This window comes from Bufo gargarizans, chromosome 6 (assembly GCF_014858855.1).
Source record: "Bufo gargarizans isolate SCDJY-AF-19 chromosome 6, ASM1485885v1, whole genome shotgun sequence".
Taxonomy (NCBI): domain Eukaryota; kingdom Metazoa; phylum Chordata; class Amphibia; order Anura; family Bufonidae; genus Bufo; species Bufo gargarizans.
In genome coordinates, this window is record NC_058085.1 from 116,998,046 (window position 1) to 117,058,993 (window position 60,948).

Genomic DNA, 60,948 nt, shown 5'->3' on the forward strand with positions numbered 1-60,948 from the left:
CTGGTGACCTGATCTGGTATGGGATCTAACAGGATAGCGTAGATATAAGATATTAACCCTATTTTCTACAGAGGCGTTTAAATGCTGTCGGGAGGGAGACAATTAACCCAGAAAAAGACGATTGAGCAAAGTGTCTGATCTGAATATAAAAGTAGTTATTTAGCCTGAATAGCAGGGAAGGATAGTAGTTCCCTTGAGAACGGGTCAACCATATTCGCGTATATAAAGACACCCTGCTGAAACCAAATCCTTGTCGCCGACGTAGTAAGACTGGCCAGGAGTGAGGGGTGATACAGAAAGGAGGTCATAGAGGAATGGTGGGATGCCAGGGGATATCTACTGCTGCAAGTCCGCCATATGGACTTAGTGCAAAGCATTGGACCCAGGAGTTCCCTAGGGGATGGTGCGTTATAGGGACTGGACCATAGCAGAGAATTAGGGTGGATGTGAGCTAACAGGAGTCTCTCTATTTGCATCCAAATGGAGTAAGGCTGTAGTGATGCCCAAGCCGTGATGCAGTGCAGTTGGGCAGCCCAGTAGTACTTAATCAAATCCGGGACTCCCAAACCACCCTGGGGATTGTCTGACAAAGGCACTGACCTAGGATCTTTAAGAGGTACAGAAATGGGTAAGGTCTCGAACAAGTACAAAATCTTTGGTAAGGTGAACCATGAAGGATATAGGGAGTGTGTGCCATTTAGTGAGTAGCTCTCTAATCTCCCTGTACATGGAGGGAAAGTTGTGTTTATATAAATTCTTATAATGGGGGTAAGGTCCACACCCAGGTATCGTAAGGAATCCCCTCTCCAATTAAAGGGGAAATTGGCTTTAAGGGTGTCAAGAGTTGTTTGAGGGATATTAAGAGGGAGAGCCTCAGTTTTATGGGTATTGACCCAATACCCCAACAGGCGCCCAAACTCCTGCAGTGTTGAGTGAAGATTCGGGAGAGAGGTGTTAAGGTTGGTGAGGGTAAGTAGGGCATCATCTGCGTATAGGGACAACTTGAACTCTTTATCCCTCACCATAACGCCTCTGATATCTGGACACGCTCTAATTTTAGCTGCTAGGGGTTCGATACACAACGTGAACAGTAGGGAGATAGAGAACATCCCTATCTCGTCCCGTTGTTAACGGCAATTGGTCGAGATTCCGTGTGTGGAAGTTTGATTAGCGCCGTGGGGGAGGAGTACAACCCTCAAATGGCCTGAACAAAGTGTCACGGATGAAGTACGCAGATAGCTGGAACATATAAATAAACAAGCGACTGGCTTGATCCCAAACTAAGGAGCTTATAGGTGAGCCCTATAAAACCCTAAGAGCTCTCCCTGACTGCTATGCACATGCAAGGGTCTGTATGGTAGACGATTGCATGCCCACGTACCTAAGACTGTGTGACACCTGAAAACCCTATAATAGTGAGGTGACACGACCACCGGCTCCCTGCACTTAATACGGTCGGAGTCAGGGTCACCTAGAATCAAGCCAGCAAGGAAACACGATAAAGTAAAAGACTTATCTGAACAAACAGCAGAAGCAGCCTCCAGAATCTGGAAACAAATTGCGTGCCCCTATCAGAAACGATGTCTGAAGGAATGCCATGCAATTTAACAATATGATCAACAAACACTTGCGCCAGCGTCTTACCATTGGGTAACCCAGGAAAGGAAATGAAATGTGCCATTTTGCTAAAACAGTCCACTACGACCAGAATCACAGTCTTCCCCGAGGAACGAGGCAGGTCCATAATGAAGTCCATGGAAAGATGCGTCCAAGGACGGGAAGAAATGGGTAACAGGAGGAGAGAACCCGATGGCCGTGAATGAGGGACATTGGCACGAGCGTAACAACAAAACTAAACCTAGAAAAGAACAAAGACCACCTGGCCTGTCTCCGGTTCAGACGCTTGGCCAATTCCAAGTAGGCCCGATTCTTATGGTCGGTAAACACAGTAATAGGGTGTTTGGCTCCCTCTAACCAATGGCGCATTCCTCAAAGGCTAATTTGATGGCCAACATCTCCCACATCGTAATTTCTCTCTGCAGAGGAGAGTTTCCTTGAGAAAAAGGCACACGGTCGCCATTTGGCAGGAGAGGGACCCTGAGATAAGACCGCACCCACACCCACCTCAGAAGCATCCATCTCAACCATAAAAGGTAGAGAGACATCAGGTTGTGCCAAAATGGGAGCGGAAGCAAAACTCTCTTTAAGGCTTTAAGCGCATCTACAGACCACGAGGAAAAATCCACCCCCTTTTTAGTCATATCAGTGAGTGACTTAACAACAGAGGAATAATTCAAAATGAACTTTCTGTAATAATTGGCAAAACCCAAAAACCGCATCAGCGCCTTCTGATTCTCAGGAAGCTTCCAATCAAGCACAGCGCGGACCTTCTCAGGGTCCATCTGAAAACCAGAAGCGGAGAGAAGAAAACCAAGAAATTAAATCTCCGGAACCGCAAACACACATTTTTCCAGTTTAGCGTATAATTTATTCTCCAGCAGAATCAGCAAGACCTGACATAGGTGGTCCCGAGGAGTCTTGAAATCAGGAGAAAAAATCAAAATGTCATCTAGATACACCAGTACAAATTTCCCCATTAAATTATAAAAAATGCTGTTCACAAAATGTTGGAAGACGGCCGGACCATTTATCAAACCAAAGGGCATAACCAAATTCTCTAAATGACCCTCAGGGGGATTGAAGGCCCTCTTCCATTCGTCCCCTTCCCTGACCCTGACTAGGTTGTATGCCCCTCTTAAATCCAACTTAGAAAAAACGTTAGCCCCAACAATCTGGTTAAACAGGTCCGGGATCAGAGGAAGCGGATATGGGTCACGAATCGTGATACGATTCAGCTCCCTGAAATCCAGACAAGGTCTTAAAGAAGCATCTTTTTTCTTAACCAAAAAAAACCCAGCGGCAACAGGTGACTTCGAGGGTCGGATGTGTCCCTTTCTCAGGCTCTCAGAGATATAAGCACACATAGCGACTCTTTCCGGTCGGGAGAGATTGTATAGTCGTGATTTTGGCAGCTTGGCGTCTGGGATGAGATTAATAGGGCAGTCGTACTCCCGGTGAGGGAGAAACTCCTGGATACCACTCTCGGAAAACACATCTGAAAATTCAGAGAGAAAAGATGGCACAGTCTTAGTAGAAACCTCTGAAAGAGACGTCGTGAGGCAATTCTCTCTGCAAAACTTACTCCAACCATTTATTTGCCTTGCTTGCCAATCAATGGTGGGGTTATGTTTAGTGAGCCAGGGTAGCCCCAACACTAGAGGAGTAGGTAATACGCTTAAGACAAAACATGACATATCCTCAACATGAGCGTCACCCACAGTCAAACAGATATTGTGAACTATGCCCTTTAAGGATCTTTGAGAAAGTGGAGCGGAATCGATAGCAAAAACAGGTATATCCTTTTCCAAAGTACATACCTGGAAACCATGCGTTGTTGCAAATTGGTTATCAATGAGATTGACAGCTACTCCACTATCTACAAAAATCTCACAATGTTCTTGCTGTCTAGCGCCACCCTGGCAGGTAGGAGAAAACGGGAACTACCAGCAAACGGCAAACCTTCAATTTCCGCATCAACCTTGCCAATAGTAGCAAATGGAAAGTTTTTAGAGGTTTTTTTTTGTTTTGTTTTGTTTTTATTACCCTCAGAAAACTCCATGAATCTCCTAGAGGGGCAAACATTAGCTAAATGATTTATACCCCTACAACAGAAACAAACCCTCCTCTGAGAGCTGAATCCTCTACTATCAGAGGCAAGCAAACCCAGCTGCATGGCCTCCTGCTCAGAGGGGATTGAGACAGACTGAGACCTCTGCACACTGAATGAGACAGCCCCACTGTCCTTGGGCTGAATATGACAGGAAGGAGTAGTCTCCTCTCTCTCTCTAAGATGCCTGTTAATACGAACAGCTAGAGACATGGCTGTCTCTAACGACCCTGGTCTCTCATGAAAAGCGAATGCATCTTTCAATCTTTCCGAAAGAACATGGCAAAATTGACTTCGAAGTGCAGCATCATTCAAACCAGTTTCAGCTGCCCATCTCTGAAATTCAGAACAATATATCTCTGCGGACTGTTTACCCTGGCATAAAAGACGGAGTTTAGATTCAGCCAGAGCAATACGATCAGGGTCATCATATATCATATATCTGCTGCTACAAAAAATTCATCCACCGATTGGAGGGGCTGTGCCCCCACTGGCAGCGAAAACGCCCAAGACTGAGCGTTATCCCTGAGCAGGGAGATGATAATCCCCACCCTCTGCTCCTCATCACAAAAGGAATGGGGAAGTAGGCAAAAATTGAGTTTGCAAGCCTCTCTAAAGCGAACAAAATTCTCACTACCCCCGGAGAATGTATCCGGGAGCGAGATCTTAGGCTCGGAACAAACTCCATGAATGCCAGCAGAACCGGTCACCTGATACTGAGATCTGCTACCTCCAGCGAAAGACCTTGCATGCGGTCAATCAAGGCTGAAAACGGATCCATGCTTAAGACGGTTATGGCGGTTTATAATGTCACGGATGAAGTTAGCAGATAGCTGGAACATATAAATAAATGAGCGACTGGCTTGATCCCAAACTAAGGAGCTTAAAGGGGAGCCCTATAAAACCCTAAGAGCTCTCCTTGACTTCTATGCACATGAAAGGGTCTGTATGGTAGACGATTGCATGCCCAAGTACCTAAGACTGTGTGACACCTGAAAACCCTATAATAGTGAGGGGACACGACCACCGGCTCCCTGCACTTAATACAGATGGAGTCAGGGTCACCTAGAATCAAGCCAGCAAGGAAACACAATAAAGTAAAAGACTTATCTGAACAAACAGCAGAAGCAGCCTCCAGCAGTGAACACTTCATCCAGGAAGCAGTATAAACTGCAAAGTGAGGCAGTATGGGAGGGAATATAAAAGAAGGTGATTAGTCGAAATAAGTGACACCTGGCAGAAGGAAAGGAGATGAGAAAGTGAAACCAAAACAAAGAACATCATACAAGAGGTAGAGAAGAATGTCTGCCAGACCTTCTCACAGAACTGGCGGTGACACAAAGGGGCCAGATAGACCATAGGCTTTCAGAGCCACAAATAAAAACGGCCAGCTTAATCGATTAAACGCTTTTTCTGCGTCTAAGCTAAGAAACAATGCCTCTTCCCCCGAGCGACTAACCACATCTAACTTGTGACACATCTCTTAATCATTCAGTTCAGGTTTCATTCAGTCCTATTGCCACAGGTGTATAAAATCCAGCCCCTAGCCATGCAGCCATTTGTGAAAGAATGGTTCATTCTAAAGAGCTCACTGCGATGACGTGCCCTGACACACATGTGACAATCATTGGCTTCAGTGTTCCTTTGCTGTATTGTTCCTTTGCTGTATACTGCGGCGCCACTGATTGGCCAGTCACATGTATATACGGCCATGTCATCGTAATGTTTTTTTTTTGTATGTTATCACAGTCTCTGGCTGTCTAATGGGTGCTACTGCTTATGTCTGCTTTTAAGGTCCATCAGGTGAAAAAAAAAGTTCTATAATCTATTAAATAGTACAAAATTTGCACATATCCTGTGGCCAAGCTGCATGTTGACTTGGATATACTTACTGCACCGTTCACAGGAGTATCTGTGTCTTAAGGTTACATTGACCTGGTGTGTGGTTTCATGTTCTTCAGAAGGATTCTGTTACTTATATGTATGAGAATAACATATATAAACCAGTCTGGCTATAAAATCCTGGAATATAGCACAAACATGAGTGTAACGGATCTTGTATGCATAACAGAAGAGATGAGTGAGAGGGAACCAACCTCTACCCTGAAATTGTGTCCAGAAAGTGGCAAATTCAATCTCATCTAGGTGGTCTGTCCTCTGCCATGGCACAGGACACCCTGTGCAATTGTTATATTTTTATCCCCAAAACTGGAGAAGAAGTAGGTAAGACCACAATGCAGCTAGGTTTATCATGGTCAAGATTTTGCATCTACAAATAACAACTCAAAGCTGGGATCTAGTTCTTTTAAAGAAAGATACACTGCCCCTCCCAAAAAAAAGTCGCCACCCCAAAAATTTTGTTGGACCGCCTTTAGCTTTGATTACTGCACGCATTCGCTGTGGCATTGTTTCGATAAGCTTCTGCAATGTCAGAAGATTTATTTCCATCCAGTGTTGCATTAATTTTTCACCAAGATCTTGCATTGTTGATGGTAGAGTCTTACTGCTGCGCAAAGCCTTCTCCAGCACATCCCAAAGATTCTCAATGGGGTTAAGGTCTGGACTCTCTGGTGGCCAATCCATGTGTGAAAATGATATCTCATGCTCCCTGAACCACTCTTTCACTATTTGAGCCCGATGAATCCTGGCATTGTTATCTTGGAATATGCCCGTGCCATCAGGGAAGAAAAAATCCATTGATGGAATAACCTGGTCATTCAGTATGTTCAGGTAGTCAGCTGACCTCATTCTTGGAGCACATACTGTTGCTGAACCTAGACCTGACCAACTGCAGCAACCCCAGATGATAGCACTGCCCCCACAGGCTCGTACAGTAGGCACTAGGCATAATGGGTGCATCACTTCATCTGCCTCTCTTCTTAAGGTACTTTCACACTAGCGTTTTTGTTTTCCGGTATTGAGTTCCATCCTAGGGGCTCAATACTGGAAAAAAACTAATCAGTTTTATCCTAATGCATTCTGAATAGAGAGCATTCCATTAAGGATGCATCAGTTCAGTCCCTCTTCTGTTTTTTGGACGGAAGTTGGTGGGAAGTCTAAGGCACACCTGTGCAATATTCATGCTGTCTAATCAGCACCGTGATATGCCACACCTGTGAGGTGGGATGGATTATCTCCGCAAAGGAGAAGTGCTCACTAACACAGATTTAGACAGATTTGTGAACAATATTTGAGAGTAATGGATCTTTTGTGTATGTAGAAAATGTTTCAGATCTTTGAGTTCAGCTCATGCAAAATGGGAGCAAAACCGAAAGTGTTGCATTTATATTTTTGCTCAGTGTACAGTGTATATCTATATATACAGTGGGATGCGAAAGTTTGGGCAACCTTGTTAATCGTCATGATTTTCCTGTATGAATCGTTGGTTGTTACGATAAAAAATGTCAGTTAAATATATAATATAGGAGACACACACAGTGATATTTGAGGAGTGAAATGAAGTTGATTGGATTTACAGAAAGTGTGCTATAATTGTTTAAACAAAATTAGGCAGGTGCATAAATTTGGGCACTGTTGTCATTTTATTGATTCCAAAACCTTTAGAACTAATTATTGGAACTCAAATTGGCTTGGTAAGCTCAGTGACCCTTGGCCTACATACACAGATGAATCCAATTGTGAGAAAGAGTATTTAAGGGGGTCAATTTTAAGTTTCCCTCCTCTTTTAATTTTCTCTGAAGAGTAGCAACATGGGGGTCTCAAAACAACTCTCAAGTGACCTGAAGACAAAGATTGTTCACCATCATGGTTTAGGGGAAGGATACAGAAAGCTGTCTCAGAGATTTCCGCTCTCTGTTTCCACAGTTAGGAACATATTGAGGAAATGGAAGACCACAGGCTCAGTTCAAGTTAAGGCTCGAAGTGGCAGACCAAGAAAAATCTCGGATAGACAGAAGCGACGAATGGTGAGAACAGTCAGAGTCAAACTACAGACCAGCACCAAAGACCTACAACATCATCTTGCTGCAGATGGAGTCACTGTGCATCGTTCAACCATTCGGCGCACTTTACACAAGGAGATGCTGTATGTGAGAGTGATGCAGAGGAAGACTTTTCTCCACCCACAGCACAAAAAGTGCTGCTTGAGGTGGGCTAAAGCACATTTGGACAAGCCAGCTTCATTTTGGAATAAGGTGCTGTGGACTGATGAAACTAAAATTGAGTTATTTGGCCATAACAAGGGGCGTTATGCATGGAGGAAAAAGAACACAGCATTCCAAGAAAAACACCTGCTCCCCACAGTAAAATATGGTGGTGGTCCCATCATGCTGTGGGGCTGTGTGGCCAGTGCAGGGACTGGGAATCTTGTCAAAGTTGAGGGACGCATGGATTCCACTCAGTATCAGCAGATTCTGGAGACCAATGTCCAGGAATCAGTGACAAAGCTGAAGCTGCGTCGGGGCTGGATCTTTCCACAAGACAACGACCCTAAACACTGCTCAAAATCCACTAAGGCATTTATACAGAGGAACAAGTACAACGTTCTGGAATGGCCATCTCAGTCCCCAGACCTGAATATAATTGTAAATCTGTGGTGTGACTTAAAGAGAGCTGTCCATGCTCGGAAGCCATCAAACCTGAATGAACTACAGATGTTTTGTAAAGAGCAATGGTCCAAAACACCTTCAACCAGAATCCAGACTCTCATTGGAACCTACAGGAAGCGTTTAGAGGCTGTAATTTCTGCAAAAGGAGGATCTACTAAATATTGATTTAATTTCTTTTTTTGTGGTGCCCAAATTTATGCACCTGCCCAATTTTGTTTAAACAATTATAGCACACTTTCTGTAAATCCAATAAACTTCATTTCACTTCTCAAATATCACTGTGTGTGTCTCCTATATATATTTAACTGACATGTTTTATCGTAACAACCAACGATTTATACAGGAAAATCATGACAATTCACAAGGTTGCCCAAACTTTCGCATCTCACTGTATATAAATAGAGAGAGAGAGCGAGGGAGAGAATATAAAAGTAGCCGGCACACTCGTATTTGGGGTTTGATAAAAATATTTATTCTAAATGTTTGTATAAAAACTTGTATAGGGTTACAAATATGTAGATAGAGGTGTGAAGTAGAGTGAAGTTGGGATTGAATATATATACAGTATATATACTTTTTCTCTATTAAAATGCTTTATTATGTACAAATATAAAAATACCACTAAAACCTAAAACGTTAAAACTTCAGAAATCAGCCATTTAAAAATACCCTGCTCCAGCAAAACAAAAAAAAGGGAAAAATAAAAAAGTTAAGGCTCTCAGCAAACAGCAATACAAAATAAAAATGTTGTAGTCCTTAATGCCAAACAGGAGGGGGAGGAAAGGGTTCTGGAGAACCCTAGAAAGCTAGGACACGTGCATCTTTGACCCTGTCCTCTTTCAGGGGCAGCCCATAGATATGTATATCTCTTCATTCCCCCCTTGGGTCATGCCACAGGAACATTGAACAATTGCACCTAGGTCCTTATAGAGATTCCAGCTGATTCTAGCATCACCAGGGGACCCTTCCAACAAAAAGAAACCCCTTTAGAAAAAGTGAGTACTCCTGATGGGTAGGTATGGAACAAGAAGAAATATGTTAACCTTCAAGGAACTTCTTGCCTATAGCTACATGTATGGACACCATCATGCTGGACTGCTCTACACCACTTGCTGCAGCTAATAACAGGAATCATATAGCCATTACTCTATTGCAGATAGACTCCTGCACATAGCTATACTGCTGCCCTTTGGAGATCTTGAGTTTTATGCTCAGCATGGGTTGTAATGTATGAGTTAGCTACACCCTCTGCAGCTCTAGTGAAGTACCTCTGGGGTCCAGGTGTTGTGCTCATAATACAGGTGCTGAATACGCGAACCATGTGAGGCCTGCGTGCTACTCTCCTTAGTTTTCTGCATTCAGGCTCTGTCAAATATTTTTGAATTACGACCCTTTTACACAGACCGAGAATAAGGCCAATTATTGGGAAGAATGTTCATGTGATACTTATTTGTCACGTGATCACATCTTTCATGCGGCACCTAAAATCATTGTTTGTCGGAGGCACAACGTCCTGTCTAAACAGGGGATAAGCTGCCCACAATATACAAAGTGACTAGGGGATGAATGATCGTAATAATAATAATTCATCCCCTTTTCACTTTGCATCGGACTATAAGAAAGTCCCTTTAAACGAGCACTGATTGACTTGTATATCCTCGGTCAGGTCAGCATCAGCCATTGTAAGAGGACCCTTAGGGCTTAGGGAACTATTATTCCTTATGAGGAAGTGCAACCTATCTCATAGAATCAGCTTTCCAAACACATTCATACATGTATTGCAGTATCATAAGTATGACAACACCTTCAAGTTTCTTCATGCCAGGGGCGTAACTGCCATAGCGGCAGACCATGCGACTGCTATGGGGCCCAGACCAAGAGGGGGCCCAGTCTTAGTTGGGATTATCCCCTCTTCTACTGGAGGTGAAAACTTGGTCAGGACTCTACCCTCTAAAGGAACAACTTTTAGCAAATGAGGCCATGGAAAAATGGCCCAAGGGTCACTGAAAGGGGTTTAGGCAAAAAAACATTCTGTCCTGTGTGGGTGGCGTGGTTTGATCCTTGCTATGGGGCCCTTACTTCTCTATGTACGGCACTGCTTGATGCAGGTATGGAAGCAAAAATCAGGAGTAAAAGGAGAAGGATAAAAGGAGAGTTAGGCTGAGTTCACACGGGAAAGATTTCCACGCAGGTGCAATGCGTGAGTTGAACGCATTGCACCCGCACTGAATCCGGACCTATTCACTTCAATGGGGCTGTGCACATGAGCGGTGATTTTCACGCATCACTTGTGTGTTGCGTGAAAATCGCAGCATGCTCTATATTACGCAACACAGGCCCCATAGAAGTGAATGGGGCTGAGTGAAAATGGCAAGCATCCGCAAGCAAGTGCGGATGTGGTGCGATTTTCGCACACGGTTGCTAGGAGACGATCGGGACGGAGACCCGATCATTATTATTTTCCCTTATAACATGGTTATAAGGGAAAATAATAGCATTCTTTAATACAGAATGCATAGTACAATAGGGCTGGAGGGGTTAAAAAAAATAATAATAATAATTTAACTCACCTTAATCCACTTGTTCGTGCAGCCCAGCTTCTCTTCTGTGTTCATCTTTGCTGTGCACAGGAAAAGGACCTGTGGTGACGTCACTACGCTCATCACATGGTCCGTCACATGATCCATCACCATGGTAAAAGATCATGTGATGGACCATGTGATGAGCGCAGTAACGTCATAAAAGGTCCTATTCCTCAAAGAAGAAGACAGAAGAGATGCCGGCTGCGGGAGCAAGTGGATTAAGGTGAGTTAATGTTTATTTTATTTTTTTAACCCCTTCAGCCCTATTGTACAATGCATTCTGTATTAAGAATGCTATTATTTTCCCTTCTAACCATGTTATAAGGGAAAATAATACAATCTGCACAACACATAACCAAAAACTTTGGGTACCAAACATGCCGATTTTTCTTACGCGCGTGCAAAACACATTACAATGTTTTGCACTCGCGCTGAAAAATTGCGCATGTTCCCGCAACGCACCCGCATCTTTTTCCACAACGCCCGTGTGAAACCAGCCTTAAGGTCAGACCCTCCTGGTTTTGGCTTCCAAACCTTCATAAAGAAACCTGAACACATGGCCACAAGACTAGTACTGCTAGAATCACATGAATAGTACCTGTGATTCTGGACTCATACTACAAACACACTGGTCTCCCCCAGGGCAATCCTGATTCTCGTAGAGGCGTCATGTCATGTATACATCTGTAAACATTTTATCTGTGCTGCTCTGAGGCTTCTTACAGCTTCCAGATGGTTTTACTGCTTCTCCTCCTCTGTGTGATGAGCTCTTAGTCGCTGGGAAGGTCATATAGAGAAGACAAAGCTTCCATGGACCAGGACAACTTTATATGGGCATATGTGTCCAACAAATCACCACAAATCTAATGCCGCAAGAAAGTTTTGTCTTTTTACACATAAGCATAATATTACCATTATTTATTTTTATCAATTTATCAGTTTCTAAGTAGACAATGCCATTCAACAAAGTAACCATAGTACCACTGAAAGATACCCAAACAGAGTAATAACAATAAATATAAGGGAAAGCAAAGGGTTAAATTGAAATGAAAATGTGCCACATCAAAAAAGAAGGCATCTGTAAGTGAGATCATAATCAAAAAAGTCAAAGAGGATCCACTGAGAGTCATGACAGCGTAAAGGGTCAACCTCTAAAGGAACTCAAGGTGTCCACTGTGTGTTGGACGTAACGTGGATCTGAAGACCATAGCTTTTGAAATTTATGGTGCGTTCTAAGTATCCTATTGGACAAATCCTCAGATTTACTTATTTGGTTACACTTATCTATCCATTCTTGGACAGAGGGAGGTTGTGTTTGCCTCCAGTGGAGAGGAATTAAGGATTTGGCTGCAACCATGGACCAATAGGTTAGAAGATGAAAGTCTGGGCCTGTCCTTGTGAAAGCAATGAAGCCCAGGTTAAGAATAATATTGATAGGGGCATGGCCTGAATGGGCTTTGCACCTCATGGTGCCATTGAGACATATGGGGCTGGTGGGTTTTGGTTTCTCCCCCCCCCCCCCCATTTTTGGTGTTCTGTTGTGTGGTGTATGTGTTTATTTCTCCTCAGGTGAAGTAAGCCAGCTGGATATCGGGCAGCTTCAGGATTGGTCAGTTTAGCTGAAGGGTCAGTGTTTGTCATTGGTTAATCTGTTGCTGTCCGGTTGCTGGGCCTTGTTTCTATTTTTATCTAGGTGCTGGATTGGCTAACAGTGTGGTGTGGCGGGAAGTTTACCTATTTAAGAAGGTGTCGTACCTGTGGAGATCAGGGTGGACTTAAATTATTTCAGTATATGGACTTTAATATTATTCAATATGGTTTTATATTGGTTTAAAGTGGTTGAGTTATGTAACCCCCAAGAATTGAATAAAGACCGCGGCCTTTTCATCCATCCTGAAGTTTGTGTTTTATTATTAACTATTAATGGGTTATTGTTGAATATGGCACCATATATGCATAAACTCTTCACACAATAGACTCAACCTGTTCTCAATAGGGCTTGATCCCAGGACAGTCCTACCACCAGATGTGGGAGAGGGAGTCAATACGGTTGCCACATCTCCAGCAGAGATTGTTATCCATCAAATTATGCGTGTGAAATGAAAGTGTGGCATCTGAAAGGGGGAGTTCATATTCGAAAAAGATAATTTTTTTTCAGAAGTTGCATAGAAATTAGTGGGAAGCGCAACGCAGAAGCACGGCCGCCGCTCCGTTCACTTCAATGGGGCTGACAGAAATAGCTGACCCTGCTTGGCTATTTACAGCAATCCCATAGAAATTAATAGAGGGCACACGCACATGCGCAGTCCGCTCTCCTTCATTTTGCGGGCTTCATACTAGAGACAAGTGCAGCCATTAGACATTGGTGGCATATCCTAGCAATATGCCACCAATGTATGAGACCGGACAACCCCTTTAATGGGCAACGCATTTTTTGTTGTTTCCAACTGACCTTTGTGACATCATTGGGGCGATTTTTGTGGTGTGCTCTGATGATGTCATCACTTTCTATATAAATGTGCACACAATGTATGCTTAAAAAAGGCTGTGTTAAGTTAAAACATTACATATGGAATAATTGTTTGCGTCAGGACTGCTGTCTCCATATTGCATCCTTGTGGAGTTCCCCATGCTGTCAGTGGGAAGCTTCTTGACTCATCACCTTTGCTGTGCATGCGCAAAAGCACAGATGAATCCAACACTACATTATTTTTGTTTAGGCTACAGCTTAAGGGCTCATGCACATGGTCATGTACATTGTATTCTATGAGACTTTGAAATCAACATGTGCACGATTTTTGTCCTGCACTCAAATGATCATATAAGTGCAGGACAATAGTCTGGCGGGCGGCCCGATGTGCACAGTATCATAGTAACCTATGCAGCATGATGTATGCCGCTCCGGGACATATGTCTCGGAGGGCATACGGTCGTGTGCATGAGCCCTAAGGGTAAATGCACACATTCAGGATTTATGTGCAGAGAATCCGCACTAATATACGCAGGTGTTCACAGAAAAATCTGTGTGGACAATCCGCATCAATTGGTGCGGATTTGGTTGGTGAGGATTTTCTGCATACGGATTTTACTCTTCCCATAAAAGTGAATGGAGAAAATCCGGTCAGGAAAAATAAAATAAATTAACATGCTGTGGATTTTAAAAATCCACACGGAAAAAATTAGCATTGTGTACATGTTGATTTCAAAATCGGACACGGACCACTGAAGCCAAACCACTGACAGTGAAAAAAATAGGACAGGTCATATTTTTTTCACGGACTGGAAACACGGATCACGGACGCGGGTGACAAACAGTGCATTAGCCGAGTTTTCCACGGACCCATTGAAAGTCAATGGGTCCGCAGAAAATCACGGAAAACGGAACAACGGACACGGGACACAACAACGGTCGTGTGCATGAGGCCTGATCGTGAGCACTTAGCCTAAGGGAGCCGCCTGTCTCTTTAATATACCTGACATTGGAGCCAATGTTAGACCTCTTTCACACGTCAGTGAATTGCGGATATGAGCTGTGTCTTCCATGGACCGCTCACGTATCCTTTGATTTTAATGAGTGTATTAACACATCAGTGGGTTTCCATGGACCATGGTGACACCACGGAAGCACGCCCTATTTTTGTCTGTGATTACGGATCCCCCAAGCACATTGTAGTCTATGGGTCCATGAAAACCACAGACACAACATGGAAGGTATCTGTGTTCTGTCTAAGTCCACGGACCATTGATAGGAGATCCTGTGGAAAGAAATTTTTAGCCTAGTAGTGCACGTGGAATACGGAGGGCAAAAAATGAACGCATGGACCAAACACAGATCCTTCAAGGATGAACCACTGACCAACCTGATGTCATCACGGACACAGACGTGTGAAAGAGCCTTTAGGTGCTGTGTCTGATGTGCTCTGGGGGACATGTAAGAAAGGTACTATATGGAGGTATCTGCATGGCAGGTATTCTGAGGGGCACCTATGGCTGTAAATTCGGGAGACATCTGAGGCTGGCACACAATATTAGCGCACTTCAATGACATACTCTTGAAAACTTTAGTTGAGAAAAAAAATGTGCTCCTTAGGCCCCTTTCACACAAGCCAGTTTTCAGCGCGGGTGCAATGCGTGACATGAACGCTTTGCGCCCGCACTGAATTCTCACCCATTCATTTCAATAGGTCTGTGTACATGCACAGTTTTTTTTACACATCAGTTCTGCGTTGCGTGAAAAACGCAGCATGTTCTATATTCTACGTTTTTCACGCAGCCCTGGCCCCATAGAATGAGGCTTCAGCGGGTGCGATGCGTTTTTCACTGATGGTTGCTAAAAGATGTTGTTTGTAAACCTTCAGTTTTTTACCACGTGCATGAAAAACGCATGAAAACGCATTGCACCCGCGCGGAAAAAACTGAACAACTGAACGCAATCGCAGACAAAACTGACTGAACTTGCTTGCAAAATGGTGCGAGATTCACTGAACGCATCCGGACCTAATCCGTCACGCTCGTGTGAGAGAGGTCTTAAATGGGCTTTCCATGACTTCGTCAACAAGCCCCTTTAAATTTTGCAGTGGCGAGAATGTGTGTTCATTACTACATACATGGGGGGAGATTTATCAAAACTGGTGCTGAGGAAAACTGACATTGTTGCCGTTAGCAACCAGATTGATCCATTCATTTTCAAAAAGGAGCTTTGAAAAATGAAAGGAGGAATCTGATTGGTTGCTATGGGCAACTACAACAGTTTTCCTTTGGATTAGTTTTGATGAATCTCCACCATGGTCTGTACCGTTTTCCAATTTTTATTTTATTTTGTAGGGTATGTGACCACTTTTTATTTGTGGGTTGCCAAGCACCATCAGTCATGTGGTCGGTTGCTATAGGCAACTGCTCGACCTTATCCACTGGTTTTCATAGATGTTCCCACATTACGCATAGAACTGATCACCTAACCAGCAATGCACCTGTGGACAGTGCCGAGACCTCCACGCACGTAGTGGACATGCGCTCTACACAACCATAGGCACCGCTCACGCTTTTGTACTAAAGATAACGCTGTACGCATGCGCGCTGGAAGAGAACTGGGTCTTCCACGCATGCGTCATCGTCTTGTCCCTAGAACGATGGTCGTCGCCCGGGGTGATCTGAGCAGGTTGCGCATGCGCACTGGCCCCGGCAGGTCGGCCGCCCGGCCCCGGGGAGAGCAGTGGCGGCGGCTTCATGGGAGGATGAAGGAGATGGTTGGAGGTTGTTGCGTGTGCTCGGATGAGAGGGGCTGGGCCGAGAACCCACTGGTCTATTGTGACGGCCACGGCTGCAGTGTGGCGGTGCACCAAGGTGGGGCAACGCGTCCTGGGGGAGGGGCAAATATTGACAGAAGGGGCGGTAGATAAACACCTTTGGGGTAACTGTTAGGGTGGAAAGGGCAGGTGTATGACGGTAAGTGGGGCGACCCCTCCTGTCGGGCAGCTAGCCGCCCCGTGCATTTACATATATGCTAATGAGGTGTCAGTAACTCTAAGTTCCCGGAGTATTCAGAACTAGGTCTCATTAGTAACCAGTGAGGCTGGTAGGAGTGTGTTCACACTTAGCAATTCCCACATCGCATAGTGGATGGAAATGGGCAGAAAATAGTACCATAACCTGTACTCTGCATCGGGGGGGTTTATTCAGCTTATTTTATGGTCATGGAAAGGGTTAACGGGGCATTTCACTGTTGAAATGTAGAATTTTGGGTTACATTTTTTTCAGATGACATGTGGTACATGTGACAGCATGGGCAGAACTATACCCATAGCAGGTGGGTAAGGACAACATGGTGGCTCTTTGTAATTGCTATTCTACATCCCTTTAATGATTGCTACCCATGCTGCTGCATTGGGGGCCCCGTCCTATTCTGCTATGGGGCCCGGTGAATTGTAGTGACGTCCCCGGTTGATAAGATAGAGACGCGTATAGAGAGCGTAGGTGTCCTGCAGACCTTTGCAGAGACCTATGTGGTTTGTGGATGCCTTCTCTGACATGCGGATGTGGGTTCCATGTGATTGAGCTGTCACTGTCATCCACTCTACAGGAAACCAGAGCAGTGTGACGGTATATAGCCTTCAGGGCTGGAGATGTGAAAGCTCTACGCTTAGATGGGGGTGTTTTTGTTTTTTGTTTTTTTGGGTAATGCAAATGAAAAAAATATATATATATATCCTGCAAAGTATGGTGATGTATAGGAGAATGTATGCATTATGTACAGAGCGCCATCTAGTGGTTGTATTATCAAGAAGGCGATTTTTGTGGGACATGAAAAAAGATAGTTGTGTTTTATTTATTTTTAGCTAAAGCCAAGAGGGGTTCCAAAATGTAGGGGAGAGATCAGGGCAGGTTCACATAGATTTTTTATATTTTTTTTATAAAGTGGATACAAAAGGAATTAGACCTATAAAGGCAGGGCTTAGGGTCCATTCACACGTCCGTTGTTTCTTTCCTGATCTGTTCCGTTTTTTGCTGAACAGATCTGGACCCATTCATTTTCAATGGGTCCTGAAAAAAAATCTGACATTGTGCTGTCCGTTTTTTTTCAGGACCCATTGAAAATGAATGGGTCCAGATCTGGTCCAGATCTGTTCAGCAAAAAACGGAACAGATCAGGAAACAAACAACGGACGTGTGAATGAACCCTTATACGTCTTCTTCCTGCTGGTTCCACTTCTGGCTTTAGCTGAAAAACCTGCTGGAAAATCGGCCTCAAAACTTGCTCCAAAAAGCTCAGTGTGAATCTACCCTTAACTCTTTTTTTTTTGTTGTTTACGTCTCTATTTGGCAAAAAAAAAAGCATCAAAATCCAATTTGCTAGCATTATCTGACCATCTATATCCGGGATCAGCAACTTCTGCTGTTGTCAAACTACAACTCCCAGCGTGCACTTTTGCTCAGCTATTCCCAGAAATCCTATAGGAGAGAATGGAGCATATTGGGAGTTGTAGTTTTACAACAGCTGAAGTGCCAAAGGTTGCTGACCCCTGATCTATATAGTCCTTAAAGGGCTAATCCCACAAATAGTACATATCACCTATCCACAGGATAGATTGTAAATGTCTGCTGGGACCCCCCGCAATCTCGAGGGGTCCTGTCTCAGAATGGAGGGCTATAGGCATGTCCGTTCATTTCCACAGGGCTGATGTAGGCCGTCCTGTAGCAGGAACAACATCTTCACACTGCTCCAGTGTAAATGGGGTTCATGCGATCACCTCTTCCTTCCTTCACGCGCAAATTTGCATTGGTGGTTTTTCTACCTCTAAAAAACCCACTATAGACGCCGCTTGCATTTCTTTGCACACCACACGCCTTTGGGGCAATTTTGTATTGACATTTTTTTCAAAACAAATGTGTGCATTTTTTTTTTTTTTACCTTATCGGGAAGGAGGTACAAAAATGCCAAACAAATAAATAAATGGCAAGTGTTGATAAATAAACACACCACACCATATTTCAGCTGACACCTGGAGCTGGCCTTTTTTTAATAAAAACCACATGTACAAAAAAAATGCAAAATTGAAGAAAAATGCCAGTAAAACCTATGTGTGAACCCAGCCTATAGATTTTTTTTTTTTGGGCATTCTTCCTGCACAATACATTTCTAGGGTTTGTGTTTTTGCTTCCCTTTCTTCGTCAGACATGACTTTGTATACAGCCTGTGCTCCCGTGTAGCTGTCATTTAGAAACCGACTTCTGACAAGCGATAGAAATGTGTGTATTCTGGTTGTTAAAAGTTGTCCCCTATGATAACTATTAGATCGGCGGAGGTCCTACCACTCGGATCGAGCGTGAGAACTTCCTCTCCGTTCATCTGTATGGTAGCTCGGTAAATAGCGGAGCGCTGTGCTTGACCTGCCGTTCTGTTCATTATGGGTCACTCTGAGGGGTATGGGGAACTTGTTCTTGTGATAACCAACGGTAGGAACCCCCACCAATCAAATAGTCGTTTCCTATCCTGTGGATAACTTTTAACAACCGGAATACCCCTTTAAGTCCCCCACCAGTCCCTAGACATTTGCAGAAGTGCCCCTTCTTTTTAAAGGTTGGTAGGGATTTCTGATCCCAAGTGGTTACTTTTTTTCTGCTCTAATATTTTTTTCTTATTATTTGACATTATTTTCTCACTCTCCTTCAGCGTGCTATGGGATTGTACAGGTGCCCACAGGACCATGGTTCTGTCGGAAGTGCGAGTCACAGGAGAGAGCCGCCAGGGTGGTAAGTAGTGAGCCGTATGTGCACTGGCTGTGTTAGGTATGTTCTCCCTCCATCCTGTTAGCACATACAGTGCTGCCCATAATTATTCATACCCCAGGCAAATTTTTACTTAAAGTTACTTTTGTTCAACCAGCAAGTAATGTTTTGATGGGAAATGACATAGGTGTCTCCCAAAAGATAATAAGACGATGTACAAGAGGCATTATTGTGGGAAAAGAAAACATTTCTCAGCTTTTATTTACATTTGAGCAAAAAGTGTCCAGTCCAAAATTATTCATACGCTTCTCAATAATTAATAGAAAAGCCTTTATTGGCTATTACAGCAATCAAACGCTTCCTATAATTGCAGACCAGCTTTTTGCATGTCTCCACAGGTATTAGCAATGAGCTCCAAATCTTTCAGGTTGGAGGGTCTTCTTGCCATCACCCTGATCTTTAGCTCCCTCCACAGATTCTCAATTGGATTCAAGTCTGGTCTCTGGCTGGGCCACTCCAAAATGTTAATGTTGTTGTCTGCTAAGCATTTCTTCACCACTTTTGCTGTATCTTTTGGGTCATTATCATGCTGAAATGTCCACTGGTGCCCAAGGCCAAGTTTCTCTGCAGACTGCCTGATGTTGTCGTTGAGAATCCTCTTGTATTGCTCTTTTTTCATGGTGCCGTTTACTGTGATTAGGTTCCCTGGTCCATTGGCTGAACCCCCCCCCCCCCCTCCCAAAGCATTAGGTTCCCACCACCATGTTTGACAGTGGGGATGTGTTCTTTGGGTTGAAGGCTTCTCTTTTTTTACGCCAAATAAAGGAAACATCATTGTGACCAAACAATTCAATTTTTGTTTGATCTGACCATAACACAGAAGACCAGAAGTCTTCTTCTTTGTCCAGATGAGCTTTTGCAAAGGTCAAGCGAGCTTCTGTGTGCCTTATCTGGAGAAGTGGCGTCCTCCTTGGTCTGCATTGTGCAGTGTCCGTTGGATTGTCTGTCTTGAGACATTGCCACCAGCAGAGCCCAGATTCACCAGGATGGCCTTGGTGGTGATCCTTGGATTCTTCTTTAACTCTCTAACTATCCTCCTGGCAAACACAGGTGTCACTTTTGGCTTCCGACCACGTCTTCTGAGATTTTCCACAGTGCGGAACATCTTGTATTTTTTGCTCAAATGTAAATAAAAGCCGAGAAATGTGTTTTTCCCACAATAATGCCTCTTGTACATCGTCTCATAATCTTTTGGGAGACACCTATGTCATTTCCCGTCAAAAAATTACTTGCTGGTTGAATAAAAGTAACTGCTTGAAATTAGATTTCCAGGCTCCTGATATTGATTTCCCTTCCTTTAGGCCTCGTTCACATTTCCTTATCAGTGTCATGTCTGTGAAAAAAAGCGTACATGTCTCTTCCGTGAAGGATCCATGGCTGGTCCATGTGTGTCTTTTTACCATTGGTGTGTCATTCGTAATTCACTGACGTTGCTCAGCTGAAAATTTGTTTCCAAAGAATCTCCTATTAGTCTTCAGTGAGAAACGGTTGCATCAGGGACACAACATGGATGTGTGTCATTAATTTTCACGGGCCTATAGACTTCAATGGACGTGCTTGGTTCACATCACGGATCCAAGTAGTGCAGGTCCTCGTGATTTCTTTTTTTTTTTTTTTTTTTTTGTGACCCACGGTCAGTAAAAATCTATTGAAATGTGAACAGACACATTTAAATCGATGGGTACGTGTGTTGTCCATAGAACATTTGGACAGCACACGTCAGTGAAAAATGGAAATCTGGTCAGCTGTTTGCTGCAGCCTCTGGTCCCGGAAACTAGCACTTTGAATGAAGCTGGAAGCACAGCGGCTGCGCAGGGTTACTGCAGCTCTGCTGCTTTCCACTTGCTGCGGTAGTGAGAAACAATGCCAGATCCCACCTGGTGTTGTTTAACCCCCCACCACCGTGATGATGATTGCCACACAGGCAACACTGGGGTGAGACTGATGCATTGGGATTAGTTGAAAAGGAAATATTTAACCCAGTAATAGCACATGTTCTCCATGACCTGGCGCCTTTCTTCTTTCCTCATGGAGCGCTGTGGAGTTACTTCCCTGCTCTAGACCGTGCTGCCAGATGCCTGCTAAGCACACAAGTAAGGTTTCTGTGTGCTGTAGTCTAAAGATGGAAGTTGTCGGTCATATTATAACTTATCCCAGCCACACAGCAGAAGGCCCCGTGTGTGGAATGTGAAAACATATATGATAATTGGGTGAAAGAAATCACCTACATCATTTTTTGCCCTGTCCTTGGATGGATTCTCTTCTGTATATGCGCTGAACGCTACAGGCATGCACAACTGATAGCCCATCCAGGGGCAGCACAGAAAGTGGTGACGGGTCAGTCAGGCCACTGCTGCCATACCACAGATGGTCACCTAGGAACATCACAACTGACCCTCACAGAGTAGCAGAAGGGCCCCAGGTCCACATCTGTGGCATGTGTAAACACCTATGATCCTAAAGCACAGTATCCATAGGGCTGAAGATGGCTGTGGTGGCATGATTCACCCACGTCACCCCTTTACTATGCTGTCCCTGGATGCATTCTCTGTTTCACATTCGGGGCATTCACAAAAGAGAATCCATCCAGGGACAGCACAGAAAACAATGACGTGGGGGAATTGCATCACTGCTGCCAACTTGCTCCCTGTGGACACACAGTCTGTATACGGAACCATTAATTTCAATGATTCCGCAAAAAAATGGAATGTGTTCCGTCGGCATTCCGTTTCTGTATTTCTGTTTTTCAGTTCCGTTAAAAGATAGAACATGTCCTATTATTGCCCGCAAATTGCGTTCCGTGGCTCCATTCAAGTCAATGGGTCCGCAAAAAAGAAAACTGAACACATACGGGAATGCATCCGTATGTCTTCCATAACCGTTCTGTTTTTGTAGAACCATCTATTGAAAATTTTATGCCCAGCCCAATTTTTTCTATGTAATTACTGTATATGCCATACAGAAAAACACAACGGAAACAAAAAACTGAAAAACGGCCCGCAAAACGAAAGGCCTGGCTCTAATCACATCCACGTTCCCATCCATTTTTTTTGTTTTTTATTAGTAGTGTAAATGCAAAACAACACAATTGTTTTGCAAATGTAATCCCAAAAAGTTAGAAAACCCTATTTTGTGACTTTTTGAAGCCCCTATTCTGGAGTGCAGGATGTGATGTGTCGTTATATAGTATATAGGTGCATGTGTAAACCATGGCAATACCACTGGGGTGCCTTTGATCTTAGCTCAAATCAAATTGCAACTAAATAGAAATTATGAACCAATTATATTTGGAGCTGTATCAAATAAATGTAATGTATCGGTGTGGACATGTTGGGAGTTGTAGTTTTGCAACAGTTGGAGACCGTTGAGTTATAATTAGGTAAAAAGTCCCTATAATGTATGGGGAAATTAGCACTAGTATGAAAAACAATTATTCTCCTGTCCCTGCATGGCAGAGCCTGGATCAGTAGTCAATCAAGTACATTTATTCCCTTAGGTACGTCTTTATGTCTAAGCTTCTTTTTTGAGATGACGATGGCCAAAATCAGCTTCACGGTTCTCATTGTAAAACATTTTACAGCAGTAAATTGAGCCTCTTATGTTTGGGGTGAACAGCTGCTCATAGTATTTGTCTGGATCAAATTGATGATGTCTCTCCACTGATGCTTTGGCTAAAGAAATACATTAACCCTTTAAGTACCGTGCCCATTTTCGTTTTTTTGCATTTTCATTTTCTTCTCCCCACATTCCAATAACCACAACCTTTTTTAATTGTCCGTTCACATAGCCATAGGGCTTATTTTTTTGCTGGATAAGTTGAATTTAGTGGCACTGTTTAATTTACCATGTCTTGTATTGGAAAATGGGAAAAATTGAAAAAAAGCCCCACAATTCCAACAAGGTTTTTGGGGTTTTGATATTATGGCGTTCACTGTGCACTAAAAATGACATGACGTCCTTATTCTGCGGCTCAGTACGATTATGGCGATACCAAATTTGTACAGTTTTTTTTGTTTTACTACTTTATGGCCTATGGGGTTCTGACGCTCTGCCTGCTGAGCCGTGCCTCATGCACACCTTTACAGGTAGATTACTATGACAGGCCTGGGAACCTTCAGCAAGCCCCAGGCTGTCATGGTCACTTATCGGAGCACCTCAATTTTACTGCGGGGGCTCCAAGCCGCCTCCCTCTGCCTAACTCCACAGACGCAGTGATTGCTATTTACTGTGTCATCTGAGGGGTTAAACGACCGTTTTTGGCATTGTAGCCCATCCCTGTCATTGCGGCTGGGTGCCCGCTGTATTTTACATTGTACCCAAGCTTCGCTCTTGCTCCTCGGATTGACCGGGTCAGGAAGTGCAAAGCAGCAAGGGAGAGAAGGTCACAGAAAGGAGTGGAACTTGTGTGCAATGAGAGCAATGGTGACACCCTCATTGCTCCAAAGGCTTAATTTATATATTAAATAAAAGTATCATAACTCGGGAACAACGTCTCGGATCAACAAACGAAAAACAGTTTGATAGGGAGGTAGTTGGTACAGATTCCCTTTAAGGGATGCCCCTCCAGGAGATGTAGCAATCAGAGTGGTAAAGAACAGCTTTTGTCCTGGAGGACTCAGCATGACCACGTAACGCATGGTGGTTCATTATTTTGATATGCTGTTCCACAATTTCCCTGTAGCGATCACTGGGGATTCTGTATTTAAGATTCCCATTGATCAAACTTCTCACATTTCTATATCAATTTTTTTTTGAAAGTGCAGTTGCCATTTATTCAGCCAAGAAGAATATATCTGTCCGTTTTGTGCTTGTCTTCCTTGACATGTAAACCGAGAGAATGCAATAGGCCGTCTTTAATGGGGTTTTTAACCTTGCTATGGGCATTGAATTAACCATTGAGCGCTCTGTTTTGTTGTGATAACCCATGGGCTGTAAATGTCTATTTCCTAGTAAATAGATTCATTCTTATCACCATTGGCTCAGCCATAGCAGGGTTTCCTCTCCTGTCTGTACGTAGAAAAGTAAGGAGACAAAAAGTCCTGACCCCATACGAAGCCGTCATTTAATATAACCTATAAAAATAAATATATATTTAGCATCAAATCCTTGGGACAGTGGCCATCTTCCTCTCTGCTAGTAATGAAGTCAGTATAAGAACTTCCAAAAGCGCTGCTGGAGCCCAAGTTTGGGTTTATTCATAAAGGAGCCAGAACAATGAGTGTCACTGGAACCTCCTGCTGTTACCAGAGTTTCCTACATTAATACACACACATCTTATACAGAATACAGATTAGTGGGGATATTGTTTACATTTAAATAAAATTTAGATTTATTTGGGTTAAATGAGTAAAATTGCATCATTTAAATATTTTAACCTATGTAAACTGAAAAAAGAGCTAAGGCTACTTTAATATCAGTGTTTTTGCTGGATCCGGCAAGGAACAGCAAAAACGCTTCTGTCATGATAATACAACCGTCTGCATCCGTTATGAACAGATCTGGTTGTATTATCTCTAAAATGACCAAGACGGCATCCATCGACTTAGGCTAGGTCTACACGACGACATTTGTCTAATGATAGTCTATGGTGTCGCATTGATACATGCAACGTACTGCGGCACGACAGTCACAAAAAATCCGTATGTCGCAACCGCAGCTTGTCGCATTGCGACACCATAGACTACTATTATAAAAATTGTCGCGCGGCAAATGTTGCAGTGTAGTTGTGCCCTATCTGTCACGCGACTTATTGTCGTCGTGTAGACCTAGCCTTAAAATGGTTTTAGTGTCGGATCCGGCATCATTGACTTACATTGTGTGTCATGGTGGATCTGTCTTGATCAGTATCCACAAAAATACTGCTTGCTGCGCTTTTGTGTGCGGCATGGGAACCCAGTGAAACGGAACGGAATACATTCTGGTGCACTCCATTCAGTTTTGTCCCCATTGACAATGAATGTGGACAAAACTGAAGTGTTTTCCTCCGGTTTTTAGATCCTATGATGGATCACAATACTGGAAACAAAAGTGCAGATGTGAAAGTAGCCTAAGTATTAGGGCTCATGCACACAACGGTACATATTTTGCAGTCCGCAAAATACGGACATGCAAAAAATACGGATGACATCTGTATTGCATCCATTTTTTGGCCTATTCTTGCCTGCAAAATGGACAAGAATAGGAGATGTTCTGTTTTTTTGCGGAACGGATTTGCAGACATGGATATGGAATGCACACCTTATTTTTTGCGGACCCATTGAAGTGAATGTTTTCACATATGGGCTGCAAAAAAAAAAAACGGAACGGACATGGACAAAAAATACGTTTGTGTGCATGAACTCTTAGGGATGTGAAAAGGTAAATTTAGCTTGTTGTAGGGTGGGCATTGCTTAAATGGCATCCTTCAGCAGATTTGTACCTATGACACTGGCTGACCTGTTACATGTGCACTTGGCAGCTGAAGGCATCTGTGTTGGTCCCATGTTAATATGTGCCTGCATTACTGAGAAAAATGATACTTTAATATATGCAAATGAGTCTCTAGGAGCAACAGGGGCGTTGCCATTACACCTAGAGGCTCTGCTCTCTCTGCAACTGCCATGCCCTCTGCAGTTTGGCAGGACCAGACATTGTAAATATGATCATACCTGGTCTTGTCAATCATAGTGGAGTGGTCGCAGCAGTTGCAGAGAGAGCACAGTCTCTAAGTGTAACGGGAAAGCCCCCATTGCTCCTAGAAGCTCGTTTGCATATATTAAATCATCATTTTTCTCAGCAATGCGGGCACATATGAACATGGGACCAACACAGATGCCAGCTGCCAAGAGGACATGTAACAGGTCTTTTCATATCTGCTGACACATGCCCTTTAAAAGGGAATCTGTTAGCTCCAAAACAACCCCCAAACTAGAGTAAGCGATGTATAGTGTAAGTAACGCCAAGTCCAGTTATGTTATTTTTATCTTCATACTTACTTGCCGTGCTCCATCAAACTTGCAGTACAATGCATTGAGAGGACTCCCGAGCTTACACATACAGTCAAGTCCATAAATATTGGGACATTGACACAATTCTAAAATTTTTGGCTCTATACAACACCAAAATGGATTTGAAATGAAACGAACAAGATTTGCTTTAACTGCAGACTGTCAGCTTTAATTTGAGGGCATTTACATCCAAATCAGGTGAACGGTGTAGGAATTACAATAGTTTGCATATGTGCCTCCCACTTGTCAAGGGACCAAAAGTAATGGGACAATTGGCTTCTCAGCTGTTCCATGGCCAGGTGTGTGTTATTCCCTCATTATCCCAATTACAATGAGCAGATAAAAGGTCCAGAGTTCATTTCAAGTGTGCTATTTGCATTTGGAATCTGTTGCTGTCAACTCTCAAGATGAGATCCAAAGAGCTGTCCCTATCGGTGAAGCAAGCCATCATTAGGCTTAAAAAACACAACAAACCCATCAGAGAGATAGCAAAAACATTAGGCGTGGCAAAAACAACTGTTTGGAACATTCTTAAAAAGAAGGAACGCACCGGTGAGCTCAGCAACACCGGAAGACCACGGAAAACAGCTGTGGTGGATGACCGAATAATTCTTTCCCTGGTGAAGAAAACTCCCTTCACAACAGTTGTCCAGATCAAGAACACTCTCCAGGAGGTAGGTGTATGTGTGTCAAAGTCAACAACCAAGAGAAGACTTCACCAGAGTGAATACAGAGGGTTCACCACAAGATGTAAACCATTGGTGAGCCTCAAAAACAGGAAGGCCAGATTAGAGTTTGCCAAACGACATCTAAAAAAGCCTTCACAGTTCTGGAACAACATCCTATGGACAGATGAGACCAAGATCAACTTGTACCAGAGTGATGAGAAGAGTATGGAGAAGGAAAGAAACTGCTCATGATCCTAAGCATACCACCTCATCAGTGAAGCATGGTGGTGGTAGTGTCATGGCGTGGGCATGTATGGCTGCCAATGGAACTGGTTCTCTTGTATTTATTGATGATGTGACTGCTGACAAAAGCAGCAGGATGAATTCTGAAGTGTTTCGGGCAATATTATCTGCTCATACTCAGCCAAATGCTTCAGAACTCATTGGATGGCGCTTCACAGTGCAGATGGACAATGACCCAAATCATACTGCAAAAGCAACCAAAGAGTTTTTTAAGGGAAAGAAGTGGAATGTTATGCAATGGCCAAGTCAATCACCTGACCCGAATCCGATTGAGCATGCATTTCACTTGCTGAAGACAAAACTGAAGGGAAAATGCCCCAAGAACAAGCAGGAACTGAAGACAGTTGCAGTAGAGGCCTGGCAGAGCATCACCAGGGATGAAACCCAGCGTCTAGTGATGTCTATGCGTTCCAGACTTCAGGCTGTAATTGACTGCAAAGGATTTGCAACCAAGTATTAAAAAGTGAAAGTTTGATTTATGATTATTATTCTGTCCCATTACTTTTGGTCCCGTAACAAGTGGGAGGCACATATGGAAACTGTTGTAATTCCTACACCGTTCACCTGATTTGGATGTAAATATCTCAAATTAAAGCTGGCGTTCTGCAGTTAAAGCACATCTTGTTTGTTTAATTTCAAATCCATTGTGGTGGTGTATAGAGCCAAAAATGCTAGAATTGTGTCAATGTCCCAATATTTATGACTGACTGTATAATGGACTCATGGAGGAGTCCTCAGTGCATTGTACTGCTGGTTTGTGACATAATCATACTCAGTACCACTTATACTATACACCGCTTACTCTAGTTTGAAGGGTGTTTTGTTGCTGACAGATTCCCTTTTAAGTATTAATTCATATAATAAGCTGATAAAGAGGCTGATAATTCAAAAAAAAAAACCTTCCCTGCAAAAACTATACAGAATACAGGCTGCCCTTTATTCTGTCTATGAAGCAGCAGACACAAGCTGTAAGTTACAGTCCCAGCATATCATAACCACATACTAATAATTGTCCATCCTCTCATTCTTCTTCCCAGAGATGTGATCTTTGCCCACATAAAGAAGGGGCGCTGAAGAGGACTGACAATGGAGGTAAAGTTTGCCATAGATGTAAAGATCCCCCCGAAGAATGAACGTGTTGGTTATTTTGGGGTCAGAACTCTAATGAAGATTGGGTCACACACATATATTTTTTTTTCCTGAGACGGATGCTTTGTAAAATTGGAAATATTTCACCCATGCACTTTTTTAAATTTTTCTTTTCTACTAAAGACTAAAAAAAAAATATTTACCACATTATCAAGCAGATTTTCTTAGGTTAAAATTATCCATTGGCAAAATGATCATGGTTTACTATATGGACTGTCAGTTCTAATTGTGTATATCCAGCCTAGGCCACTAGGGGGCAGCTGACAGAAAACAAAGTACTGCTTTCCCTAAAAATTGGTAATCTCACTGCTTGTAATGTTTCAATGCTTCCTCCAGGTTGGGCACATGTGGTCTGTGCGTTATACATCCCTGAGGTGCAGTTTGCAAATGTGCTGACAATGGAGCCTATAGTCCTGCAGTATGTGCCACACGATCGCTTCAACAAGGTAAGTCTGTAGGCCCCTTACATTTTCAAAATGTCGCTGCCATGTGTTTGCCAGTTATCTGCCCCTATTCTCTCTGCCAGTCTCACTATGCTTGCTTTCATAGACTTGCTATATATGTGAAGACCAGGGACGAGAAAGCAGAGCTGCATCCGGGGCCTGTATGACCTGTAACAGACATGGTTGTCGACAGGCGTTCCATGTGACGTGGTGAGCGTTCAACAAACTCCATCAGTATGAAACTAGTGCAAGAACTACAGGTTATAGGGTTAAAACATGGATGTAGCTCAAAAATGAGGGCAGAAAAATTTATATACGCCTGAATATATTGATATAGTTATACCAGCGTATTGCTGAATATAGTAAAAAGGGTCTTACAAGACTTTTATACTGATGACCTATCCTCCGGTATCTGATCGGTGAGGGTCCGACACCCGGGATCCCCGCCAATCAGCTGTTTGAGACACTGGGGCCTTCTCACAGCTCACCAAGCACAGCGCCGTACATTGTATAGCTGCTGTGCTTGGTATCGCAGCTCAGCCCCATTCACTTCTATGGGGCTGCGCTGCACCTAGGCTAACTGACAGATGAACGTGTCGTCATTGGCCTAGGAAAAGCTGAGAAAAAGCCGCTGCGCTCACAGGAGCGCCGATGCCTCCTCAAACGGCTGATTGGCGGTTGTCGTAACCCAACCCGTCAGATACTGATGACCTATCCTGAGGAAAATCTCAGAAAACCCCTTTTAAATCACAAACTCATATATAGCATCGGTATGTCATATGCTTTGATATCAGGGGATACACTGAGTAGGAACATCTGTGATGGATTTTCAAATGTTATTACGTCGTATAAGTATGACGTGCTAAGAGACAAAAGACATACTCTTTCATTTTAGTGCTCAGATGGCTGGTTTGTTATGTGAGGAGGAGGCCCAGGAAGTGGACAATGTCAAGTATATTGGATACTGCAAATACCACTATAACAAGATGGTGAGAGATCCACAGGTATGTCCAAGTTCAGGTGCGGCCTGGCAAGTAGAAGTAACTGCGGTTCAAGACGCACCCTTTTAGTATCTGCACTGTGAAGTTAATCTAATGTAAGAGCATCAGAGAATTTGATATCCAATCGCCTAATATAATGATGACATAATGACTTCCTAAACCTACAGCAGGGTTATGTGTGGCTTTTTAAATTCCCCATGGCTTCATGCTTATCCATCACAACTGTTAGACTGTAGCCTGTTTTGTGGCATTTATGGACTGCGGTACTTGCACTAGTTTAAAACAGCAAGAATGCTGACATTAAAGGGGCATTAAAGAAAGTTACTAAGGTATTGTTATTATCCGTATTGCTTCCTTTGCTTTCTTCATTCATTTTCCCATCACATTATACACTGCTCGTTTCCATGGTTACGACCACCCTGCAATCCATCAGTGGTGGCCGTGCTTGCATAATTTAGGAAAAACCATCAGCCTCTCTGGTGGCTAGGACCGTGGGACCGCACATAGGCTAGTGCTTTTTCCTAAAGTGTGCATGCACGGCCACCGCTACTGGCTTGCAAGGTAGTTCTAACCATGGATATGAGCAGTGTATAATGTGATGGAAAAACTAAGCCAGCCAGAAGAAGAAGCAATATGGATAATAACAATACATTAGTAAGAGGCAGAGCCTTGTATTAACTTCTTCTACATGATAAATGCCATTTGCTGAAGTGACGCAACCCCTTTAACTCCAACTACTGCCCCAGACTACCAGGAAAAATGTATCCCTAAAGCCTCATGCACACGTCCGTGGAACACAGACGGTGTAATACCGGCCTGGATTTCTTCTGAGTGCAGGAGCGCACGGCGTCATTGGTTGCTATGACGCTGTGCGCTTCCTGCTGCCGCCGCAGTACAGTAATACACTGGTCGCTGCAGTACAGTAATACACTGGTATGACCTATACCAGTGTATTACTGTACTGCGGCGGCAGCGTCATAGCAACCAAAGACGCAGTGCGCTCCTGCACTCGGAAGAAATCCAGGCCGGTATCACACGGTCCGTGTTTCACCGACGTGTGCATGAGGCTTAAGTAATCTCATACCACCAGCAAAAGTCACTGTCTGTGACCCTGATGTGGAGATGTAAGTGCTGTTTTAAAGAAAGGTATATTGTACATCAAGTAGGGCAACCATTCTAAACAGTTGGCCTATAGATTTTTTTTTTCGTTATAAGAGAAAGCAGCTGGCTGTTTCTAAAATTGGGTGTTCTAATCACTTGCTAGTTCTCAAAAGGGTCCTAAAAGGCTTTTCCAAGGGAATAATTATTATATTTTTTTTTTTTTATGTACATAAGTTGAGTAACTTCCATTACTTATGTTGCACTGATCCTGAGTTGCAGAGCTGCAGTGACAATTTTGCAGTCAGTAAGCAGACACATACCCAAGGGCTTGTTCACATGAGCCTTTTTATGTAGATTTTGGTGCATATCCTGCGCCAAAATCTGCGGCAAATCTGCATTCCATTGGTAACACGGATCCCACTGGAATCAATCATATGACAGTGGATTTTTTCTGCATGGACTTCAAGTCTGTGTCAAGAAAGAACATGCCCTTTGTTGGCCTAGTTTTTGCACTGAAAACATTTAAAGCATGGCAGGTGTCCACACTTCAATTAGCCTCGGTATGGGGCCAAATCCAGGGGTGGGTCTGCCGCATGCAAAATCGCTGTAGAAATCCGAGGGTGAGCCTCATATTTCTGCTGCTAATTCCGTGAGCCTGCCCTTACTGCTTAGCTCCGCTCGTGTATTGCAGTGGGACAGATAGGGTTTTCTTACATCAGAATGAATCTTTGAGCTAGTAAAGGACATTGGGATATTTCAGCTCTGAAATCTGCACAGCTGTGAATGCAACTCTGGACTAAAATACAGGTTGTAAGGGGGTTGGCCCATCCGGGACACTGATGGCATATCACTAGGATATAATATTGTTTTCCTTTTCTCCATAATGCTTCTTGATCAAGCATATTATGTGATATTCTTTCCCCCCCCCTTTTACTCAGAAAGTCTCCCGTCTCCCTTGCCCTTTCATCCCAGGACGGTGTAGCCGGTCAGGTTCGCCTTCTATAGAGAAGCCTCTTCTGTACCGAGAACGACAGAAAAAGGTATGTTTTTTAGCCTTTCTGTTGTTGTTTTGTTTTTAATTGCTTGTGATATGCTCTTTCCCAGAAGGAAGGAATGATTCTAAAGTGAGAACAGTCAGCAATCTAATATTTATTAGTGAAGCCTGACAGGTCAGAAGAAGTTACTAAAATCACTCTGAATATAGCCATTTGATTCTTCTTTCCAGCGCTAGAGATGAACAGTATGTTGCAGCTTATTGCTCTTGCTCTTGCTATTGAAATATACATGCATATCCAATGCAAGTAGGGATAACTATAGGGAACTATACAGTAAGTTTAACATTGGCCTGGACGCCAATAGACACCAACAGAAAGCTCTTTCTTTCAAATTGTACGTATTTGAGAGCATTTCCAGAAAATTCTTGCTGAGTTTCCACAAGAAGATCCAGTATCTAGGTGAGTTTATTGAGTAACATATATCTGTGTATTTGATCTGTCACATTCTAGTATATGTTATGTGACTGAGGACCTGGAACTCAAATAACCCACAACTGCTATCCCAGCAACATCTACTGGAACTGTAGGGAAAAAGGAGAGGCATGGTCATCATAGCCTTCAGGTCATCATATCTGCCTTTCCTCTTCGGGGGCGCTTCCCTTGTGTAATACCTCGCACACAGATTCCTGCAACACTGGTTAAACGCTTCTTACCGGAGATGGTTCCAACTACTAGGCACCACACTAGTTGAGAGCAGGATAACCTCTCCAGAGGTACCAGGCCACTGCACGCACCCGCCTGGACACCCTCATTGGAACCGGAAAAGGGTGTAGATAAAAAACAAAAAAGGGTTACTACTGGGCACTGCACTGGAAATTGATTTATAATTTTTTTTATAAAATACTGATAAAACCATAAAAAAAGGACAGCACAATACATGTTTCGGCGATGGACTGTCACCTTCCCCAGGTTGACACCTTGAAAAGGCGATAGTCCGTCGCCAGTTATATTGTTCTGTCCTTTTTTTATGTTTTTTTTTTTTTTTTAATAATTATTGAAAATTAAATCAAATCACAGTTTAGCACCCTGTGGAATCTTTTTTTATGATTTTTATCTACTTTGCTCCACTCATTGACAGAATGCAGGCATTGTAAATGCTGCCTGTGTTCTGTTGATTTTTCCCTGTACTTATTATAAAAGCAAAGTTAATATGGTAACTTTAAAGCACATTTCCAGTTACATGAAACTTGATACATCACAGAGACATATCAGAAGTTATTATCAATGGGAGTCTGTGTTCCGAGACCTCCATCATTCGAAGCTTGTGGAACCCACTTTATATAGCACATAGAAGGTTTGGCTCCTGCAAGCTTAAAGTACAGGTGGGTGAAGATGACAGCGGTCACGTGGACTAAGCATCATGTTAGCAGCTTTGTTTTAGTGATTGATGGGGTTCTCAGACCTATGACATTTCTGTCTTTGTGACGCATTAGAAGTTTTATGTAACTGGAGGCGAACTATAAATTACAAAATCTGGCTGGTATTCATTCATGATCTGGCAGCCTACTTGGACCCTTATGCACATAAACATGTGAAAGTACTATACTAGCAGGAATAAACTGTCTAGTGCTGAAATATTAGAATTCTGGATTTTGATCAAGGAATGAAGACTTCTTCCCTAGACTGGTTAAATATTTCATTATATTGGCTTTATAAATGATTGATTAGCTTTTTTGTTTGTTTCAGAGTCACAAGGACAGGGAGAGAGTTCGCCATCGGAAGCATCGCGATTCACCAGGTCACATAACTGTCCCTCCTTTGTTACCCATCGTTACAGAAAAGGTATTGATTTTCTGTGGGGTCTCATTGCTCTTATGCACACGTGTGTCTGCGCTGTTTCTCATCTACTATGAATCTGAATGTGTATACCTTATACATAATAGTAAGGCCTATGTCCATTGGTGGTCCGTGAAGAACTGTACATACATTTCTTTCTTATCACGTCAAGTACTTATCTCCTGTTGTGGTCCATACAGCTGGAAAGCAGTACAGACAGTCCGGAGATTACGAGGTCAGAGAAGGGAAAAAAACTATTGGGTCACAGAGCTCGAAAGACAGGAATTGGCAAAGCGCCAGGAGCTGGCAGTGCGTCCTCTACGGGTATGTACCAGAATTAGGTGATCTAATTTTAATTCCATATACTGTAGTAGTAGGATGCAGAAAATTAATTTGGAGACAGACAAATTGCAATCAGTAAAAACTAAAGGGCTTGTCCAGTTTTTTGCGCTTACTAAATTTTTCCTAAAAAGACAGCTTTACATTGGCTATAATCAGCACATTATCTTTCTGTTGACACAGAACTGTGTAATGCTAACCTGGCAGTATACAGGGATGAAGGGTGCAGTTGGTGTTCTGTAGTAAACTGCAGATAGTAATTGTTTGCCTAAAAACATCTTAAACCCCTTAACGCAAAATGCCGTACATGTACAGCATTATGCACCCGCAGTTGTATGGAGTGGGCTGCAGCGGTGAGCCTGCACCATACGTGATGGGTGTCGGTTGTTTAATACAGCAGACAACTAGGCCGCATTGACTGGGAACGGCGATCACGCCGAATCCCATCATCAGTGATATCACGAGGCTCCGATCAGTTACCGTGACAGCCTGGGGTCTGCTGAGGTATAGCTCAGCAGGAAGCATGTCAAGATCCTGTTCAAATAGATCTCTATTACAGTAGGCCTCTTGCACACCAACGTTTTTTTCTTCCGTTTCCGTTCCGTTTTTTTTTGCATACCGTTTACAGAACCATTCATTTCAATGGATCCTCAAAAAAAAAAACGGAAGGCACTCCATATGCCTTCTATTTCTGTATTCTGTTTTTCCATTCTGTTCAAAGATAGAACATGTCCTATTATTGTCCGCATAACGGACAAGGATAGTACTGTTCTATCAGGGCCCAGCTGTTCTGTTCCGCAAAAAACGGAATGCACATGGACGTCATCCGTATTTTTTGTGGACCGCAAAATACTGAAAAAGCCAAACGGTTGTGTGCAAGAGGCCTTAGGGTGACTAGGATAAGGGATCAAAAGATCCCAGGTTCTAGACCCCTTAGGGGGCTAATAGTTATTGAATCAAAAGTGAAAAAAATAAAATAATAAAATGTATAAATAATATAAAAATAAACATATAAAGCCTCACCGCGTCCGGTCACCTTGTTTTTAGCGCACAGTGACCGCTGTGATGTCAAAACCCGAAAAAACCTTGGCAGATTTGTCCCGCAAAAAATAAGCCCTCGAATGTCTATGTGAACGTAAAAATAAAAAATGTAGGCTATTGGAATGCGGGGAGGAAAAAATGTAAAAATTAAAATAGGTTCGGACTTTAAGACGTTAAAAGAGTTTTCCTACTTTGGAAACTTATGGCATATTTACAGGATATGCCATAATTATCTGATAGATGCAAGTCTGGCATCTGGGACCATCAACTTACTCCTGTCTCACCCGGTGGAATTGGCCTTTGGCATCCACGCAGAGAGGTGGCCGTACATGTGCATGCCTCTGTCTAATCACTTCTATGGGAGTTATGGAAATAGCTGAGCAAACGTGGTATCCATAGGTGCCATTATCTTGCCACTTATGCAGTCTCTTATTGCAGGTAGTGCTTCCTCTCCTCCTGAATTGGTCACATTTCCCAAATTGGAAGAGCAGGAGGAAGAAGAAGAGGATGAGGAAGAAGAGGACGTGGGAAGGTCGAGACCCACACCATCTTCTCCTCCAGAACTCACCTTTTCCAGCTTTGGTTCCATTATGCGCTTTTCAAGTGACTTATCAACTCACACCCGACCATGGGATACCTCTCCTGGTGAGCATAAACCACAGAAATGGAGCAGAGAAAGTAGTGAGCCGCCACGAGAGAAAAAACATAAAGGGAGCAGGAAAAGCAGACATGGTCCTGGGAGACCTCGTGGGAGCAAGAACAACCCAACTCACAGTGTCGCCTCCTCCACTTTACCCCTGCCGCTACGGCAGTATACTCAGTCATCTTCCCTGCATGGTGTCAGCATGGATTCACCCCTGATGTCATCAGGTACAGTAAGAATACTTGTGCTTTTATGCTGGTGGGAGGATTGTCTATTGTTTAGCTGGGTCCTTTTGTGTATCATCAAAAATTTTCCCAGTGTGAATGGAAATATTTCTGTAAATCCCACTCTGATACTATGCATTCTTCTCATATCAGGAATCTACACCAGTAATAAGGACCCCATCACTGTGAGGACAGCCTGCAGTACCCCCCTCCCCTCCAGCCTTTTATCCCACCAGAGCTCCCTTACTCCATACAGCAGAGGCTGCTCCATCGCCCCATCCTCCACGGCTTCTACCACACAGGTCTGAGCAAAACGCTGTGAGATGCAGAATATTTATACAAGTGTACGCCGATCAGCCATAACATCAAACTGAATAACAATGACACCTGTCAGGGGGTGGGATATATTAGGCAGCAAGTAAACGGTTCATGAAGTCGATGTGTTGGAATCTAGAAAAGTGTAAGGATCTGAGCAACCCTGACGAGGGCGAAATTGTGATGGCTAGATGACTTGGTCAGAGCAACTCCAAAAAGCTGTGATCCTGATATGCAGTGATTAGTACCTACCAAAAGTGATCCAAGGAAGGTCAGCTGAATAATCGGCCACTAAGTGCACTGATAAAAGTGGCGAGTGAAGACTAGCTTGTCTGGTCTGATCCCACAGAAGAACTACCATAGCGCTGATTGTTAATGCTGGCTATGATAAAAAGGTGTCAGAACACCCAGTGCAAGGGAGCTTGTTGCGTTACTGTTTATGGGGCTGGATAGCCACAGATTAGTCAGAGGGTCCATGCTGACCCCTATCCACCCTCAATAAAACCTACAGTGAGCTTGTGAGCCTCACAACTGGAACATGGTGCAGTGGTAGAGGATTCTCTTTTGCATCATGTAGCTGGTTGCATGTGCGTCCCTTAAATGGGGACGAGATGGCACCCAGGTGCACAATGGGAAGAAGACAAGTTGGCAGAGGCAGTGATGCTGTGGGCAATGTTCTTCTAGGAGATTTTGTGTCCTGTTTTTTTATGTGAATGTTAATTTGACACATACTACCTACCTAAATATTGATGCACCCAGTACATCCCTTCATGTCAGTGTTATTAATTAATTGTAATGTCATCTTTCAGATGGGTAATACCCCCTGCCACACTACAAAAATTGTTCAGAAATGGTTTGAGGTAAATGACAAAGACTTCAAGGTGTTGACTTGGAACATCTGATATGTGCTGGAAAAACAAGCCCAATCCGTGGAGGCCTCACCTCACAACTTACATGGTATAAACAGGGGTGGACTGTGCATAGACCCTATGGGGAAATTTCCTGGTGGGCCGCCCGGGCCCTCCTCACAACTACTGGCCAAACAATCTGATGCTCTCAGCATTAATTAATGCTAGGAGCATCAGGTACTTATGCACCTGACTAACGGCCATAGGTACCCTACTGAATTCAACTGTATCACCGTCTTTAGAATGGTGATACGGCAGTATTTTCTGCTCCACTATGGTATTTGGTTTTGCTGGGGTGGTATTTTGTGCTACACTATGTTATTGCAGGCCCTGTCTACTTGTAAACCCCTATGTAAACACTAGAACGCCACACAAAATCATAAGCAAAAACTTTATTACATCGTCCAATATGTGGACATATACATATGACCTAAATAATAAAAATAAAAAAAAACATATGCTGAAAAAAGTACGAGGATATGGAGAAAAGATCCCTCCAACCACAGGGACAGATCAATAATGAGGCTCAACAGTCACAGTAGTGTATAATAAACACAGGCCCATAACACTAAAATTAATAGGTGACAACCAGCAGCCTCACAAGACGTATCCCTGAAGACATCAGCAGTAAACACACAACAGGAACTGCAAGTCAACCGAATATAGACAGAACTATAATGCAAAAATAATACAGACCCAGGTTAGGCTACTTTTACACTTGCGTTCAGGGTTCCGCTTGTGAGTTCCGTTTGAAGGCTCTCACAAGCGGCCCCGAACGGATCCGTACAGCCCTAATGCATTCTGAGTGGATGCGGATCCGCTCAGAATTCATCAGTATGGCTCCGCTTGGCCTCCGTTCCTCTCAGTAGGCGGACACCCGAACGCAGCTTGCAGTGTTCGGGTGTCCGCCTGGCTGTGCGGAGCCAAACAGATCCGTCCAGACTTACAATGTAAGTCAATGGGGACGGATCCGTTTGACGTTGACACAATATGGTGCAATTTCAAACGGATCCGTCCCCCATTGACTTTCAATGTAAAGTCTGGACGGATCCGTCTGACTAACAATTAGACTTAGAATTTTTTCTCAAATATAATGCAGACGGATCCGTTCTGAACGGATCCCATCGTTTGCATTATAGGAGCGGATCCGTCTGTGCAGACACCAGACGGATCTGCTCCGAACGCAAGTGTGAAAGTAGCCTTCGAGGTAAAGGCCCAACGTCCGTTTCGCAGTCTTGCTTTTTCACAGGGCACTCACTACTTGTCTACTTGTGTTGCTGTGTCTTCTGTCAATTTGGACTCGCCTACAACATAGGGCCACTTTTATTTTATTTATTTTTTAACATCCTGGTACCAGATACCATGGGACACTTTCAGAGGAGTCCATGCCCCCTGTGGGTCAGAGCTGTTATGGCAGCACTAGGGGGACCTATACAATATTAGGCAGGTGGGTATAATGTTATGGCTGATCAGTGTATATTTAATATTGTGTGAATACCATTTTTGAATTTTGTGCAAAATATCAGTCTTATCAAGTAAATATATTCAAGGTCAAGCTTATTTATTTCCATGACACAAGATGCATTGAGGTTACATATGTGGTACACTTAGCAGGCAATACACAAGCACAGTGTCGGACTGGGGTACCTAGGGACCACCTGTAAAATTTATTTTGGGGGTCCACCGTACGGATACAATCAAATATAATAAATAATCTAACAAGTTTTTTTTATATGAACATAAGCTGGTTGAGGTGCTGTACATTGAATATATGTATGTAGTGTACTAAATCTAATGTGTTATGTGCTACTTGTGTAGGGGGTGGGAGACTAGGGGCCCACTGGGGGATTCCCCTGTACCCCTGTGGGCCAGTCCAAGCCTGCACAAGCAGCTAATAGAGAAGGATTGTCAGGGAAAGAACTGTAAGCATGGCCAGCATTAACCCCCTTTGCAATCTTTGACTGATATAGTTATCACATGCACACGTATGTATACACATGTATTATACAGATGTTGGGTGCAGAGACAACTCCAGCCCTGGTCATTTACCACTCAGATGCCACAAGCAATAGCAACGGCGGCATCTGAGTGGTTAAAAAGAGGGAAGGGGCTCCTTCTGTCCTCTGATCAGACCCCCTGCCTGCAGTGAAACCTGTACTTGCGGGATATCCCCCTCTGATGCTGCCATACTATTTGCATACTCAGTGGGGAAAATACTGGGGGGCACCGTAGGAGCTTTTTTTTTTTTTTTTTTTCACAAAACAGGCAGGGTGGCAGCATCATCAGGGGTACCCCGCATCTCAATTAATAAACTCCGGTGAAAGGTCCTCTTTAACGTCTATGGAACAGTTTTCTAGGCATGCTCTGGGACTTGTGCAGACTTAGTCAGGACGGAGTAGATAAGCTGTGATATCTAGTGGCGATTGTGAGATTTTGCAGGATTTTGTAAATTTTTATAAATATGACATTGAAAAATGCCAAAAATTAAAAACCTAAAAATATGATTTAAAGAATAGGTTATTTTCTGAGGACACATTCCCTTTTAATAGGCATTGCAGAGAATTCCCATTGCCGGTAATAGTATACTGTTGTAGTCTATGGTATGTGATCAAACAATTGCAGGTTCAAGTCCCATAAGGGGGCTAAAAATGAAAGTAGAAAAAATGTTTTTCAAAATCTAAAAAAAAAAAAAAAAAACTTTCCCAGTTTTGCATATAAAAAGTTATTGATATCGCTGTATCCAAAAATGGTCATATTATTAAATGATAAACCAATTATCCCATACCATAAACACAGTAATGGCAAAAAAAAAGAGATCAGATTGGACAGGTCTCTGTTTTTTATTTTTTATTACTTTGCTCCTCCACTCAAAATAACTGCCCCACAAAAAAAAAAAACGCTCACACAGCTCTGCAGATTGAAGTGTAAAAACTTAAAGGGGTTATCCAAACCTGTATAATGCCCGGGCCTCTCATACTGGTCATACTTACCCCACACACGCATTGCTCCTGATGGCCGGCACTGCATCTCCCCGTTGCGCGGATCAAAACATCTGGCGAACGGTGGGTGGGGGTGGGGGGGACAGCCAATAGAAGGCCGTGACAGGAATGAGCCTCCCTAGCATCGCGGGGGAGGCTCGTCCCCGTCGCTATTTGCTGCATCGGCGGGTGACGCAGGTGCAGGGGAGTGGGGTAAGTATGACCAGTATGAGGAGCCCAGGCATTTTGGGGGGCATTATAGGAGTTGGATAACCCCTTTTAAGGGTGTCAGAATACGGTAATGCAAATAAATTAATTTTTTTACGGTTCAATCAGTATTTTATTGAAGCATATAAGTAAGTGATATAATAAGTACATCATAATACCCATACAAAGGGAATATAATGGCCAACAGTGGCCTCACAGGCAGTTCAAAAGTAGTACAATCCAGATACATCCAGATATAACATGGTTGACAATTGACAAACCATTAAGAACTACCAAAATTAAGATTGAGAGATAGTAGGGTATACATTTTCCAATTTCCTTATAAACAAAATATATGGAACAAAAACGAGCATATATATATATTTGGTATCTCTGTAAATGTACTGAACGTCAGAATAAGGCGTTCAAGTCATTTTTAACACTAAGGGAACATTGTAAAATAAAAAACAAGATTACAAAAACAATTTTGAACTCCAGCCACCCCCCCTCCCCCCAAGTTTTTTTCCCTGTTGTTGAATACATGATGATAAATTTAAATGGTGCAGTAATGGGGGGGGAAAAAGCCCTCAAATGACTGTGAATGGAAAAGTAAAAAAGTTTTGGGTCTTGGAAGGGGGGGGGGGGGGTAGACAAGCAACTGCTTAGGGTTCATAATACTTAGAGGGGCTATATTGTGCTGATCATGAGAATGTTGACTCCATACCCCCATGGAGCCCTCCAAAATAAAATGAACGGAGCTGTCAGTCGGGCATGTGCTCAGCCGCTCCATTCATTTCTATGGGAGTTCCCGTTTGGAAGAATCTAAATTGCTGACTCACTCTCTTTCTATATATACATGGATTTGGGGCTGTTTTAATGCATTTCTATGTTTTCCCCTATTACTCTGTTTAGGTATTCTCACTGGCGGGCTCCACATTTAGTATCCCATCATCGCATATATTTGGAAGCCCAGTGTCAATGCCCCCTCTCCTCAGCCAGGCTGAAACCAATAGGACAGGTAACCTCTTCTCTACTTATCTTGTTCTGCCATAAAAATGAAAATACACAAACCAGTAGATCATCGTCTTATAAGCACAAAAACACGAACAGTGGTTTTCCCTTCAACAATCAATTTACATAAATGTTAGATTGGTGGGGGTCCCACCTCTGACACCCCTACCACTTAATGAGGTCCTCTGAACCACCTCGCCAGCCATATGGATGGTGACTGAACATAAACCCTGTTGCTCCATTTAATTGCTCCTCGCTGCAGTCATCCTGCTGTCAGGAATTAGGAGTGTTGGTATATGTTCACAAGGACTTTTTTGTGTGCTGCAAAAAAAAAATTGAAGCAGAATCCGCTTCAGGATTGCTTGTGTTCTTTTGGATGTGTTTTTTTTTTCCGATGTGGCTTTTGATATGTTTTTTGATGCGGTTTTTGATTCTGCCTATTTCAAAGGGAAGTTTAGATGTGGATTCGATGTGGAATTCGCACCAAGAATGAATGTCACTTTTTGGTAAATGGGGAAAAAAAACAACACAGTCTAAATTAACAAACAGTTCTCTAATTGAAATCAATGGAGATAATTTGGAAGCATTTTGGCAAATTCGGAATCTGCACCAAAATCCACATACAAAAAACTATTAGGCCTCATGCACATGACTTTATTTTGGGTCCAATCTCATCTGCATTTTTGTGGATCACAAACCGACCTATTCATATATGGGGCCGCAAAAAAATACAGACAGCACACATGCGCTGTCCGCATCTGATTGGCCTTTCTGCAAATTACATAACCCAGTTCCCAAAAAGTTGGGCCGCTGTGTAAAATGTGAATAAAAACAGAATGCAATGATTTACAAATCTCATTTTATTATTAGACCCATATTTTATTTACTGTAGATCATAGAACACATATCAGATGCTGAAAGTAAGACATTTTACCATTTCATGGAAAAAAGAAAGAAAGTAGAACGTGATGGCAACAGCGCATCTAAAAAGTTGGGAAAGGGGCAACGAAAGGCTGAAAAAAATAAGTGTTACTAATAAAAACAACTGGAGGAGCAATTTACAACTAAATTACTGGTATATGACTGGGTATAAAAATAGCATGTTAGAGAGGCAGATGTTCATCAATCTAAAAATTGTGGAGAACTTCAGAAAAATTGAGAACACTTTGAATATCCCACCATCTACAGTACAAAATTCTGTACTGGAAATCACCATGCAATCCACAAATGCAAGTTAAAGCTGTATAATGCAAAGAAGAAGCCTTATGTCAACACGATCCAGAAATGTTGCCCTCTTTTCTTGGCAGAAGCTCATTTTAAAATGGAGCTAGACAAAATGGAAAATTGTTCTGTCGTCAGATGAAGTATTTGAAATTCTTTTTTGAAACCGCGGACACCATGTCTTGGGGACTCAAGAAGAGAGGGACCATCCAGCTTGTTATCGATGTACAGTTCTAAAGCCTGCATCTCTGATGGTATGGGGTTGCATTAGTACCTATGGCAGGGCTGGCCAACCTGAGGCTCTCCAGCTGTTGTAAAACTACAACTCCCAGCATGCCCAGACTGCCTACAGCTATTAGCCTACAGCATGGCATGGTGGGAGTTGTAGTTTTACAACAGCTGGAGAGCCGCAGGTTGGCCATGCCTGACCTATGGCATGGACAGCTTACACATCTGGAAAGGCACTATCAATGCTGAACAGTATATAGAGGTTTTACAACAACATATGCTCCATCCAGACAATGTCTGTTTCACACTAAACCACATAGTTGTTAAACCAAACCACATACTGCATCCATCAAAACAGCATGACTTTTCTGGGTGCTGAACTGGCTGCCTGCAGTCCAGACCTTTCACCAAAAGAAAACATTTGCGCTCCATGAAACAAAAAATCTGTCAATAAAGACCCAGGACTGTTGATCAGATCGAATCCTATATCAGACAAGAATGGGACAATATTCATTTCCCAAAACTCCAGTAATTGGTCTCCTCACTTCCCAGACATTTGCATACTAAAAAAGCAGGGATGCTACAAAATGGTAGACATGGCTGTCCCAACTTTTTTTGAGGTAGTTTGTTGCCATTAAGTTCTAAATTAATTCATTTTTTCATGAAATTGTAAAATGTCTCACTTTCAGCATCTAATGGTCTACTGTGAATAAAATATGGCTCTGTGAGGTTTGCAAATCATTGCATTCTGGTTTAATTTACATTTATTTCTCATCCGTATCATTGGGGGGACACAGGCTTGACCATAGCTGTTGCCACTAGGAGGCGGACACTAAGCACAATGGTGAGAGCTCCTCTCCTTCAGCTGTACCCTTCTTACAGGGGCTATGCTAAATCAGTTTTAGCTTAGTGTCTGTAGGAGGCAGACCTCCCTGCGTTGCAGGTCTCCTGTTTTCTTTTTTTCTTTCTTTTCTTCAAGCGGGAGTTTCAGGCAGTCTTAAAAGCTGCCTACACTCCCACCCAGGAGACGGGAGACCAGGTGGTCCCCCATGCCTGCTTCTCCTTTCCGTTCTGCAGTAGCAAAGGAGGGCCAGAGGTTCCTAAAAGACCCTGCATCCCGCCAGCCTTCGTGTCACCACAGCCGCCCACCGCAAGTCCCCTCTGTCTCTGGTGTAGCGTCTCTCTCCAAGGGGCCGCACATCGAAGGTGGTGATCTGGCTGGAGCCAGGGGGTGAGTATAATTTTTTTTTATTATTCTGGCCCCAAAGTGCTCCCCTCCTTCCAGCACCCTCCCCTTCTCAGGTTACATGTTCCCCACAGAGCTGGGTCCCTCCAGGAGTTGTCTGCTGTTGGGGGGGGGGGGCAGGGCTTGGTGCGGGGCATCCTTTTCTAGGCCCTTCAATGTTTGGCGCGTCACCTCCGATCCAGGGCACTGCTGGGGCCGCTGCTAATTGAGGTCCCAACTGTATCGCCGACTTCCTCAGCAGGGAGCGTCTCGATCTCAGCGAATGGGCTCTTCACCCGTAGGTTTTTGGGGCCATCTGCGAGTGATGGGGTTGGCCGGACATGGATCTCATGGCCTTCCGCTTCAACAACAAGGTCAAGGACTTCGTTGCGCGGTCCAGGGATCCCATGGCTCTGGCGTGCGACACGCTGGTGATTCCGTGGAGTTGGTTCACGTTTACTTACGTGTTCCTGCCTCTTCCTCTCATTCCGCATCTCCTCCGAAAGATCAGGTCCGAAGGACTGCCGTCCTTCTCGTGGCCCCCGATTGGCCACGCCAAGTGTAGCATGCGTCTCTAGTCACCCTTCTCGCTGACTAACCCTGGCGTTTTCCTCTTCGGGAGGACCTCCTGTCACAGGGACCCATCTTCCACCTGAATTTAGAGTCACTACATTGAAGCCGCCGTACTAAAGGCTCAGGGTTTCTCGGATGTCGTGGTCAGACCATGATTCATGCCGTTTCCGTCCTCCGTTGGATCTTAATCTAGTGCTCAATGCTCTCCAGTCTTCACCGTTTGAGCCTTTGCAGCAGGTGTCGCTTCGCTTCCTGTCTTACAAGGTGGCATTTTTGGTTGCAATCACTTCCATCCGTAGGGTGACCGAACGCGCGGCTCTTTCATGTCGGTCGCCTTTCCTGATCCTCCATCAGGGTAAAGTGGTCCTTTGCCCTGTTCAGTCCTTCCTTCAAAGTTGGTGTCGGCAATCCATCTAAATGAGGATTTACACTCTGGATTTGGTACAAGCCATTCGAGTCTATCTGTCCCCAATGAACGGAAGAGAAACCGATTTTACGGTAAGTACAAAAATCTAGTTTTTACACAGTGGACCAGAACATGAACATGTCCACTAGCATTTCTATAATGGGGACCAAGGAAAGTATGCCATGTACATAGCAGTATCCGTACTTTGCTTATTCAAGGTTTGTGGACCACAAAACTGCAATGGCCGTGTGCATTAGGACATGGCTGTAGAGCTTGCTTGATTGAAGTTTGTGCTGATTAGAAACAGTTTAATTCAGGTTGAGTTTACCCATTGCTTTTGTATTACTTCTTAAAAATGCATAAAAAGCACATTGATAAAAATAAAAAATAAACTGTCTTTACCAGTCGTGGTTTTTTTCTGTAGGTGAAACATGTTGATTCAATGTAAATATCGCCTATGCAGTTTTTACAGGTGAAAAACATTGGCCCACATTTACTAATATCAATGCACCTTGAAACGCTCAAGACCTGCATCATAATTTGGTGCAGCTTGGCGCAAACTGGTTCGTTTTTGGTGCCAGAAAAAAGGCGATGCCTAATATGTGACATTTAGCGCCACAATTCTGACAAATTCTGTCTCAAAATAAGCCGACCAATATTTATTATAAAGTTACACAAAAGTATCTAGTTATGCACCATATTTATCAACCAGCCTAAGGCTACTTTCACACTTGCGGCAGTGTGATCCGGCGGGCAGTTCCGTCGTCGGAACTGGCCGCCGGATCCGCCGATCTGCTGCTGCCTGAAAGCATTTGTGAGACGGATCCGGATGCGGATCTGTCTCACAAATGCATTGCAAGGACGGATCCGTCTCTCCGCTTGTCATGCGGACCGACGGATCCGTCTTGTACATTTTTCTCATTTTTACCAATCTGCGCATGCCGGAACGACGGATCCGGCATTCCGGTATTCTGAATGCCGGATCCGGCGCTAATACATTCCTATGGGAAAAAATGCCGGATCCGGCGTTCAGGCATGTCTTTAGTTTTTTTCGCCGGAGATAAAACCGTAGCATGCTACGGTTTTCTCTTTTGCCTGATCAGTCAAAACGACTGAACTGAAGACATCCTGATGCAAACTGAACGGATTACTCTCCATTCAGAATGCATGGGGATAAAACTGATCAGTTCTTTTCCGGTATAGAGCCCCTGTGACGGAACTCTATGCCGGAAAAGAAAAACGCAAGTGTGAAAGTACCCTAAGTCACTGTGATAAATCTGTTGCAATACTAAGAGTACCATTCAATGCACAACCATATAGTCAAGACAATTATTAGCTGCAACTAGAGCTGAACGAATTGATTTTGTACTAATTGATTTGTCTCAGCAACCACAGATCTACACTTGCAAGGGGATGTCCCCATAGCTGAAGACGATCCCCCTGCCACTTGATTACCAAGACCATACATCTCGTTCGGTCCTGACAATCTCGTGCCAGCGTGAACAGTCGCAGCTCCTGAAGTGGAAGCAGACTTGCACCTCTTGTCACGAGGGTGTCAAGAGCCACGCCTGACTCCGTTGTACCCGGGGTCAGGAGGTCGCAGCGGTTGGCTGCACGCTCTATGTCAGATAGGGAAGTTTCCTTATTGTAGCTTTCTGGGTTTGCTTTACAAACCCTTTTGGCTCACTCAGGGATCCGTAGCTCCTTCTCTCAGCTGTCCATTGTCCAGCACTCCCAATCCTCCTTATATTCCCCTCTCACACTTCTCTGGTTGCCAGATATAGAGCTTCCTGCCTGGACATCTATTCTGACCCACTGGAGCTGTGTTGCTGCGTTCTCTGAGTGTTGCCTTAGAACGCTACCCTCCGGATCCCTGTTGGACCTTTGTGGACAATTGTTGCCGTCCACCTGGGTGTTTGTGTTTGTCTGTGTTTGTCTGTCCTCTCCCTGGTGTTTCCCTCTTAGTGCAGTGGTGAGGACTAGCGATCCCACCGGCCCGTTCATTATCTAGGGCTCATTTCAGGGAAAGCCAGGGTTTAGGCACGTGATCGCCGCACGGGTGAGGAACCCGTCTAGGGACGTCAGGGCAGGCAGGTGCCAGCTGCAAGGTGAGTTAGGGGTCACCACCTTTCCCTCTCCCTTGGGCAGGGCTTTCCCTGTTTTCCTCCCTGTGCGTGTTGCCGGTCATTACACCTCTACTTGGGGCAGCAGCGCAGGTGGGAGATTGTCGGGGGCCGGCTGAGATGTCCGACCCTGTCAATCATGCTGCAGGGGGAGCGTCTTCAGCTGCAGGGACAGCCCCTTGCAAGTACTCTGGTTGTTTATTCGAATCGTACAAATCAATTCACTCAACTTTAGTTTTTAAGTGTAAATAGTCAATTTTGGGAATAAAAAGTGAATGACTGTCTTATTGAAAAGTGATCAATAACGGTAAATGAGAGCTTCTGCTTTTGTACAGAGCCTGAATTGGAAGACTGCAGTTTTATATGTAGAGGTAGTTCTCCACGAGAGAGTTTGTCCTCCATGTAAGTATATTTGATAAAACACGACAGTTGCATCTTCCGTTTTATGTCTATGCTGTATATCTAAATTCATGCTTAGAAAAATATGTTTTTCACCAATAGGTCACCAATCAGTAGCCTGCCTCCATTGTATGATCCAAGTGGCCCCTCTACACAGAGTGATAATGTACCACAGCTCACAGCCAACCTTGAACAGTTGCTGGAGAAACATGGAGAGGCAGGGGTTAACAGTAAGACTCTGCTTTTAAAGGTTAAATAAGGGGTATCTGTTTTGACTATTAGAAGAGGGGAGGCGATGCCATGGCTTTAGAGCAGGCATGCTCAACCTGCGGCCCTCCAGCTGTTGCAAAACTACAACTCCCAGCATGCCCGAACAGCCTACAGCTATCAGCCTACAGCAGGGCATTGTGGGAGTTGTAGTTTTATAACAGCTGGAGGGCCGCAGGTTGGGCATGCCTGCTTTCGAGGGACCATACAAATCAAATTTATATCGGCCACACCAGCAGATATCTGGGGGGACCAGCTAATGTGTATGGACACCTCCCGATTGTCACCCAGTGGATAAGGATTGAGCGGTTGGATTTCAATTACTCAATCCTTACTTGGCCGGGGTTGTGATCGGGAGGGATAGCTGTCGGACGTACGTTATCTTATGTGTATGGCTGACGAAGGCTGTGATACTTGCATGTTCTTACAGAATAAAGTGTCGGGTTGGGCTGTGGTGATGGCAGTGAGGTGGGATTATCAAGTTATATATAAATATGGACGGGCATGATAGATTTTATCATCTCCTGCTTGACAAAGCTATAGGGAATACAGTTACCTCCAGTTGTATGTAGGTGATACGGTTTGTGCAGTGGTAGATGGCAGTATGAACCAGACAGTTTAGACCACGGCCCGTTACAAGTGGCAGGAGTGAGTGCGCCCAAGAGGAGGCTTTATGTACTGCCTAGTATAGATCATTTATACAGTGGGGGTGCCACCATTGTACTGCTGGAAAGATGATCATTTTTCTTCTTTATACTCAGTTGTGGACATGCTCCAGGCATTGCACTCTCTGCAGAAAGAGAACCGCTCACTACAGGATCAGATCTCGACTCTGACAGCTCGGAAGGAGAAGCTACAGCTACTTAATGTCCAGCTTGCTTGCCCCTTTCCCCCGACATTACCAGCAATTAATGTCCCCCATGGTGAGGCCTGGACTTATGGTCATCATGTTTCACTAGGGATGGCTCTCTCAGCAGTTTTTACATAAAGGAACTAGCTCTTCTTCCATGAGGTATTCATTTACGTTGACTCTTTCCTCTCTGTGTCTGCAGACATCTCTCAAGACTCTGTGAGCAATAAGAGTCCTTCTAAGAGCAGCATTCGTACTGAAAACTCGCCTTCTGAGGTGAGATTATGTAGAGTGGAATTGCACAATACTGATATCACTGCTCACAATGGCCACCCCACTGTATTCCTATTGTCTCCTCTAGTCTGTTTTGCATACATCATCATTATTTTTTCTGGTCATATTTGTTTGCTTTGCTGCTGTTTTACCCTTGTATGCACTGGTCACATATCTTCTTTGCTCTTGTCCAAGTTTACTTTTACTTGTGTCCATTATTGTCTTGCATTATGCCTTTTACATTAAAGGGGTTATGCCATGATTGTAAAAAATGAAAATCAGACATCCTATATTACATGACAATACCTTTCTAACAAAGCTAGAACCAGTCTCACATGGATCCAGAGATCTCCCCATTCACAGCTTCACTTACTACACTAGATTATCTTCAGCCTGGCAGCTCAGGGGTTTGTCTTTGCAGCCCTTGCCCTGTAACTGCCACAGCTTTTAACAGAACATAAGGCTGGTAGCAGTTTGAAGACTTAAACTGAGCACGTTTGACCAGCTCAGTCAGACGGACAAAAAATAAGGAAAAGGACAAACAGCAGGTGGTGCTATACAGATGCATTTTAATGAATAGATCACTATCTGTACTAAATTTTTAATTACATGCAATTACCAAAGTATTCAGATCCAGGTGCTGGTTTGACACAACCCCTTTAAGTGGAGAATGACCAGAACAGTTACATGGTGCCCTCCTTTTAATCTCTTTAGCAACAGAGCCATCAATTCCCGGGGCCCCTCTTCTGTCATCCAAGATGGCTGCACCGCAGACTGCCTGATACACACTGTGTATTTCTTAGCCCAGGACACTTCCTACTGCGCTTGGAATGGACAGCACTGCTCACTCCAAAAAGACTAGACAAGTAAGATGTAGTTTGGGCTCCCCTATTCACAGTGTGCACCAGATATTCTAGGAAGCAGTGTGGCCATCTTGGATGCCAGAAGTGGAGCCTGAGAATTAGAGGATCTGTAGTTAAAAAGAGCAAAAGGAGGGCAACATGTAAGTGTTCTGTTCAATCCAAGTGTTCTGTTAATGTGATTTTTTTTTTTTTTTTAACTCTACTCCTGTCCAGGACCCGCATTCCGGCTGCCCCAGCAGAAGCAGCTCCTGTCTGTCCTTGCACAGCACTCCACCCCCAGGTCCCCTCTCTCAGACAGCTTCATCACTTTCCGCCATGGGAGCAGAGCAACTCATGAATGGGCTGGTACGAAGCACAGGTCCTGGAGCCCCTTCTGCACTGGCAACCATTCCACTTCTTGGAGCTCTTTCAGGAAATCCTGGAGCACTTAGCAGCCTTCTAGGAAGTATAACGGGAGGCCTACAGACAACATCCGGACAGACTCTTGGCAGTGGATCTGCCAGTAGCCACATACCAGCTAGGTGAGTTAATATTGATGGAATATTTTCTCTCTTGTGTTTAATGTACATTAGATTTCTGATACGATTTACTAAAGCTTGGTTGTTTTTTTTCTAATGCAGTTTCTCACCACTGAATACACTGACAGAACAACAAAGGCAGCTAGCACAGCAGCTCACTTCTGCTCATCTCACTGTGGTAAGGATTTTGAGCTTTCCTTAAAGGGGTATTTCCCATTCAGAAGGGCCCCTTCCCGGACTTCATTCTGCCTAGATGCGCATGTGGTTTTTCTAACAAAGCTAACACATATTACTGGTGTCTTTATAATCATATATTGGGCCTGTGAATAAACCAGTAGTATGTATTCGCTTTCTAAGCATAGAAATCCATTCTTCCCAACATGGTAAGGCTACAGTAAGTAGTGTATATGATATATACATGCTAGGACACAGCTCTGCCCTCATCATGCTGATGTCTAGCCCTGTCAATCTAGTGGAATGTGCTCCATGGATTCAGCCCCTCCCCTTGGTGCTTTAACTTGCTCATTTGCATACGAGTAAAAATGCTGATATTTCTGCAGCTGTATAGCATACAAACAAAAGAAAAGTATCATTTTAATCAGCATGATGAGCCCTACCAGGCAGTATGTCTGGTTTAATATGGTTGATCATGATGGCAGAACCGATTTTAAAGGGGTTTACAGCTTTTGTACTTTTTTAACTGTGATTAGCAGCCTGTTGTACCTGTGAAAAATAAAATACATTCTCACCATTGGCTCCCTTTTATTGGTCTTTTAATCCCATCCTACAAACTTCCAGACGGACAGGGTCACATGTGCTGATTAAGCGGTGACTTGTTCCCAAGCGGCATGTCACTGCTGGGTCGCATGAACCTTGCGGCACGTCACCACTGAGGCCAGTCATTAGCTTCAGTGGCACATATTATGCTGTCCTCCTACCTGTAAGTTTACAGGATGGGGATCAGTAGATTGCTCAAGGAAGCAGGAATGGAGATGGTTTATTTTTGGAGGTGCGGTCTAGTTGTGGTATTTCTTTACTTGGTTTAGGAAGCAGGAACGGAGAAGCGGGGAGAAGGTGAGTATGATTATTTCAGCAGGTACAATAGGCTGCTAGTGACCGTTAACAAAAAAAAAGTACAAAAGAAACAGATATCCCCTTTAAAGTGGTTGTCCAGGATTAGAAAAATGCTACAGCTCAGTGCGTGGCATTACATCTCTTCTCCATTCTGTTCAAATGAGCTGAGCTGCAATTCCAGACACAAACCATCCATGTTGTTCTAATCCTGGCAACTCCTTTAATTCTTCTTGTTAACTTGGACATGGCTTGAAGGTCGAGGACAAATGAAAGAGATGAGAATACCGCTTTAACAGATCGATATAGATCCATCAATGGAACGGCAGATCATAATAGATCCATCTTAGATTTTGTAAAATCAGAAACCAGGATGTGAACAGAGCCTTATTCGTTTCATTTACTTAAATAGTGGCATTGTGTACCTCTTCTTTCCTAGGAACAGCAAAACGTTCTTTATCAACTTGTTCAACAACTACAACAACGATGGGATTTGCAGCATCTGATAACACCACCAGCAGCCCCTTCTCTTCTTCCTGTGACATCAACATGTAGCACCATGGCATCATCACCTGCCCCACCCGTTCTCACTGCCCAAGCCCCCCCCTACCTTGGGTCACAAGGCGGAGGGGGGCTACAGAAGTCAGGAGTACGTTTCATGAAGTAGTGGTAGATGGAGTGAAATGGGATTTTGTTAAGCCGATTGTAAAAAAATCTTTGTGAACCAGAACATCTATCAGAGACCACTGAACTAAAGTTGGCCATACACATTAGATCAAAGTAGGCCAGACCCACCCCATTTGGCAGCATCAGCAGACAATCCAATATGTCTGACAGCGTCAGTTAACTGCCCCAACCCCAAAAATCTGGGAAAAGTAGAATTGCACATTAGGGGCAGGTTCACATCACCATTATGAATTCCGTTGTTTTTCCTTTATGACGGAATTCAAAACGGAAGCCTTTAGAGGCATTCCGTTTTGATCCGTTATAATAGAAGTCTATGGGCAAGCAGATTGGATCCGTCATGTTTACGTTATTTAAGACAGAAAATAAAAATAGACCTCTATTATGATGGACCAAACGGAATGCATCTAAAGGTTTCAGTTTTGAATTCCGTGTTATAACGTAAATCGTAACGCTGATGTAAACCCACCCTTGTAGGAGGAAAGTCAGTGAGTTATGTAGTGGCCTATTTTGGGGGGAAATGGGATCAATATATGACAATAAATTAAAGAGCACCACTAAACAAAAGGCCTTCTGTTTTCCTAATTAGTCAAGTTGTTAAAAATTATTTTTAAATACTACTGTTTTATCATATTCTGGGAAAGAATATTCCTGTATAGCTATAAAACAAGGCAGGAGTCTGGGAGTGCTGGGTGAGCTGTAGCAGCATCCATACTATTTGTCAACCAGTTTTGTAAGGAATGGGACTTTTCAGAAGAACTTGACAGAAGAGCGCTATTCGGTGCCTCGCGCATCAACCTTATTTATCCTATTTTTCTTGATGAAGTTATATTGCCGTTCATATTCTTTATCTTATCCTCTGCCTTCACATAGATACAAACCATGACCTATCATTCCCTTGTCTATTTGGTTTCACAGAGAGGAGGTGAAAAGACGCCCACAAACCACGACAAGGGATGAACCAGACTCTCAGCATCCACCACATCTGAACATTTTCTACCCAGCTGAGGAGGAGTAGACTGGAGGATTGGAGAGGATACCCAGATCTTCTGGGGAGAAGAGCACATGTCTGCAGAGCAACGTCAAAATTTACCGGCCTGCAGAAGAGGTCATAGTATGTAGAATAACTGGAAATATCTGGTCCAGACACCTACAGAAAATCTGTAGCTTACCTGTGTTTCATGCAGAGTGATGTGTCATTTCCATGTAATGGTCTGTTATTGCAGAGCACCCTCTTGATTTGTGTGTCATGCAGACTACTCTGCTTTTCGGTAGACGTACACAGTACAGTGTGTATACATTTCTAAATATTACATGTACCAGTGGCCTCTCCTATTACATTTACAGTGGGGGTCACTGCCCCCTCTCCTTTCTGCTTATTCTTCTCATAATTGGAAGTAGAACTTTGTGCACTCAGCCCCTTAAAATCCCATGTCTATTTCCGTTCACCGGCGCTAGGGGCGAAGCCTGAAGCACCTTGTGATACAAAGTATCAGTCCACGTGAAGGATGAGTGCCGGCAAGTTCTTCGCTCTGTTGCACTATCCTTGTGTTTCTCTGTGTACATTAGATCCATATTTTATAGTATATGTTCATTTGTACACGTTTGTATACACAAGCTTTTTATTTTATTTTTTATTGATCGTTCATGTTTCCGTGATTCTTTTATATGTGCACGGAGCGATCGATGTAGCAATTTCTTGTGAACCCATTAGCACAAGATGTAGATATTTGACTATTTGTGTATCTTGGGGTAAATAGGAATTTATTGATCCCTTTTAAAGGGGCCTGGCTTTTATGTAATATAAGTATATATATATATATATATATATATATATATATAACTATGTAAGAAATATGTCCAGAGCATTCAGTAACCCCAGAATTTGCACCTTCCAGAAGTCGCTAGATGCGTCTCAATGACTGTTTTGTACAGATCGAACATTGTTTTTCGCGATAGGACAGATGTAGGGAACCTTTGGCTGGCAAAACATGCTGGATTATTTTTTTTATTTTTTTTGGGCAACTGGTAAGCCAATAATTACCTATCATTTTGTAAAGTCTAATCTAATATTTCTCCCTTGTCATAAAGCAGGAAAGTTTACTGTTGTCTACAACCAACGTAAGATATTGTCTATAGCCACAGACAGAAAAAAAAATGGATTCTCCTATAGATTTGTCCTTGGTGATTGCTGTATCTTTACAAGTTCCAGCATGATCTGATTGATCAGACAAGCTAGTACTTGTAGTTCCACAAGAGCTGCAGGGTCAGTGGTTGCACATCTATACTCAACTAGTTCAAACCAATTGCCGGATAACGTCCAGTGATGCAGGTTTCCAGGATTGTCTAACATCTAGGGGGAGATTTATCAAAACTGGTGCAAAAGAAAACTGGCTTAGTTGCCCATAGCTACTAATCAGATTGATTTTTATTTTCCATAGGAGCTGAAAAATTTAAAGGTGGAATTCGATTGATTGCTATTGGCAACAAAGCCAGGTTTTTTTTTTTCCCACCAGTTTTGATAAATCTCCCCCATAATATATTAAAGGGGTATTCTCATTTTAGATACTTATGGCATGTCCACAGGATTTGCCATAAATGTCTGATAGAAAAAAATGTCCAGTGACCACCATTCGCAGATTTAACGTTCAATAGAGAGGTCACCCATCTTGTGTAAATAATGGATAAATCAGAGTGACAGCTGCATTGAATCTGCAAACAGTGTTACCAGGCCCCATTTCCCCGGTGGGAAACCTCCACTTATCATCTATCTGTGGGTTTTTTATTTCTTTTTTTATTATTATTATTCCTTTTTTTTTTTTTTTGTGGCATAAGTTGTTGGGATATTGCAATTTACTTTTTTGGGACCTTGCCTAGGCAGTAAAATGTCTTTCATTCTAACTAGTTTGGATTTAGCCACATTTAAAATATCAGTAAAAATGGCTTTAATTTGAAGGCAATAAAGACGTATTATGATCAGGTTGGGGAACAGTGTCAATGAAGCGGATGTATCAATGTATCTCACCCATAAAACTACTACAAGGCTGGCTCTATGTTGTAAGCGCCAGATGCAGGGCAGCATACCATACTGTCATTTTTGTAGCTGGCCCCAAGTATAGGGAGTAATAGAAGTCATTGTGTCTTTTATACTTCTTGCCATGTTCAACATGCAGTCCAATCTGAGAAATCCAGTGGTCAGTCCTACTTAGTGACTGACCGCTATCTCTGTGGACATTATAGTGTAGATTTGTATACTGTTCTCTGGTTAATGGGATTGTCTAAGTTATTTAAAAGTTGCCCAAAGCCAAGGATTATGGTAAAAAAAGACACGATAGTCACTAGTTTAATCGTCATTACCTCTCCCCCCCCCCCCCCCCCGCCCTGTCTCTGTGACATAGCCATATACCCAATGAGACCACTGCAGCCAGTCACTGGTGTCAGCGGTCAAGAATAGATGTCATAGTCATAAGTCACTTTAGCATCAGTCGTTATAAATGTTCCAGACCTTCCTGTGATAGTATATATGAATCCGCCTCATAATCCTTGCTCTTTGTAACATCTCTCGTTTCACAGCTAGGCTGCTGGGAGGAGATCTGAGAGGTTGGGGTGACTGGCAGCTTCTTACATTGATTTCTAAGTAAAAATAACAGCTTTGTCCTCAAAGCTGGCCCAGACGACAGAATCGTGAAGGTAATGGACCAGCAGCACCTCTGCTGGTACTTCACCTCTGGTCCGTTCTTCAAAATATATAAAACCAGCCTGTGCAGTGTGAGATGAATCACATGGCTAAATCTCTGCTGCCTAGAAGATAGAATGAGGAACAGGTAGATTATACTGAGCTTCCCTGCCTAGTTGGCAGGACTTGGACACTCCGTATTTTGATGTATCATTGTATTGTTCCTGGTTGCACAGCAGAGCTTATTTCTCTTTCTGTTCCACTATATCACTTCTTAGAATACGTATGATCTGGTTACTCTCCTCCGTCCAGCATTATTGCATTTTACTGTAGTTGTCCCAGCTACGCTAGGAAGCGTGCACCTTGTATCTGATGCTAGGATGGTATGAAAAGGCAGTTTGCGATGGCGCTGTATATTCATGGACTGTTATTCCTTGCGTCCTCGTTGCGGTAAGTACATAGGATTCTGTTAAATCTGTTGCTGAAGTAAAGGGAAAATGTATTTGATGCTGACTGACCATACTGTTAGATTGCGGCCCCATATTATAGTTGGAAGATGACTGCAGGGAAAGCGACCCTTTTGGTGCAGTTGGACTCACAATAGCAATTATCTAATATAATTTGAGGAATTGTGAGACCTCCAGACTGCATCTGCTGATAGATCTGAAGGGTAACCCTTGGCTGGTCGTGGCTTAGGGAATTGCTATTGATATAATTATTTACGGTGCTGCAGGAATATGATTAGGAATACTCTGCCTTGCTGGCTAATCTAATGTTTCCTTGAGTAAAGAAATCTATAGCACAGGTGAACAATATTAAAGGGCGTCCGTCAGCAGATTTGTAGCTATGAAACTGGCTGACCTGTTACGTGTGCGCTTGGCAGCTGAAGGCATCTGTGTTGGTCCCATGTTCATATGTGCCCGCATTGCTGAGAAAAATGGTGTTTTAATATTTGCAAATGAGCCTCTAGGAGCAACGGGGGCGTTGCCATTACACTTAGGAACTCTGTTCTTCCTGCAACTTCTGCTCCCTCTGCACTTTGATTGACAGGGCCAGGCAATGTAAATATCATTACGCCTGGCCCTGTCACATGTATGTGCTATACATTTTCCGTTGGTTTGATAATCCTAATTCTAAAGACGGGACGTGTTTTTTCATAAAGCACTAAATTGCCTCTATTACATGAATCAATGCCCTTGACCTTTGCAAACAGAGATTCATGTAACAGAGGAAAGCAGCCACAAGGGATTATGGTAAATTAGTCTCAGTAGGATGCCACTTTGACTCCTTGACTGCTCCTCTTAAAGGGAGTCTGTGACCTATGAAGTGTAGTACTACATGGCACTGACTCCGGATGACTAAAATATATATATATTTATGCTCACCCCCATTCACCCACTGGGCTGCTGCAAACCACTTTTGGAATACATTGACAAGACATTAAGTGCACGCTATTAATGAAGACTTTCAAAATATTAATTAGTGATCTGGAGTCAGTGTCAGGAGTACTGTTTATGTACTACTGAACATAAAGGGGTCCGGAAACCGGACAACACAGGGGATCCACCAGCAGTGAAAAAGTGATCATTACCTAGTAGATACCTTGCTGCTGCTCAGGTTCTCCTGATCAGGATCTATTTACCTGGGTGCAGAGGTGAGACGCGTAATTGCTGCAGCCAAACACTGGTCTCAGCAGTGCATCGAAGATGCCAGTGATAGGCTGCAGCAGTCATGTGTTGTCGACGTGACATCATTGCTGCAGCCAAGTAAACAGATCCCAGCCAGGAGAACCAGAGCAGCAGTGCGGCATCTGCCAGGTACATAATGATCACTTTTTTGTATTGCAGGACAACCCCTTTAATATTGCTTTGGGAAGGTGATAGACTCCCTTTAACTACTACTCAAATACATCCTTTTCTTAAGGGAAAAAGTTCTGGTATTAGTTATACGTCAGGGAAGTGATCATAATGCAGCTACAGTATGTAGCCATTCAAGTGGAGCCAAAAGTGGAATTTTACTGTAAGGCCTCATGCACATGTCCGTGTGCTGTCCGCATTTCTTTTTTGCGGACCTATTGACATCAATGGGTCCGTAATCCATATTTTGCGGACATATTCTATCTTTTTGCAGAAAGGACATACGGAAGCAAAAAGCACATGGTTGATCCGTGTGCTTTCTATATCCGTATGTCTGTCTACAAAATGCAGAACAGCCACGTCCGATACTTGGCCGCATAAAATGCGGATGCAACACGCACAGTATCCATAGTTTGCAGACCACAAAATATGCTTGTGTGCATGAGGCCTAAGCAGGTTATGCAGCTTCTCTATTTTACTTTCAACCCCAGCCTGCAGTACCTGGTGAAATTATCAGCAGCTCTTTCACGCTTTCTTCCAGCTCCGTGGGTCCCTTGCTCCCTTTAGCGGTTTTCTGTCCCTGCCTTGTAAACTTCTGGACAGACAGACAGTGTCAGGTGCTCCTCTGCATGACTGGTCTCAGGGGTGATGTGTCTCCAAGTGGTACATGACCCAGTAGTGACATGCTCCTAGACAGGGAACCTAGGCAGAAAAATAGTAATGCTGAACAGTGCTGCAGTGGTCATTGATGTTAGAACGCCCATTCTTCCTTGTTTGACAACCGGAATGGGTGTGTAAACATCAAGGACACTAAGACTAGTCACTGCTTCCATACCCAGATAACTATTAAAAGTAGTGCAGTGGTGTAATTAATGTTTTCTGCTGAACAAGGGCCTGGTTAGAATCGTATTCACAAGCGCTGTAACATTAATCAGGTCACAAATCTGGACCTAAAAAAGATGTGATGAAAAAAGGTGGCAATTAAAGAATGCAAATGGCAAGCGCGTCAACACCACTGATGTGTGACCACAGCCTAAGAGTAGTGCACAGGGTCACTGGAAATATTATTGTATGTGTGCGCGTATTCATGCAAACACGTAAGCAGCACTTTTAAAGGATATTTTTAGCTTATAGAAATATAGGAAAATCGCCCCTTATTGATTTATTTTTTATTATTGTCTCAAGATTATAATGGAAATAGAGCAAGTTAAAAAACATTAAAGTAGCTGAAGCTTGCAATTGGTGTCAGACAGGATGGACTGGCTACTGAGGCAACCATACGACATCTGAAGCTGTTCCTACAGTCTGAAGCCTCATTCACATGTCCGTATCCTTGCTCAAATCCGTGAGCAGGTGCATCCATGAAGCTGTCTGTGAAGGATCCGTATTGGGTCCGTGTGTCTGTTTTTTGCTGTCCGTGTTGCATCCGTGTTTCACTGACACTGAACAGCTGAAAAATAATTTTCAAAGCATCCGTGGTTTTCACGGACCCATAGACTATAATGGACGTGATGGATCCGTGAACACGGACAAAATATAGCACGCATCTGTGCGGAAAACACTGGCACACAGACCGTGCTAAAACACTGATGTCTGAATACACACATTATAATGAATGGGGACGTGTGCTGTCCGTGCAGAACACGTACAGCACACATCCGTGAAACACTGACGTGTGAATGAGGCTTTAAAGGTATATTCCAGTTACAAGAAACTATCCCTATCCACTGGATGGGGGATAACTGTTTGATTGATGGGGTCTGACTGCAGGAACCCCCATTAATACAAGAACGGGAGTCCTCCATGTGTATGGAATGGCTTTCGAGTATGCACATTGCCACTCCAAATCCCAATTCTGGTTAGTCATCAACCAGCTACACGGTCAGGTTTGTATAATACTGGCTATTATAAACTTTTCTAGTAACATATAGGTGAGGAATGGCATGCTTTGACAGCTGTCAAACTGCTCCATAGGAGATGTGAGAAAAGTGTGGGACCCAGCGGTCATAAGAACAGGGGTCCCATGTACCCAGTTGTTTCGGTATCTCCCATAGAAATTAATAGAGTTTGCCTACTGATCAGCTTCCTTACTCTCTGCTGGACCACTTGTAGCGATTGTGGAACACAGAACTCCTCTTCTTGTGATTGATGAGGGTCCCATTGATAGGACACCTACCAATCAGCCTGCTACCACACGTTATTTACTTGCACTTATGGCAATGACATATTATGTATTCAGCATTTATTTGAAAACGTATTATTGTCAGGCTATAATACAGTGATGGGTTCTGAGAACACTTTGGAAGTAATAGCTAAAGTGCAGGATGCAGTGACTGCTCATACCTATAATGATTTTCTGTAAAATAATAAATGTGGCATTGGTTTCTGGCTTTTTACACACAAAAAAAAAAAATATATATATTTCTTTGCATTTTTATAGCCTCAATGGAAACTTTTTTCCCTGGGATTCCTTGTCATACGTGTAAATATTTTTCAGCGTGTCTTTTGTCGATTTCTGCAGGAATAAAATACAAGACTGTTTCCTCTTGATCGTTTGAATAAAACATCTTTAACTTTCAGCTTGTTGTCCGTTTGTATTCTTTGCACTTCTTACTAATACAAGGATACAAAGAAAAACCAAACACAAGCCTCAAAAAAGTATAATGCCTGCCCTAATGAAGCAATAAACCTACGAGCAAATCTCCCACATGGAGGAAAAAAGGCATAAAGGCTGAGAAAATATATAAAAGATCCAATTTTATTGACATTATAATATACAAAAAAGAATAAATATGAGGACAAAAAACATCAGAGTTGGGGAAAAAAGTTGGAAACTTATGTTACTGCACAGAAGTGAGCAACCCCATTACTATCAAAAATAATATGCCCTTTGGGGTCGAATCTTGCACAGTGTACCCCCACTGCAATGTAGCTCCCACACACAAATACCTAGGTGTCGCTATGAAAATAGTCAGGGAAATAACCCACCTGTAGACATGTTTGGGGGTGCATGAGTCAGAGGATCCCGAACACACTCGACGCTCGTTTTGTGTATTTGCTTCGTGAGGAGTTAGATTTTTGGCACTGTTTTCAAACCAAAATGTAGTGCCAAAAGTCCAGTAAATGCAAGTGAATGGGATTTTGGGGTTTCCTGCAAAAACTGGTGTATGCAGCATAACCTGTTGTACATTTTACTCATTTTATTTTAATGACTGAAATCCACAGCAAAATCTGAATGCAAATAGTTTTGTTGGTCGTGTGCATTTTCCTAAGCTTCACTATACTTTTTAACGTAGTGTTTGAAGCTGCCCTAGCATTTGAACACCCAGATTTTGCACGGTTTGACCAAACTAAACATAGATCACTTTGGTACCGAGTTCAATAGCTTTATGGGCGTCAGGGTG

General features: G+C 43.3%; 1 protein-coding gene across 2 annotated transcripts; it reads left to right on the top strand.

The window, feature by feature from the left end:
* The first annotated feature begins 16,029 nt into the window (after positions 1-16,029).
* MLLT6 (MLLT6, PHD finger containing) lies at positions 16,030-60,117 on the top strand. Of its 2 annotated transcripts, XM_044296115.1 has the most exons (21): positions 16,030-16,220; positions 19,048-19,127; positions 28,158-28,212; positions 28,606-28,715; positions 28,819-28,922; positions 29,608-29,716; positions 31,753-31,854; positions 33,556-33,651; positions 33,846-33,969; positions 35,464-35,895; positions 36,046-36,194; positions 37,017-37,067; positions 41,213-41,318; positions 47,423-47,489; positions 47,589-47,716; positions 48,515-48,676; positions 48,806-48,879; positions 49,953-50,260; positions 50,360-50,435; positions 51,768-51,977; positions 52,931-60,117. In XM_044296115.1, the coding sequence occupies exons 1-21, from the start codon at positions 16,043-16,045 to the stop codon at positions 52,970-52,972; spliced, it is 2,763 nt and encodes a 920-aa protein (XP_044152050.1). In that variant the 5' UTR covers positions 16,030-16,042; the 3' UTR covers positions 52,973-60,117. The 2 variants fall into 2 exon arrangements, with proteins under 2 accessions (XP_044152050.1, XP_044152051.1); XM_044296116.1 differs by lacking the exon at positions 37,017-37,067.
* The last annotated feature ends 831 nt before the right edge of the window (positions 60,118-60,948 follow it).

What these genes read in the sequence shown, in the direction of transcription:
- MLLT6 (XM_044296115.1), top strand. Translation starts at nt 16,043, where the DNA reads ATGCGCACTGGCCCCGGCAGGTCGGCCGCCCGGCCCCGGGGAGAGCAG. An exon ending in AGCAATTAATGTCCCCCATG is followed by an intron (nt 48,677 to 48,805) that starts GTGAGGCCTGGA and finishes CTGTGTCTGCAG; the next exon opens with ACATCTCTCAAGACTCTGTG. An exon ending in AGTAGCCACATACCAGCTAG is followed by an intron (nt 50,261 to 50,359) that starts GTGAGTTAATAT and finishes TTTCTAATGCAG; the next exon opens with TTTCTCACCACTGAATACAC.